The sequence below is a fragment of the Solanum lycopersicum genome, chromosome 9 (assembly GCF_036512215.1).
Source record: "Solanum lycopersicum chromosome 9, SLM_r2.1".
Lineage (NCBI taxonomy): Eukaryota > Viridiplantae > Streptophyta > Magnoliopsida > Solanales > Solanaceae > Solanum > Solanum lycopersicum.
Window position 1 is genome coordinate 29,395,175 of NC_090808.1, and position 72,089 is coordinate 29,467,263.

General features: G+C 35.0%; 3 long non-coding RNA genes across 3 annotated transcripts; all 3 read left to right on the plus strand.

Moving 5' to 3' along the window:
• Positions 1-21,076: 21,076 nt before the first annotated feature.
• Positions 21,077-32,752, plus strand: LOC138338185 (uncharacterized). The gene is made up of 2 exons (XR_011211603.1): positions 21,077-21,532; positions 31,712-32,752. It is a non-coding gene; the product is annotated as an uncharacterized lncRNA (long non-coding RNA).
• A 1,609-nt stretch (positions 32,753-34,361) lies between these two features.
• LOC101264755 (uncharacterized) lies at positions 34,362-35,975 on the plus strand. The gene is made up of 3 exons (XR_183090.4): positions 34,362-35,298; positions 35,383-35,517; positions 35,591-35,975. It is a non-coding gene; the product is annotated as an uncharacterized lncRNA (long non-coding RNA).
• Positions 35,976-41,310: 5,335 nt separating this feature from the next.
• Positions 41,311-54,037, plus strand: LOC112942139 (uncharacterized). Its single transcript, XR_003248134.2, has 2 exons — positions 41,311-42,160; positions 53,388-54,037. It is a non-coding gene; the product is annotated as an uncharacterized lncRNA (long non-coding RNA).
• Positions 54,038-72,089: the final 18,052 nt, after the last annotated feature.

A 72,089-nucleotide genomic window follows, 5' to 3' on the forward strand; every position in this document is an offset into this window, starting at 1 on the left:
TCAAAGAAAATCAGGCACAATGATTTTACGTGAAAATTGTATTTCTCAAGGTCGGTGAAAACGAAGACCTTTACACACAAGATGTCAACCCAAGCTTTATTTCATTCAAATTGAGAAAAGTTTCATATTACAAACTCTTGCAATATAGGAATTAAAACTCTTTAATCCCTTCCCCCTTGGTGTAGCAACTCTACTACAAAGGACACTAAGCAATAATATTATTGCCAACTAAACCAACTAACTCTAGTTGATCTAGACATTAAGAACCCCACAAGGCTAACTTTAGCCACCAACTCAGATCTCGACGATAATAGCTAATAAACAGCAACTTTTCTGCACCCAAAAATTAAGTAACTCAGGGTTACACTCCTAAGACACTCTACCCAAGAGAAAATCAAAAAAATGATGTAATAAGGATTGACTAGAACATAGATGATACTAATTCTAATTGATATGACTCGACCTAAAGACTTAAAAAAGCAACTATATACTATCATTATAAATTAGGAGTAGTTTTACAATGTAAGCAAATAAGAAACAAAGCGCAAAATACAACAAATACTCTTCAGCACTCTATCGGGTCCTTGTTGAAATAACCAGTGTTTTCCCTTGAAGACTGCCTTCTCTTTGTAAGCATATGAATTTCGTTTGCCAAATCTTGAGTTTGTATCTTGTGAGAAGAGACTATATCAAATGGACACAAGACCCTTGGGACGACACCATATGTTGAGAGCCTACTTCTCTAAAAAGTTGTACACCAACCATGTCAAATATGATAATTTTTAGGTAGTTGTATTTTCATAGTCTTTCTAAGACCAAGACCCTTGTATTTTCATTTGATTCATCCATGCAATCTTTCTAAGACCAGGACCCTTGTACTTTGTTCTCTATGAGTTCTTGAAAAGATTTGCTATCTTTGTATTTTTGAGTGAATAATGTTATTTGTTTATTGTTTTATATATCAATCACCAATAATACTTTTAACCACCAAAACAAACAACCTCTTCCGCCCTTCCTATTTGCAAAATGCGCTGCACTAATCACCAACCAACCTAAAAGGACAGCTTTATAGAGGTGTAACTCTTGTAACCATTATTTTCATGATCTATAGCTTATTCTACTCTTTATTCTACCTCCTTATATATTGCAACTTATATAACTTTTAGGCTATTCATTTACCCAATTTACTATGCATTACCTTCATTTTTCATTCTTGCTATCATGATCAACGACATTACTTTCAATAAAAGTGTCTAAGATTTGGTGCTAGTATAGTAACCCAATTGAGGGTTGGGGTCATATCCCAAAGGGATTTTTACTGAGAATTAGTAGACAACTAGAATTTCCTTCTAATTCGTCGTAGGTAAAGAAAATAACACTTAAAAATATAATAAATTAAGGGGGTGATACGAAATTGTCAAATATCAAAGGAGGGTTTTGTCACAAAAAAGCTAAAAAGAGTAAAATAAATAAAAACAAAGCAATGACGGGGAGATTCTTGGGATGTTATCGAAATATGGGAAAATCCAGATTATTGGGTACACGCTTTCGAGATAATATTAATATAGAAACAATGACTAGGCTAAGCTTTACGTGGAAATAGGTCCTGTCTCGAGCAACTAACCCAGTTTCAAATGGGTTCCTCTCAGACACCCATTTGCCACATAAAGTCCAACCTATACTTACCCCACTCTCTCGAGCTGAGTGTTAGGATATGAGACAAGGGTTCACTCTCTCAAACTGAATCTCATGTCGACCCACTCTTTAGGCCATCAATATAGTAGTCTTGGTTTCGAACTTCTCTCTCGAACAAGCCAAAAACACATAAATAAAAAATTGCATTTGGAACTACAAATACATTAAATTTATCCACAAATACTAAATGAAATCACCATTAAATTACATTTAATGTACCAGCAAGCATGACCCAAAAACAATATTAACCCATATTCACTAAATCACACCCACAGAATTGAGGTTTTTAGACACAGATCAAGTAATAGAAATTTATACCTTCAATAATATTAAAATCAATTTGGGTATGAAGATTTTAGTCTCAATTTAGGCAAAGAATGAAGAATAAAAGAGTCCCACTTCCAAAATTTAAGAGAAAGACCCTCTTCTTTATCAAGTCTTCATAACCCTTACAAAACGTAGAGAAAAAACATAAAGCTAATATTGTAGGCTAACAATTATAATAATGCATGACTTTCAAAAAATTAAAACTCTAAATATTATTTATAGTGTTCACATCTATGCTGCAGCAGTTCGTTCAGCTCTGTTAGTTCGAATGGCCGATCAAATAGGCGATTCACGGATAACTCTTCATCTTTGTCTTTAATTCTTATCACACTTCGACCACAATCTCTTTAATTTAAGGCAATATTGATAGGAGTTCACCAATAACTTCATCGAACCTCCCTTTTTCTTGTATTTCACCCATCAACAATTGTTCGAAAACATTGTCAGTACATTCGGCGACTAAGTCCTTTATCACCAAATTCCATTTTCACAAACAAGTGTATAATCAATTTATTTCAGGAATCAGATAAAAATCTTACACTAAAAAGAGGAACACAATGCATGCTTTAAACTATAGGTTTGCCCTTATTTTCCAGTCAATACTGTTTCAGCTTTCTAAAGACAAAAAAGTTCTTCTTAAGGCTAGTAACGAGGCTTAGTGCAAAGATAGTGTCATTGAGGCTAAGTGACGATGAGACTCATGAATTATGGTGTTTACAACACTTCCTTTCCTTATCCTTCATTATTCTCTTTAGGTCTCATAAGTCATCCTATTATTCACTTCCCATGGATTGCTTGGAAACCCTATTTCTTTTCTACTTTATTCCACAACTTTCTTTTTAATGTTTTTTTTTTCTTATTCTTCCATTCTTTCTTTTTTTAATATGAAGGGTTTCCATTTTTCTCAACACCATGGATTATGGGAGACTTTCCTTGCACTTATTTGAGTTTTCCTTTTTCTCTTCACTGCACCATCCAACTTAGGCGTTTTTCAAAAGTTGGTTATTTCGATTAACCCAACAATCATGAGGATTTAGATAGATGGATCTAAAAAGAATGTTTAGGCTGAAGGGGTGTTCAAGAGAGGTTCTCATAGTCACAAGGGAGGTCACAAGAGAGGTATACGTAAAATTGGCTGACAATGTTCAAAATTGCCAAAACTCATATAAAGAAAAAGAAAAACTTGATTGACTAGAGTAACGGGAAAAATTCTAGGTGTTATCTGGTATGGTTCAAGGTAAGATATATCACACAAAGCATCGATATTGACATCAAACGAGACTTTAAACTTTTGCTAGTGTGCAACGGTCATCACATGAGAATCAATTTGACACGTGGATAGTCACAACGAGATTTAAACAGTTCAAATATTTTCTATGCAACTTCATTTGGTCTCATCGTACCCATAATTTTGTGTTTGTTCACTTTTAAGCACTATTTGAGTCATCGGTATTGATCAAAACCCAGACTCAAATTTTTCATGGAACAACCATTCTATGTATTTATACCCTACAAATAAGACTCAACATTGTCCTCATATTTGTGTGGCTCAAGCTGTAACACCCCGTAGCAAAAAAGACCAATAATTAGTTTTTCAAAATAATTTTCAGGTTCTACAAACGGTGGCATCGACAGTCCACATCCTGATCCACGGTCCGTCATGCCAAACTGTCGATGGGATCAGAAACTCACAAAAAATTTCAGCCTATAAAAATTGGTTATGTTTTGGACGACGGACGGACTTACGGTACGTTGGTCAAATGATGATCCTAAGTTCGTGACCGTCGATCAAGACTCCTTTCAATCACTCTCTGACAAGATATATGGATGATCAGCCTGGTTCGTAGGTGGACTTACAGTCCGTAGGTGGAAAATTTGCAGGCAGTTAATCAGAAATGCAGTTGGGTCAACTTAAAATGATCATAACTATTAGCATAAAATGAATTAGGTCTCCCATAACCTACCCACAGATAGATAATTGAATTATCTTTTCATATCCACTGACTTTGCAAAATTCAGACGTCTGAGTAAAACGTTATGCCTATTTTACTAAAGGTATGTCGAACAGTCCCTCACCACGGACCCAAAGACAGGGCGTTGGGCGCACGACGGACCGTCAGTCCTGGCCGTCGTGAGACCCTACAGAAACCTTCCAAAGGGTCTTTTTGACCTTTCCCACTCCATTTAAACCCTAAGTTACATCGTTTTGACCCTAAATCATCACATTTTAGTAAGTTTAAGACTAACATAATTAAAACATATCCAAGTCAAATCATTAAATCAAAACATAGAAAATTAGAAACAAGAGAGGAGAAAAAAGTTCAAGAACTCTAGTTCAAGAACACCACAAGCTCTAGCAGTTCCAACCCCGAAACTTAAGTATTTTTTAGTGGATTTCATCACCAGGTATGTGGGATTTTACTAGTGGGTTCCTTTCATCCATTGGGTCCTTAGTTCCAATCAGTTCTTGATTCTCTTATCATGATTAAATATAGGGTTTATAGAACTTTGATATAACTTCATGAATTAATTAAATATATGTTCCAAATTAGATTATCATGTTATTACTCAGATTATCACATGAATTTCAGAACCCTAGCTTTGAATTTCTTTGGTTCTTGAATTACTTATGCTACGTCAGATATTTCAGACACTTCAGAGATACATGCCTCAATTATAAATGCATAATTACTATATTAATTGTTGCATTCTAAGTTTGCATGTTCTGTTTCGAGCTATATAGTATTTACAGAAACTCAGACATAATCAATAAATTTACCAAATTCATGGGAGTAGCATAATACCAAGTTGGACTAGGGTTTAGCGTACCCAATAGTTCAAGAACTACTAGCCAAGTAGGTTGTAAGTCCCCTCTGTTCGCAATCAGTTTAATGATCACGCCAGCATGCCTTTATACATTTGTAATGGTATATTAGGTCGTCTCGATGAGGCGTATACACCGAACTCCACATTTAGCTCATGCAGTTTTATTATCGGTTATTAGTAGCTCCACAGTTCACACAGACTCTCTTTATTGACCATTTATCAGTATATTCAGTATTTAGTTTCAGCATGTTATAAATTGGTCATTTCATCCAGTTAGCTTAGAAATCATCACATCACATTATGATTATTATACTTGTTTTGTGCTTGTTCAGTTATGTTTTATTTCAGCTTTACTCTATTCTACATGCTCAGTACCATTCAAGTACTAACACATTCGTGCGCTACATCTTCTTGTGATGTAGGTTTCAGGTTCTCAGCATCCAGATCACGCATAGATTGATCTCCCGATCTCCAGTTCAGCAGATTCAGTGGTCAGTCCTCATTCTCCGAGCACAACAGTCACGAGTTTCATTTCAGTCTTTAATCATTTAGCTTCCGTTTTAGCTAGATTTAGCTGAAGCTTGTCCCTGTATTTCTAGTCTAGTTAAGAGTCTATTTTCAAACATAGTTAGATTCAGCTTAATATTGCGTTAATATTTCTTTTGTATTAAACTCATTGTTTTCAAATATCACAGTTATAGAATATGGGTATTCCCCATCTTTTCATTTTAAGTATGATTTAGCTTCCGCAACTGTTTATTATCTTTAGTATGCTCATGATCATGCCAGCAGGGTTAGCTTGGGATCACTTGTGGTCCTAGGTTCCGTGTACGTGTCTCGGAGGTAGCTCGGGGCGTGACACAAGCGAATCAAATGCATGAAAATAAAGACACTCAGACAAAAAATATAAGTAACTAAGCGAGGGTTATAAGGAATTTTTACTGCATTCGGTGCTGCGCCGAGTTACTGTCATTTGGTGTTTTGCTTCAAATCCTCATCATCATCTGTAAGGTCCCTTCGGTGCGCAGGTTTGTCATTTCACTGAGCCTTCCTTCTCCTGCAACACTCCACACACTCATTATTTAGAACTTGGGTTTCGTCCCAAGAAACTCATTATATAATGTTGTGGCGCGATGTGTAAATGCTATCAAGCATTTTCTAGGTACACCTCATCAACTAAGGAAATCTTCTAATAATCCCCAAGTTACAATTTCAAAAATTGTTCTTTCACCTTAAATGGAGGTCCATCTTTACCCCAACTTCAATAGAACCATTAATAAACACTCGTGTCACTCTGAAAGGCTCGGACCATTCGGATTTGAGCTTCCATGGAAATAACATTGGTCGAGAGTTATACAATAGCACCCAATCTCATTCATTGAATTCTCTCTTGACCGTTATTGAATCCTTCCATTTCTTCATCTTATATTTGTAAATTGATGAGCCATCGTATGATTTGAGTCTTAATTAATCTATTTCATTAAACTGCTCTAGCCTCTCTTTTGAGGCCTTTGTCCAGTTTAAATTCATAGCTTTAATTGCCCATAGTACTTTACACTCTAACTCTACAGGCAGGTGAAATGATTTACCAAAAACCACCTCATAAGGGGACATTGCAATATGTTTTTTGCGAGCAATTTATATACCCACAGTTCATCATCTATCTTTCTAGACCTGTCAGTTCTGTTGTCGTTCACTTCTTTAGACATGCTGTTTTTTATCGCTCTATTTGAAACCTCAACTTGTCCGCTTATTTGGGGTGATAAGGGGTTGCTACCTTGTGTTTCACCCCTTTTATTATCAATGCCATTGAAAAACATTTATTGAAGAAGTGGGATACCCTATAACTAATGATTTCTCTAGTAGCGCCAAATCTTGCAAAGATGTAACATTTCCAAAATTTGACAACACTTTTCCCTTCGTTGTTCAGGAGTGAAATGTCCTCCACCCATTTAGAAACATAATATACAACCACAAAAATATATTTATGTCCAAACGAAATAAAAAACGGGCCCATGAAATTGATCCCACATACATTGAATAGTTCACCTACTAAAATTGGAGTGAGGGGTAGTGCTTGTCTTATTAATACTCCACCATTGTGCTGACGTTGAGAGAATTTCTTCGCAAATTCATTGTTGTACTTGTATAAGGAAGGCCAACAATATCCACTTCTTATATGTTTTGCAGCGGTGCGAACACCGCTATGGTGGCCTCTACTGGAGATGCATGACAAGTGTGAAAAAATTAGCCCCGCCTCGCGGTCAGGACATGCACTCCTCTGTCTAAGAATTTTATTTTGCAAGCATTTATTTAGAAACATCTTTGCGTCGTGGACTTGTTTCAAGATGGTGATTTTGTTACTTCATCTCATATTTTGCTGTCTAAAATCATTTCTAAACATCATGAGCCCTTTGCTTTCACAAATGATAATCCTTGAATACATAATACAAGTAAAGGAGCCTTTAAGGGTCCATTCAAGCAAAGCTAAGAGTCAACTCAGAACAATTCATCAAAAATTTTAAAAGGTCTTTTACAAATGCTTTAACCTTGTTTTAAGACTTAAAGTTCATTTGACTAAGGATTACAGAGTAGAATTGAAGTTCATTTATTCAAAAGTGTATGGGGACTATGTATTCCCAAATGATTTAAAATGTTGTCTCAATTAAATAAGAAAGGAAACTGAGATTTCCAAGAACCTTTAGACTTGTTATCAAAAAGTGTAATCTCTTTCTAAATGAAGTAAGAGGGGAAACTCAAGGTAGCCTTTTGAGCTAATTTTTTGAGCACTAATCTGAAATCACAAAGAAGTTTGTTTTTTTAAAACATAAGTGATAATATTATGATATATTTGGGAGTAGTATTAAGCAGAGATGGGGGGATAGTTCAAAGAAATCACAACCCCCATATATCATGTAGCAATCATTGGTAGAAAAGTGTCATACTTTTTAGATAATTCCTTCTGTGATTTTTAGCATTGACTAGCGGATCCAGTTAGTTATTAAGGTTCTGTACACCCGATAAGTTATAGGACGACCCTGGAATAGTGAGACAAAACGATGCATCATCACAATAACTATTAAATGATATTTGTTGGTTTGAGAAACTCCCAAATCATTAACTGTATTCTATATACATAGTTTATTGTTGTTACATACAATCTAGAGTTACATGCATCTTTGCATACACATAGAGTTGACATCATGTTTTGAACAACTTTTCTTTGTATTTCACTTTTTTAAACTACTTCACATTGAAATGAGTTAAGTTATGTTAAGTTGAGTTGAGCGAGGTATGTTCTTCTAATTTTCGTTATGATGCAGACACATGTAACTAGGATCGGCATTCAAGCACATCGTTGATCCAGTGAGCACTTTGGAGTGTATTGGAAATCCTATTTGCATTTAAGATAATCCATTTTCATTGCTTTCAATATTAGCTTTAGTTCATTAGGATGTCATGGTCCTTTCCTGACATCCATATTTGTTTATTACAGGCTTCATAGATAGAGTGTCAGTTAGTTAATTCATTTGTCACTACTTTATTTTGGGCTTATGTTTTTTTAGACTTGAGATGTCATCTTGGCTAGTTTGAATGTTTATTATAATACATTATGAGTTCATTTAAAAAGTTCTATGTTTAAACTATTTCTTATGTTTAAGTCTTTTGGCAAAAATGTAAGTCTGGACAAAGGTTCGCTCTGGGATAGCAATGGTTCTCGAGTGTCGGCCACATCCAGGGTGAATGCTCGGGGTGTGAAAATTCTCTTGTTACTCTTGTGACTTATCCATACTTAACACCCTTATCTAAACATTAGGGTCTTTCATTTGTAGCACTCATATTTACTGCAACTTATCTCCTCAATTTCTCTCGTAGTATACATCAAATCTCAAAACTAACATCATCACCCTCTTGTTTCCATTCATTAGATAATAACACTCATCTCAAATTCAAGCTTAATGTTAATTAGTAAAACCAAATATCAACATGATTACTCACCTACTTATTATACCTCATTAATTGGTCAGTTTTATAATGTTATAAACATCATTACCCTATCAAATAAATCATTAGCCTAGATTAGATCTTTCACTTTATGGATATTTTTTATCTTCTATTCAATACTTGTCATTACCTACATAATGACATTTCATCACAAACTCCTTTCTAGCTAAAATACATTCTAGCTCCTATGATGGAATCTTTCCAACTCACCACTTCTTAGTGTACACAAAACTGAAAACTCTTCATTAATAACTTACTAGGTGCATGAATATAATATGATAACATAGCTCGTTAAAACACCATCTCCCTTTCTTAGATTACTAATCTAATGCATATTTTTTCTCATATCGGTCTCTTTCACTACTAGTGCTTATGATTTCGTTACTTATGCTACCTTTTCGGGTATAAATACTACCCAATCTATAAAAATACTTTCCCATAAAGATCTCGGTTGGAACAAGGTTTAGAGAAGACAGTACAACTTGATTTGAGCTCAAACGCACAATTCATATAATAATGGGTGCATTCCTCTTAAACTGAACGCTTAACTTACTCATGGGCTTGTCTCAACCCCATATGGAGGCTCATGACTTCCTCAAGATTTTTTCTAAGAACAACTCATCAATAAAGGACAGACTTTTATGTTCAACCACCTCTATTATGATGGGTAGTGGAATTAATGAATATGAGAAAGGAGAAAAGAGATAAAGTGACACCCGAAGTTGTCTCGAATTTGCAAAAAGACACATTAACTATGCAGATATCCTAATACCCCCTAAACTATTCTGAACATATATTATTACATCATTTTTGGATCAATTCTATATTTTAAATGGCAAGTGTAATCACAAACCAATTATTGTGTGACACGCATTAATTCAATCTGAAATATTTTTTTTCATTTTATGTTTTTCTTTATTTCTTTCTCTTACTTTTTGAATTATTTTAGTTTTATTATTTTTATTTAATTTCATTTCAATTTTAGTTCATCTTCCACCCCAACTTTCAAGATTCCTCCATTTTCTTTCTTTATTTCTTCTTCTTCACCTCACATCTTCACCTAACCCCACACCCATATCAAGTTGAGCCCCTCCATTTTATATCTCTTTTCTTCTTATTATTTGGTGAAATTTCTTACTTTCCAAAGTATTATACTATTTTCTAGATTTTGTTGAGTTATTGATAACAAAACTAATTATTATTCTAAGAAAGATCAAAATTTTGAAGGTATCATCATTTTCCATATAGATTCAAAACTAGATGATAATTTTGAAAGCATAAGGATTCTCCGAAAATTGAAAAAGTTTAATTAGAAATTGGATAAAAAGCTAAATAATGTCTACTAATTATCTTGAAATCTTATGGGTTTATCACATTGTTCCAAATGTATTAAAATATCTAGATATAATTTTAAAATAGAAGAGAGTTAAAATAATAATAGAATAAAAGAGAGATGGAGTTGTCTTAAAAAGTGACATTGAAAGTGATAAGTTAATGAAGATTGTCATGAATTTTTGAAGAAGAAGGAAGAAAGAAAAAGAAAAAATAATAAGGAGCAAAAGTTAAAATAATAAGAAAAATAAAAATATATATTTTATAGTAAAATTCTTGTAAAAATAAAATTATATTCATTTTTTAATTTGTTCACGCTCTTTCAGAGAGTGCATACACTCTCCATGCCAGATGGACAAAAAATGATGTAATAATATCAGTTCAGGATTGTTTAGGGGGGTAATAGGACATTTGCATAGTATAGGTGTCCTTTTGATATTTTGGGACAACTCCAGGTGTCACTTTATGTCTTTTTTCTATGAGAAATGCATGAATAGGAATAAATCTCAATGACATAGCTCATTTATATGATTAAGTGTATTAAGGAAAAGAAACTTTTATTAAATGTTTGTAGTCCCTCATTTATAGAAGTTGGGCCCTCACAATCATTAACAAGATTCTACTGACACAATTTCATAGCCACCCAAAGACACTTGAACTCTGTGCTCTTATATCAAGTTTGTTATGATCCAAGCCTACACCCTAGACGTCGCCGACACTCAAGAACCATTATTGTTCCCAAAGTGAACCCTCATCTTTGCTGACTACAAGCGGAAGACTAACTTAAGTCTGCAAAAACATAAAAACTAACATAAAATTCGATAAAGACATTGCAAAACATTAATTGAAACAAAAAACTCGCAATAAAAGTGATATATTTGAATCGCCATATATAGGCAACTTAATTCTATAAAATATTTAACAAAAGTAATTAACAGACTTTTGAAACTCTATTGTCGACCTAGGAAGCCTCTAAATGACAAAGATGGAATCGGGGCAAGACGTAAGACCTCTTAACAACTGATATAACTAAATTTAAAAGTAAAAATTTCCGAAAGCAAGGAGGCTCGCCATAGATACTTTAAACTCCATGTGGTATAAACGAAAATCCTGGTGATGACCCTAAATACATGTATCTACATCATGAAACGATGTATGCCAAATGGCTCAATACATTGAATGTACAATAATGTAAGAAGAATTCTAAAGCATAAACATAAGCTTGAAACTGGTAAAAACGATAGATACTTACGTCTTCTCCACTCACTCAACTCCATTCAACTCAACAATAAGATATCAACTCAAAGATTTGTAACTCAACGCAAAGATTATATACTAAAATAAAGGATTAGACTCACCTTCAAAGATATTATACTTGACCTCTTGTACTCAACTTTGGATACTTAACTCAAGATACTCAATTCTATATAAAGAAACAATACACATGCAATATATGGAAACTTGTAAAAAACGTAGATAGCAACTTAATGTGTTTAAAAATTAAATAATGCTCAATGCGTATATAAAACTACAATATAACTTTGTGGTATTTTCTCTAAATGACAACCACCACTTTTAGTCTTAGTGATGATACAATCTCTTACCCACGCTGCTAGAATTGTCTCATACTTTGCAATCATAGTGGATCCACTAGTCCATGCTAAAAATTACTAAGGATTCATTTAAAGAGTAGTATCCTTTTTATCCATGATGACTACATGGTTTTTTGGGGCTACGAGTTATCTGAACTCTCCCCAACTACTCCTAAAATATAGTGGCTCAAATGTTTAAAACATAATTTTTTCTATGGTCTAAACCAATTACTCAAAAATTTGTCTCTTAAAATAGATGGTACTCAAACTGCTCAAAACTCTTTTGGAAAATCTCAGTTCCCACTCATCTTAAATGAGAAAATATTTACTCATGGAAATACTTAGTTTCTATATATCATTTTAAATAAAAATAAACTTAACTATGCTCTTTCAAAGACATTTAAAAATCATATTGTAATATGATCATTGATTACTAGGGAATTCACACTGCATAAACATTGATGATATATCTAGGTAGATATACCATACAACTCATACATTGATGAGATAATCGGTTTTCATATTAATCGCGTTTTAGAAAACTCTTTTCTCGAAACTACTCATCTTTACTTTCTCAAAACTCAGTTGAAGAACTAAGTGTTGGTATTAAAAAAAAATTATAGCATAAATCATAGGTTTCATGTAATATTAATAACATGAACGACTCAACTTACAGATCTTAATAGAAATAAAAAACCTCAGTACTCAGAACACAAAACTCAAAGATACTAGACTACTCGACCCATAGGGTTCATCCAGAATTATGTGCATGGACAACTCAACTCAAGGGCTTCATGGATAACATTTATTAGTCCCAGAAGTAGGAAAATAATCTCAAAAAGATTAGGAACTCAATACTCATGACTTAAAACTTGAAGATACTACTTCTCTCAAAGATACTTAACTTATGGAATTCATGTAGAATTTATGGGCATGAACGAATTGACTTGATGGTATGAATAACAATATGTAACTTATGTATACAAATCTTCTGATTCATATTTACTTCCTCAAAACTTAGCTCAAATGGATAATGATCACAAAGGAATCACAATTGAACTCAAAAACTTTCTTGAACTCTACTCTCTACTCTCTCTTGAATATAAATTATAAATTCAAGAGTTATGATTGTTGATATGAAGAATCACAATAACAATATAGAAATTTTATAATTATGAATGGAATTTTTAAAAGAAGCATGAACTCAAGAATTCAAAATCAACTTATATTAAGAATACTCAAATCTTGGAAAAGTATCCAAGATTACTCTCTTAATAATACGAAAGTATATATAGGGCGTGAGGACGACCTGTCCAACATTATGATAGACTTACATACCTTGAAAAACAAGGTTCTTGAATAATCTTTTAGAAGAACTTGATTAAAAACCCTGACACCCTAGCTTGAATGTAAACAATAAACAAAACCATTGTTGAGATTCTTAAATTAATTTCTTGAGATCTCCATGGAAAAGAATTACGATATTCATTACTGATTCATAATTTTTGTGGTGGATTTTGAGTTAAAATAATTATTCTTGAAGAAATACTTACACTGAAAAAGAATCATGAAAAAAAGATTGAAAATATATGGAATGGAGTACTCTACTTTTATTTTTTGTTAGGGTTTGGATTAGAAGAGTATGATGAACTAAAAGATAAAAATCTAATTATTTTTAGACTTTATTAGTTATGAAATTCTTGTAGGGTTTTCTTGGAGATAAAATAACAAAGACAACACTTTTTAATGTTCTCCCGTCTGCTGAATTCGTAACAACACTATATAGGTTACTTAAATGTTCATAACTTTTTACTCATAAATTTGATTGAAGCGTAATTAGTGGAATTCAAAAGTAGATTCAAAACTTTGGATTGGATAGGTTATTAGTCAAGTAAATCTTCATATTTTAAGAGATATGGTCATTTGAACTTGATCCAACTAGTATCTTACATCAAAACTTAATCGATAAGGACTTCAAAACACTTATAAAAAGCTCATCAAGAAATTAAATTATTCAATATTTATGGATAGATTCGTAAAAGAAACTCATGATTGACTTATGGGTTAAAGAATCCAACACTATGAAAACATACATACCTCAACGAACTAGGTTCTTTGTGAAATCTTGATTTTCTTGAACGAAAGCTTGAAACTTTCAACTTGCTGCTCTTCTTGTATATTCTTTCTAAAACCCTAATCGCTTTTGAGGATGAAAAAAACTAATTCTAATCCATTTACAATCCTAAAACCTTATATAAAACGGTTAAATCCTATTGGATAAGGAAAAGACTGAAATACCACTCATATTTTTGGGTAACTATCCATAATTGAACAACTCAATAGCAAACTCACTTGAGTTAGAAAGATAATTCAAATACCCTTTATTGGATATCTTATTGGCCACCTAACTTATCTTTTCTTGAAGGTCATGCTCATTTTAATTTGACCTAAAACTCATAACTGAAGCACAACATGAAAAATATTAAATTTTGCTATTTACAATTTAGTTTTTATTGGAACTCAAGGTTTTATATCAAGTGGACTTAACCCTTAAGAATTTTTTAAATTTCATGGTATAATCTCACTCAATACGAAGAACGGTTCGACTCTTATTTCAAAAAAGATTCTTGGGTCTACACAACTCATCGAAAAATCCCAACTTTTGGAAAAAGTCACAACTTATTGAAAAAGTCACAACTTATCAGAGAAGTCATAACTCATCGGAAAAGTCACAACCTAAGTTAGAGATATTATATCAATTTTACAATCATGTTAGGACTTTATGCTTTTAAGGTAACTAGTTTTTCGACTTGTGTGTTGCACATCATTATCAATTCAGAAAATTTGAGTGAAGATTTGAATAATAAGTCTTGCACAAAATAATATTGCAAATTCTTTCGTGAATGTTATAGTCAATGATAATTTTATTAATTTTATTAATTGAATACGACTAATTTTATTAGGTTTAATAATTTAATTAGTCGTATCTCACTAATATTATCTTATCGACTATACATTTTGGGTATTTTTCTTGTTATCTAAGATGATTTGATCACGTATTCCACATTAATATGTTTAGATGTCTTATTAACATGCGGAGAACAACTATATTTTATATTTTAGAACTGTTTTGTTTATTTATTTTTAATTTATAAATAATGACATCTTGATTGACTGTGTACATAAGTAAATGGTAGTTATTTGACTGTCCATAGTTAACTTAGAAATATTTCCTTTTTTTCCAGGGGAATTGAAAATTAAAATTAAAGAAAATATTTTATCTTTGAAATCATTTATGTGATCACGTGATTACCATATTCCAACAAAGACATAGATCATGTATTTGTATACAAGTTTAAATTTATTGAACCAAGCCTGATCGTCCAAGTAAAACTAACAACACCGTGTTATCACATATATAGGGGCACTATAATACTAGAGAAAATTATTGATAAAAATTTAATATAAAGAAAGATGAAAGATAAAAATAATCAATGTAATAACTATGAGAATTTATGATATTATAACTAATGAATGTAAATGAGAGTGAATGCTATCAATAACTAATTATAACTAAGAGAACTTATCATGTTATAACTAAAGAATCAATGTGAAATGAATGTTTTACATAAATAAATAGGACTTTTAATTAATGTTATAGTTTTTTTTTCTATTGTTATTAGATTTTAATTTAGTGTAAGCAGAAAATGGAAATTTTTATTCCATATTACACAATATAAAATTTATTTTGTTAATGATAAATTTTAAATAATTCATATATATTAAATGAAATGCATATAAGAAAACTTGCATGATAGATTACTAAAATAAAATCAATATCACCACATAAAAATAGAGATAAAAGCGATCATACAAGAAATAAGATTAATGAAAGGATTTAAATTTGTAAGTAACAAAATTAAATGAATGACGAAGAGGCATACATGTTGACATTATTTGATCCAATGGTGAGGGATACACATATACTTCATATCCATCTGTATAATATATTTAATAACTAAAACTTAATACAAAATTATTATTGATGGTGCCTGATTAAATAAGGAAAATGTGTTAGGATCGAATCCACACACACACACACACTTGATGAATGAAGAACACAAGAACTTTCGAGAGAGAGAGATGAGATATCTAGAGAGAGAAAGAGAGAAACCAATAGTTTGTTGTAACACCCCGTGGGTAAACTTCCACGGCGGTGGGGTATATATTGATGATTCAGAGTATGAACAGTTACAGAGAATAAATGGAGAATGAATAGTACATCCTAAACATTAATATCTGACAGTACATCAAATATTAATCAGGCTCCACAACCTATCAATTCTCCCACTTGGAAACTGATTCAGTCATCCGAAAATACATTCTCAAAAAAAATCTCTACATCATCAACATATTTACCGCACCGCACATCTGTAGTAACAACTACAGAAGACCAACCGAGGTTATACATAACCCCAGTTTTCCAACATCAACACATTTCATGAACAAGTCTATCGGGTTCTTTGCACCCTCTATCTTCTCCAAGAACATATAACTATCCTCCACTACCCTGCGAGTGAAATGATACCGCCTTCTGACGTGCTTTGTCTTTGAATGATACACTGGATTTTTCACCAACTGTATGACACTCTAGCTATCTGAGTAAAGAATTTTCTCTCTCTGCTTCTTGCCCAATTCCTCCAAATAATCTGTCAGCCATATAATCTCTTTTCCAGCTTCAGCTATTGCCACATACTCAGCTTCAGTAGATGAAAGAGAAACACACTTATGAAGCCTGGACATCCAACTCACTGATATTCCACCTATGGTGTAAGTGTACCCGAATGTACTCTTGCTCTAGTACACATTCCCACCAAGATAAGCATCCACAAAAACCCTGTAGTGTCACCTTACCTTTGCCAAAACAAAGTGAAGTACTAGATGTACCTCTCAGATATCTCAGAAGCCACTTCACAGCTTTCTAATGCTCTTTCCCCGGGTTCACCATGTACCTACTAACAACTCCCACTGCATGTGTTATATCAGGTCTAGTGAACACCATAGATTACATCAAACTCCTAACTGCTGAAGCATATTGAACAAGTGTAATATACTCATGCTCCTCGGCTGTCTTGGGTGACTGCTCCATTGATAATTTAAAGTCATTTGCCAATGGAGTAGTTATGGATTTAGCATCAATAACCCTTAATCTGCTCAAGACCTTCTCAATGTACAACTCCTAAGATTGATTTAAATGTCCAGCAGATCTATCCCGAGAAATCCTCATCCCCAAAATCCGCTTCACAATCTTTCATCTCAAACACTGCAGACAACCTTGTCTTCAAATAGTTAATCTCCCTCATACTATATCCTGCAATCAACATATCATCCACATACAAGAGTAGAAAGACATATGAATCAGTGTATTTCTTGAAGTAACAAGATGGATACTTTTCAGCTTTGCAGAATCCACTCTTGGTCATGAAGAAGTCAAACTTCTTGTACGACTGCCTTGGTGCTTGCTTTAGTCCATACAAGCTCCTGGTGAGCTTTCCCACCATGTGTTGTTCCTTTCCTGAAACAACAAATCCTTCCAGTTGATGCATACAGATCTCTTTTTGCAGATCTCCATGTAAAAATGTTGTTTTTACATCCATTTGCTCTAGATACAAATTCTTGGATGCAACAATACTCAACATAATTCGAATAGAGGTTAACTTCACAACAGGAGAAAATATTTCAGCATAATCAATACCTTTCCTTTGTGAATATCCTTTAATTACTAAACGAGCCTTGAACCATCTTCTGCCATCTGGTTCAGTCTTGATTCTGAACACCCACTTGTTCAGCAAAGCTTTCTTCCCTGCAGGTAACTAAGTCAACACCCATGTGTCGTTCTTCTCAAGTGACCTTATCTCATCATCCATGGCTTGCTCCAACTTTATAGAATCCTCCACCTGTAGGGCCTCTTCAAAAGACTCTAGTTCCCCCTCATCAGTCAACAATAGATAGTGTAATGAAGGTGAATACCTTTATGGTTCCCTGATGGTTCATGTTGATCTCCTTAACACCTTCTCAGGTGTAACTTGCTCCACTTCAGATTCTTCAGTAGGAGTTGGTTGAGTATCTGCTTCAACATCTCTGGGATTACTCTTCTCCAACTTAACCTCAACTCCCACTTGCTTTGTAATCTCTAGAACCTTGTGCTCTCTGTCCTTTTACACGACAGACTCATCAAATGCAATGTCACAATGTCTCAGGATGTTTCTATTCTTTTCATCCCAAAACCTGTAACCAAACAAATAAGAACCATAGACTATGAAGTAACACTTCACAAACTTGGCATCAAGCTTGTCTCTCTTTTCTGGATCATCATGAACATAAGAAGCGCAACCAAAAGACCTCAAGTGTGAGTACTTGATTTCTTTTCCTGTCCACACCACCTCTAGAATCTTGAACCGTAAAAGAACTGATGGTCCCTTGTTGATCAAGTATGCAGTTGTGCTCACAGCATCCGCCAGAAATGTTTTGAGCAGCCCACAGTGTATCCTCATATTCCTTTCACGCTCATTCAATGTTCTGTTCATCCTCTCGGCAATTCCATTCTACCTTGCCTTACCAGGAATTGTTCTCATCAATTTGATTCCCTCAGCTGCACAGAATGCCTTGAACCCTGATTTGTCATACTCTCCTCCATTATCAAACCTCAGGCATTTGATTTTCAAACCGATCTGATTCTCAACTATAGCTTTCCACTTCTTGAAAGTTGCAAACACATCTGACTTATACTTCATGAAATAAACCTATACCTTCCTACTGGAATCATCAATGAAGGTAACATAGAATCTGGACCCTCCAAGTGATGATACAGAAGATGGTCCCCATAAATCTGTAAGGACCATTTCCAACCACACTTCCTTTGGCTCTCTAGGAGTCTTTGTGTAGCTTACTCTTTTCTGTTTGCCCATAACACCGCTCTCACAAAGACCCATATCAACAAACTTCAGGCCCTCTAATGCTCCTTTTGCAACCAGAATCTTTATTCCTTTAGCACATGTGTCCAAGTTTGTTGTGCCACAGACATGAACCGGAAGCACCTTCAGTAGCAGCATCCATGATAATACACCCTGTAGTGGTGTACAAGGTTCCATATTTGGTGCCACGAGCTACTACCATAGCACCTTTCACAATCTTCCACGAATATTTCCAAAACTCTATTGCATATCCCGTGCTATGCAACTGACCAACGGAAATTAGATTTTTCTTGAGCCCAGAAATATATCTTACATCCTCCAATTTCCACTGGTTTCTCGAGGGGGTCTTTATGCAAACATTCCAATTTTCTCAACCTCTAAGGCTTTATTCTCGGCAAGATACATCTTTCCAAAATTTCCAGATTTGAAATTTTGGAACAACTCCTTGCTTGGAGACGAATGGAAAGATGCACCAGAATCCAAAATCCATTATTCAATTGGGTTGTCCACACTACGGATTAGAGCATCCCCAACGTCCTCCGCTATATTTAAAATATCATTGTCATCTACAGATTTCTGATTCTGTTTTTTCTTTGGCTTTGTACAACTCGTCCGAAAGTACCCTTTTTCTCCACAGTTCCTACAACTCACGTTTTATCTGTTTGGAGATTTTCCTCGATTCTTTGATTTTGATCGACCATATTGATTTTGGCCTTTCGTCTTACTTCTCCCCCTTCGGTCAAGGTTGAGGGCACTGTCCGATGAATCTCCCACTTCTCGTTTGCAAATACTTTCACTAAGAACAACATCATGGATTTCATCAAACTTCAGTTTCTTAGATCCACTGGAACTGCTAATCGCAGCAACAACAGTATCCATGACTCGGGCAGACATCAAAATCAATGACTTAATTTCATCTTCACAATTAATATCCATAGAACTAAGTTGAATCACAACCATATTAAACTCATTATATGATCAGCAACAAATACATTCTCAGACATTTGTAAATTGAAAAATCTACGCATCAAATATACATTGTTTATCACCGATGGTTTTTCATACATGTTTGACAGTGCCTTAAACAAATCGAAAGTAATCTTCTCCTTCACGATGTTGAACGCCACATTTCTTTACAAAGTCAACCGGATCAACCCTAGAGCCTGGCGATCCTTGAGTTTCCACTGCTCCTTCATCAGGGATTTCAGCTTCACCCCGATCAACGGTTCGTGAAGATCTTTCTCGTACAGATAATCTTCGATCTGCATCTTCTAGAAACTGATATCGGATCAATCAAACTTCTCGATTCCAAGCTTCTAACTATCCATCTTCAGTGATCGTGTTGAATCTCCTTAGCTCTGATATCAGTTGTTAGGATCCAATCCACACACACACTTGATGAATAAAGATCACAAGAACTTTCGAGAGAGAGATCTAGAGAGAGAAAGAGAGAAACCAATAGTTTGTTGTAACATCCCGTGGGTAAAATTCTATGGCGGTGGGGTATATATTAATAATTCAGAGTATGAACAGTTACAGAGAAAAAATAAAGAATGAACAGCGTGAACATTAATATATCACAGTACATCAAATATTAATCAGGCTTCACAACCTAACAAAATGGTGGGCCAAAACAGTTTTAATGTTATAAGTTCGGACCGTGTAAATTTTTCAAAAGGTTTTAAATGATATTATTTGTACTTAATATAACATTAAATAAGACAATCAAAAACACTGTGAGTGTATCTTTATATTTTGAAGAGGCCGTAAATGAAATGAAAGCATGGACATTATTTAGCTTAACTTTAAATAAGACAACAACGTGTGGAATTTTTATAAGGAATTTGAAGAGACTGTTAACATTATTATTAGCTTTTACATAATAACGTACTTATTCAATATATTTCAGTATATATTGCAAGTCAATACGTAAAATGATTTAACATTTCTATAAAAAAAAATAGTGGCGACAAATTTCAGAAAGAGAAACAATCATAAAGAAAGAATTAGAATTGAAACAATTCTTTCTAATTTGAAAAAAATATATATAAATGATAAAAATCATTCAAACAAACAATAGAAGATGGAAAAAGAACAAACTTTACCATAGGTGTATGTAGAAATCCTTATATTATGATATGATGATTATTCATTTTGGTCTTTTTAGCACAGTCTAGAAATACCTTTTTAATATAAGGATAATAATTATATGCATAAAAATAAACAATTTTGGCCCACATTCTCGAGCCCACAAATGATCCCATTGTATATCTATTTCCTATTTAAGTTTGTATAAGGTCAAAAAATAAAGTGGGTGGTGGAACATTTTCAAGAAAAGAAAAAAGCCTAAGATATTTTTGTACCTTTTCTAAGAGAACAAACTCCACCCAAACCCCTATTTTTTTCTGCTTACAACTAGCAAAAACCACCTCCCTCAAGCCCTTGAAACAACCAACAAAAAACAAAACGACCCATCTTCTCCATCGCCAAACAACCATCACTCAACCCACTGCTCAGCTAATCAACCACCCAAATAACCACAAACTTTCTTCCATTTTTATTCAACAAACATCCCCCCCCCCTCCTTCCATTGTTCTCTTTTTTTTCCCCATGAACAGTGAGCCTTTAACTCTGGCAAGCAGCGAGCTTTGAGTTTGCATAACGAAGACATTAATGGCGAACGGAAATCCGACTATTCGAGCATGCGCCAGATCCAAAAGAATAAATTCCCAAATTGACAAGTCTTTCACTTTCAGATCCGCGTGAAAAAGCAACACTTCGGTAATCCTTATAATTTTATATTTTTATATCTATTTGGGTTTATTTTTCATATTCTTTATTGTTTATTATTCTACCTAAATTTATTTTCAATTATTATAGTTGTGGGGTTTGCATTGATTTCATTGTACTAATTTGTCATTAGTTATGAAGTTATTGTTGCTGGTAATTTACTGCACACTAAATTAGTGTTATTTTTATTTTCTCTATTAATTAATGCTTTAGCAGCAAGTTTTTCAAGTTGCTTTGTTTACATTTTTTTAATAATTGGCTAATTACTTCTTTATTTCTTTGTTTAAATTTTTTTTATCATTGGTTGATTCATTTCATATTTGATTAACTTTAGTTTGATTTTTTTCAAACTCACAATATCATTGTTGATATGTTGTCACATTGCTGTTATTTTATATTATACTTAACATATAGATTATCATTTTGTCTTTTAGATATAGTTTCCATCATAAATTTTTCATATTTTAACATGTGTGCTTTTATATTTTTTCTTACATTACAAGTTAAAATTAGTCGATGAAAAAATTACTGTAAATTTTCAAGTCCTCCCATGTAAATAAGATTGATTTTATTTTAAAATTATTAATACTTTTATTTATTATCGCCTTCTCATTTTTGAAAAAAAAAGAATTTAGCTAAGACCCAGAGTTATGGATTTCGAAGGACGCCTATCACCTTCTCTTTTAATATACTTGAACAATTACCTAGACTATATTTGTTTTGTAGATATTTACTTTTGTAATTAATTAGTTGATTTCCTAGTTATGTACCAAAGTTCGAAGGCGACTCTTTTATTCTTAAAATTCTTTTTAAAATTTTTATCTTAATTGAATGAAATATATTATTTTTAGAGTTACCACGATGTTTCACCATGTATGAACAAAGCAAGGATGTATACAACTCCTACTTATCGGATTAAATATATATGAGAAAAATATCACTAAAACAAAAATTCAAATCAAATCTCTTTTACCCCTATTGGTTAAATTAAATTAAATAAATTCCGATTTTACTCTATTAGCTTAGCTAATAAATACATTAGAAAATATTGCAAGAACTAAAATTTGAAAATAATCCTTATGACACCTACTCATCAAATAGATTCAATTAAAGTTTAAATTTTATCCTTAGTACTCCAACTCATCAAATTAAACCAAATAGAATGTTTGAATAATTGAGAGACACTACTAATCGTCATGGGTCCTACTCATTAAGACATTGAGAGAAACTAGTAAAATCACTATCGTAGACAATGTTTCAATTATTTATGTTATGAAGAAGAAGATATTTCTTAATGATTTAAGGAGTTTGGATATCTCTCTCCTATTATGTAGTCTGATGTACAACATTTGTCCTCTAAAGAGAGGTTGCAGAACATAGTGCACGAAGTTGAGACTGAAAAATGAAGTATTTATATCCTTTCAGATGTAGGGCCTTCTGCTATAGTGTAGGTTTTTCATTAAAAGCTATGGCTGAGCAAAAAACATTTGAATATGCAAATCTATATTTTAGCGGTTTTGACAAGGAAAAGGATGTGTACTACTTTAAGGTAGGACAAGTATTTGTTGGCTATCAAACCCTAAATTCCTAGATTCTATGCAATAATCAGGCAGAGTTCATCTCCAACACTTAAATTGCACATAACATGGTTAGATCTAGAGCCGCTAAATGAAGATGAAACCAAATGACTACGTGAGGGCTTTCCAGCTTCTTGTGCTAGGTGTAGACTAGGGAACTCAGAAGACATTGAAGATCATCCTATGCTCTCACATTTTGTATGTGCAATGACTGCAAACAACTACAATGTAATAAAGATATTTCTATTGGAAGTAGAAACCAGGCCCACTTTAAAGATTCGGATACATATTGGTGTCCTAATCTACTGAGTGATAAAAAGTTCAACTATGAGTTTGTTGGGCACATTCAGACCATATTGATTTTTATTGCTAGTCATGTGGCATACTTGGATAAAGAAAAATGCTTTGCTTGTCTTTTCTATCGAGCAATATATCCATTTCTAGTTCCTGCAAAGGATATGCTTTGATGTTAAAATTCATTAATGAGAAAAAAGAAATGAGGCAAGGTCTTGTTTAAAGGATTCATCGGGAACATCATTCCTTTCTATCCCCACAATCTTCATAAAAGGAATTCTATGAAAAATTCTAAACATATCCTTCTCCATTATTAAAATTATTCTCTTAGTTGATGCAAAAGACAATTAAAGCCTTTTTCTCTATCCAAGTATGCAAAATGCACATCAATTGCAACAACATAGTTTTACAAGTTCTCAATGAACTCATGTTGAAATTTTCATCGCTCCAAAGATGTGGACAACAACAGTTCATATCCCAATATTAAAAGAGACCAAAGTCTCTCCTTCCATTAGAAATATCTTTATTTCATCATAGATGTTTCCATTTATCTCACATACCAAATGTTACAACATAGAATGATCTTCAATGTATTATGAGTTTCCTACTTTGAACCTAGCACAAGAAGCTAGAAAACCCTCACATAGCCATTTGGTCAATCTTCATTTTGTGGCTCTTGCTAAATCCATGTGATGAGCAATTTAAATGTAGGAGAAAAAATCTTCTTAATGACGGCATAGAATCTAGGCATGGCATCTAGGATATTATTGAAAACCCATACTTTCCTAAACTTAAAGTAGGACTCATCATTGTCTTGTAAAAATCTCTTAAACTATCGATCTGCATATTCAAATGTTTTTTACTCGACCATTGTTGTAATCCCGATATCTTAAGGAAGATCAACACTTCCTTTTGCATTCTCAACTTCATCATATGTGTTCTGCAGGCTGTCTTCAGGGGATAAATGTTGCACCTCAGACTCCATAATTAGATAGGGATATCAAACCCCCTTAAATAGCTTAGAAGCATCTTCTTCTTCATCACTTAGATAATTTACATGTTTTCAACACCACATATATCTTGGATTGTGTTTCTCATTGAAACACTAAAAAATCAACTTCGATAAGAACTTACTTCGAAATTTTCACTAGATTTTATTGATGTCATCATAACTGTCACAACCCGAGTGTGCACCCTGGACGTGGTTGGCACTCAAGAACCATTACTGGTCCCCAAGTGAACCTCATCATGGCAAACTACAAGAGAAAGGCTAACTTGAACATACATATGTAACAAAATGAAAGAAACGTTTCTAACATCTTACTAAATGTCAATACTTTTCTAAATATATCGAGTATCCCAAAACTGCCTCTCTATCAAGCCTATCCTATACAAAGATGAGTGTCGGGACAAGGCCCATGACTCCACAAAAAATTACTACTAACATCTCATAAAACTTGAGTACTCTGAAAGCAAGGAGGTCTAACTCAAAAAGTTGGCAGCAGACAAAGTGATCTCAACAAACTCTTGTTGAGGATCTAAGAACAAGTATCAACATCATTAAAATATGCAGGATGAATGACATCAATACAACGAATGTATGAGTATGTAATATGGATAAGTAATAAATAAATTAATGAAATGGATAGGATAGATAACAATGTACTCAAGCTGTAAAAAGGTTAAATATTTCAAAGCCTTACAGAATACTTTATCATCTATAAACTCTTCATAATATGTGATACATAAAAATACACTTTTAACTATATTAGGGGATATTCTTTATCCGAAAACTATCAATATGAGCTACATCATGGTACAACATCTAGCCCATCCTGCCAGAACTATCCTAAGCTCTGCCCGAAGGAACTTAGGATTCATCTAAAAGTATGATCATGTAGATATGTTGGCATAGATGATTTATGAGAAATGTGAGTTGTATGAACTCATCCCATATTGGTTCTCAATAATAACATAAATAATATTACCTCATGCTAATATGTTTAAAAGCATAACTCTTCCTCTAGATTGAGATAATTTCTCAAACTACCCTCTTAAAAGAGGTATCTACTCTTGGAATATATTTTTAACTCATAACTCATTTAGAAATAAATGTTTCTATTTTATCAATGTACATATTGATACCGTTGAGAATACCTAGTCCCCTTATATTCTAACCAATCTCATACTTGAAAACTCTTTCTCAAAAACATATCAAAGTCAAATTTTAATATGATCATTGATGACTCAAGAAGTCATAGTGCATAAATTTTGATGGTATATCTAGATACCATAGTGCTTAAATATTTATGGCTTACTCGATCGTCATACTAATCACATTTTAGAACTCTTTCTCAAACTCCTCTTTATTTTCTCAAAAACCCAATCTAAAATAAAAATATTTTATTTAAAAGATTCTCAAAATTTATAACTCAAAATAGGGTTCCTGCTGAAATATAGATACAAAAAGTATCAGGAACTCAAGAACTCAAAATCAACTAATTTTAAGAATACTCAATTATATGGATCAAATCATAGATTACTGTCGTATTGGTTTGAAAGTAGATGTATGGCATGAAAACTAACTAGTCCAAAACTATGATAGCCTTACATACCTGCAAGAACAAGGTTCTTGAATAATCTCAAAGAATATTGAAGAAGAACTTGATTAGAAGCCTTGAGACCCTAGCTTTAAGGAGAAAAATCAAGAAGACCTTTCTTCATATTTCTTGAATTAGTTTCTTGAAACACTATGGACAAGAATTATGATTTCATCAGCGATTCATAATTTTATGTAGGTACTTCAGTTGGAGAGAATTGAATTTAGGGGGAAAGACTTACCTTGAAGAAGAATCTTGAAAACGATTAAAAGAATCTTCAATGGAGTCTTCTACTTTTATTTTTCTTTAACATTTTTCCTTAGGGTTTGCGAGAGAAGCGATTGATGGATTAAGAGATGAAAATCTAATTGTTTTAGGTTTGTAATTAGCCAAAACATTTGTTTAGGGTTTTCTTAGCAATATAATGAAAAAGTAACCCCTTCATATGTTTTCTTATAGGCTAATTCATCACTACACTATGTCAAGTTACTAACATGGTTATAACGTTGTACTCACAACTTGAATTGTTTGGAAATTTGTAGCATTGGAAAGAAGATTCAATTATCCTTAATTTGATAGGTTATGGTTCACGTAACGCTTTATATTCTAAGAGATATAGTAGTTTGAAGTTGACAAAATTATAATCTTACATCAAAATTTAATAGGTAAGTACACTTTCAACTCAACTTTGTGCTAAGGCATTCTAGTGACCTTAATTAATATAAAAAATAATTTATACACTAAAGAATTTACCTTTACATATATGAGAAATTTAAGAATCACCTAGTACTGTCTTATTTACAAATGAGGAATGGTTCAAATCTTAATATAAAATTTTTGGGGTGTGACAATATCTTTCCCCTGGAATCAATCATCTTCGAATGGTGGTTAACCTGAAAATTCTGTTAAAGGAGTTACTTATACTATCTTTTTGACTTATGAACTTTTCTACTAACATAGGCGAAACATATTTAGTCGACGGGTTTTGAAATATCTATAACACATAAGTCATGACCAATATTTTTTTGAACATAGTTACACTCTATTTGATGTTATCTTACAAAAATCAAAGGGATCGGGGCATGAAGTCAAAATAATACTATTAAACCTTAAGAAATACAACTACTAGCTTTCATGCCTAGCAACACCTCTAAACCATGCCCTTCTTTATGGATATCACACCTCATTAGTTGCAACTCATAACTCCTAGAAGGATTTATGACTACTCTTAGCAAGGTCTATGTTTTAGTACCCTCTCATAGTATGCTCAAGCCTAATCTCTAAATAATAATATGTTAAACATGTGATGCTTATACTAATATTAACCATAAGATTCAGTGTTTTTGCCTCTAAAGGTAATCTCATCAATATTGCTCCTTAACACTACATTCAACAAAACTTCAAGTCTTAGTCAAGAACCAACTAAGGAATCATGCATTCATCCACATGCTACCAATAATAAATTAAAGCCTGATATTATAACCACCCTATGTACTCCTACAAATCAATCCTTATAACAATTGCTCATTCTCTAGTCCCTTTTAGTGACAAAACTTTCATGCATTATTTCCAGGAACTAGATTATTGCCAATCATAAAAACTTATCTCCTTTTTTACTCCACATTTATAACTTTAGATGGAATAAACACACCCTAATTATTACAATCAGAAATAGAAATCCTCTTCTCTATCAACACACAACTACTACGGACAACACCACTCTCAAAACTAGAAAGGATAATTGAAAGATCTTTAGGGAGAAAGATCATTAGCACAGTTCATCCGATAGTTTTGATATAAGAATAAGCATTACATAACATTATTTTTCTATCCATTTAGATCATATCATGAGTTAGTGAGACTGGCATACTATGAGACATGACACTACAACAAAAAGGGGATTTAGCTGCCATTAAAACTGTCTTTAGCGGCAATAACTATTGCTCTTATAGCTATTACCAGAGAATGCACATTGGCTGTTGTATTAGGGGTCGACAAAGGCTATTGCGGCCATTAGGAAAAGAACTTGTAAAGCAAAGATCTTTTGGCACTAAAATTTATATGATTTAGCCGCAATTGATTGCGGAAATTTAAAAGCTTGCCAAATCCAATCCAAAGAGGTTGGTTATGCTCTTGTAGTGTCCATTTTTATATCCAGTAAAACCAACTAAATTGCAATTAAACACGATTGTTCTAGTTGCTAGTGGTTGTGACAATTTAGATGGTTGGTAATGTTGGAATTAATGCATCAATGCTTAGTCTTCCAAAGTTGTCTCTTAGTTTATCAAGAAGTCTTTTTAGGATTTCATAGCACATGTATCTACAAAATTGTGATACATATTTGTGCAAGACTTTTTGTTTTCTATGTAGTTGATGATTGTAATCATCTCAAGTGGTTTTAAGTAGCCTATAATAAACTTGAGCATTCTATAAAGATATTATTTTCCTTCCATATTTCCTACAAATTGGTATTAAGAGCAGGTTTTCGTTCTTAATCTGGGGTTAGGTGAATAAAAAAATATGGCATCTAAAACAAATGAAGGAACTGACTCTTCAGTTATTCGTACTCCATTTTTTGATGGAACTGATTTTGAATACTGGAAGATAAGAATGAGAACACATTTGAAAGCTGAAGGTTTGTGGACTATTGTTGATAATGGCTTTGAAGAGCCAGAAAACGATGGTGATCTTACAGTAGCAGAGATGAAAAATCTTAAGGCTAGGTATTGTCAAGATGCAAAAGCTTAAGAAAAATCCAAATGGGAGTCTCAAGAGCATATTTTGCAAAAATTGCTACTTGTGAGACTGCAAAGAAAGCTTGGGATTTTCTGGAAACTGAGGTGTATGGTGACGAAAAGGAACGCACTATAAATCTTCAAACTCTTAGAAGAGAGTTCCAAAATTTAAAGATGATAGAATCTGAAAAAATTGATGAATATTGCACAAGAGTCATGAATATTGTTAATGAAATGAGAAATCATAGTGATAAAATTTCTGACCAACAAGTTAGGGAAAAGATTCTAATTAGTGTCACAGAAAAGTACGAGTACATCGTTGCTATCACTGAGGAGACGAAAGATCTTTCTAAGCTTTCCATCAAAGAGCTAGTTGGATCATTTCGTGCACACGAGAAGCGAAGATTTTTTCGTGAAGATCAACCCAAAGAGACGGCTTTCCAGTCTAAAATAAATGAGAATTCTCAAAATTTCTCAAAAATCATCACAAGAAAAATCAAAATCCAAAAAAGAAGCAGGATCATGATGGTTCTTCCAAGAAGGTTGAAGAAAAAGGTGAGAAAAACTCTAGTCTTTTTTGTAAAGTTTGCAAATAGACTAATCACAATGCTTGGCACAAAGGCAAGCCCCAATGTAACTTTTTTTAAAAAGTTTGGCCATGTTGAAAAGGATTTTTGGCACAAGAAACGGGAGCAAGCAAATTTTTTTGAAAAACATGAGGAAGAAAGGGAAGAAAATCTTTTCTTTGCTTCTAAATCTGATGCTTCAACTAAAAGCAATGACTGGTATGTTGATAGTGGTTGTAGTAATCACATGACTGGAGATGAAAAGGCTTTCCTCTCAATTAATAATAGCATCACTACTAAAGTGAAGATGGGGAATGGAGCCTTAGTTGATGCGAAAGGTAAAGGTACTATTTCGATCAACATGAAATGATGCGGTAAGCAAATTCATGATGTTCTTTATGTTTCTGACTTGGAAGAAAATTTGCTTAATGTTGGTCAACTCATGGAAAATGGTTATTCTCTTGTGTTTAGAGATAATTATTGCAAGATTTATGATAAAATTGAGCCAAATCAAGTCATTGTTGAAGTAAAGATGATAAAAAGAAACTTCCCTTTGCAATTTCATTATAATGCATTAAAAAAAGAAATTGTAGATGATTCATGGATTTGGCACAAAAGATTTTGCCACTTCAATTTTCATGGTTTACATACTGAGGTGGATACATGTGAAAGTTGTATAATGGGAAAGCAACACAGGAAGTCTTTTCCAAAAGGGGTGTCTTGGAGAGCAAGTGTATTTTTGAAACTAATTCATACCGACATTTGTGGACCAATGAAGACTCCATCTCTTGGAAGTCAAAGGTATTTTCTAAGATTTATTGATGATTTCTCACGAATGACTTGGGTTTATTTCTTGAAAGAAAAGTCAGAAGCATTTGCTACATTCAAGATATTTAAAGTACTTGTTGAGAAGCAAAGGTTGCAGCATCAAAACCATTCGCAATGATCGAGGAGTTGAGTACACTAGTAAAAAATTTGAAGAATATTGCAAAAATGAAGGCATTAAGAAGCAACTTACAGCAGGGTATACTCCTCAACAAAATGGTGTATCTGAAAGAAGAAATAGAACAATTGTTGAGTTGGCCAGAACTATGATGAATGAGAAAGGGCTGCCAAAATATTTTTTGGCAGAAGCAGTGCATACAGCAGTTCACATCCTTAACAGGTGTCCAACAAAGGCACTAAAGGACAAGACACCAGTTGAAGCTTCGAGTGGAATTAAACCCTCTGTAAGTCATTTTAAAATTTTTGGGTGTATTTTTATGCTCATGTACCTGCTGAGAAAAGAACAAAATTGGATGAAAAAAGTCATAAATGTGTCTTTCTTGGTTATAGTGATGTTACAAAAGGATATAGGTTTCTCGATGTCAAAACTAACAAACTTGTTGTTAGTAGAGATGTCATTTTTGATGAAAAAACAACATGGAACTGGGAGGATAAAAAGATAGAGAATAGTGCTATCATATCTTCAAATCAAGAAGATGATGATAAAGATGAAGATGTCTCTCAAGGGGGAGAAATCTCAGATTCAGATAATGAAGAACCGCCTCCAAGAGGAACAAAAATGTTGAGTGACATTTATAAAAGATGTAATTTTGCCGGTGTTGAGCCAAAAAATTATGAAGAAGCAATAAAACATGATGTTTGGAAGAAAGTCATGGAAGAAGAAATTCGAATGATCGAAAAAAATAATAATACTTGGGAGCTTGTGGCTATTCATAGAGAAAGAGAAGTTGTATGTCTAAAATGGATTTACAAAATCAAACTCAATCAGGAAGGAGATATTCAAAATCAAGAAAGGTTGGTTGCTAGAGGCTTCACGCAAAAACCAGGTTATTGATTTTTATGAAACTTTCTCTCCAGTTGCTCGTCTTGAGACAATTAGAACTGTAATTGTTGTTGTTGCACAAAAGAAATGGAAGATATTTCAACCTGATGTTAAATCAACATTTCAGAATGGAAAACTTGATGAAGAGATTTATGTTGAGCAACCTCACGGATTTTTTGTTCAAGGGGGAGAAGAAAAGGTGTATAGACTTAAAAAAGCTCTTCACGGGCTGAAGCAAGCTCCAAGAGCCTGGTACAATGAAATTGATACATACTTTCTAAAAAATAATTTTCAAAGAAGTAACAGTGAAGCCACTTTGTATGTGAAGAAAGAACATGACAGCATTATCATTGTTTTTCTCTATGTAGATGATTTGCTCTTTACAGGAAATGATGTAAAGATGATGCAAAATTTCAAACAAGATATGATGCAAGCTTATGAAATGAGTGATCTTAGATTGCTAAATTATTTCTTGGGCATCGAAGTTTCTCAAGTTAAAGAAGGAATTTTCATTTCTCAAAAGAAGTATACTAAAAATATTCTTCAAAAATTCAAAATGGTGGATTGCAGGTCTGTGCCCATACCATTAGCAGCAAATGAGAAGTTTAGAACAAATGATGGAGAAAAGAAAGTTAATAGCTCACTTTTTCGGAGTTTGATTGGAAGTTTGCTATATCTTATTTCAACAAGGCTAGATATTATGTTTGCTGCTAGTTTATTATCTAGATTCATGCAAGAACCAAGCCAAGTGCATTTTGGAGATGCAAATCGTGTTCTACGCTACTTGCAAGGAACAATGGATTATGGGATAATGTAAAATTTTGGTGGAAATTTGAACTTGATTGGTTATTCTGATAGTGATTGGGCTAGAAGTATAGATGACATGAAGAGTACTTCTGGTTATGCTTTCTTATTTGCATCAAGCATTTGTTCTTGGTTATCAAAAAAGCAAAGTGTTGTTGCTCAATCCACTGCCGAAGCAGATTATGTTTCAACATCCAAGGCTACTTCTCAAGCTATTTGGCTTAGGAGAATATTTGCAGACATTTGTGAAAAACAAAAAAAAGGGACTGTTCTGTATTGTGATAACAAATCAGCAATTGCAATTGTCAAGAATCCATTCAGCAATGAAAGATCAAAGCATATTTCCATCAAGTATCATTTTATCCGAGAAGCACAAGAGAAAGGCGAAATTCAGTTACATTATTGTCAGACAGGAGAACAACTTGCTGGCATCTTCACCAAAGCACTTCGTAGAGAAAAATTTTGCTATCTTCGAGAACGCATTGGAGTTATCAAGCAAATGCATTAAGGGGGACTGTTGGAATTAATGCATCAATGCTTAGTCTTCCAAAGTTGTCTCTTAGTTTTTCAAGAAGTCTTTTTAGGATTTCGTAGTACATGTATCTAGTAAATTGTGATACATGTATTTAATTATTTGTGCAAGACTTTTTGTTTTCTATTTTGAGTAGTATAAATAGTGATGTAGTTGATGATTGTAATAATCTCAAGTGGCCTCAAGTAGCCTATAATAAACTTGAGCTTTCTATAAAGATACTATTTTCCTTCCATATTTCCTACAGGTAAATCCTATCCCAATAGTTAATTATGCTTGTGTACTGTCCGTTTTTATAGACAATATATCCAACCAAATTGCTACTAAAATTCATAAGTTTTAGAGGCAATTGAAATAGTTGTTAAATCAAATTTGAAATGATTAATCATGCTCATGTAGTGTCTATTTTTATAACTGGTAAATTCAATAATATTGCCGCTAAAAGTTCATATCTTTAACAACAAAAGTTTGATGACAATTATATAGGCTATAATATAGTTTTGAAAACATCTTAATTTCCCCCAGGTCATACAATATCCTTTTGTAAGCCACCATTAATAATGACTACATCCTACATTAAAATTATCAAATTCGCAATTTGACTTTGAAGTTTATAACTAGTAAATTCAATACTATTGTAAACAAAAGAGAGACTATTAGAGCCAACAATGTATGCTAAATACATAAAAGTATATTTATAATTCATAAAAAAATATATGTCATCAAATCTGAACAAAAGAAATATTAATCAAAACTATAGTAGCAAAACTTTAAAACTAATATGATATTATTTGAACAAAATAACTAGTATCATTGAATAGACCAATCCTAGAATTTCTTAACCTCATTCTCTATGACCTAAAAAAATAATATAAATGTGTAAAAAGATGAAATATAATTAGGAATTATAGCATATAATACAAAAATTTCTCAAAAAGCCACTTGGATCTCTTGTGGGTATTCTAATACAAAGTTTTTTCATGTCTTTATAAAAACATGGCATGCTGAATCAAGATTACTAAACTATTTCATGTCGTTCATGGCCAAAGTTCACTGAATCTATATATAAACCTCAGTTTAAATCATTTGTATTTTGAAAATGACATGTTAGTATTTTATGAAGGTGAACTAGAACTAGTGATGCCCATGTTAAGAGGGCTGAAAAATATTGTCTTTAGCTTTATGCATTGAAATGTAATGTCTCTAATTCAAGTATTTTAGTGTCAATATGAACAGACATGTTATTGAGGACATCTATGAGTTAATACCTTATATGGTCACTCAACTATGCACTCTTCTCTCAGAAAGTCACTAAACTTTCAATTTTCACTCAAAAGTCACTCAACTATGAACTTCTTTCTCAGAAAGTCACTCAACTTTGAATTTTAACTCAAAAGTCACTCAACTATTCACTCTTTCCTCAAAAAGTCACTCAATATATTAAATTATTTTTTAATTAAAAATTATTGATATTAATTATTTATATAACAAACCAAAAATTTTAAAAAATATATTAAACCATTTAGTGATTTATCCACCTAACCCGACTCATTAAAAAATATGATATGACCCATTTTATTTTGTCTTTAATCCTAAATTAATCCCTCTATTTAAACCTTGAATTAGGATTAAAGACAAAATAAAATGGGTCATATCATATTTTTTAATGGGTTGGATTAGGTGGGTGGGTCACTAAATGGTTTAAATGGTATTTTTATTTTTTAAAAATTTTGATTTGTTATATAAATAATTAACATCAATAAATTTTAATTACAAAAATAATTTAATAGATTGAGTGACTTTTTGAGGAAAGAGTGAATAGTTGAGTGACATTTGAATTAAAATTCAAAGTTGAGTGACTTTCTGAGAAAGAAGTGCATAGTTGAGTGACTTTTGAGTGATTGAAAGTTGAGCGGCTTTCTGAGAGAAGACTGCATAGTTGAGTGACCATCTGAGGAATTAACTTGGACATCTATGAATTAGACATTAGAAGGACTTTTCATTTTATTAACTAGGACTTCCTTCTTAAAATCTTGAAGGACATAAGGTTTGGAAGCAAATGAATAAGGTGGATTCTATTATTATAATACAGTACAATTAGAGGAAATTTGAAGGGTTAAATCTTGAGAACGCTTGTAAAGTATTGCCTATAATATTTTTGGCTACGCTTGAAGTTTTTAACTTTTGGCAATGATAATATTGACAACACTTCTAAAGTGTACTCTTTAATACTATAGTTACACTTTATAAGCGCTGTTATAATATCAAATAAATGGCAACAATCATTTATATATATGGCCACACTTTTAAAGGTCCTATTGTTATAATTGTAATAACAACACAATACAACTGTGACCTTAAAATTTTACTAAAATATTATATTCCCTCCAATATTTTCAACTCTCCCTACCATTTTATTGGCCAAAAAAAAATTTATTAATAAAATATTTTGTTTCTAATTCTCCAACTATACTCTTATCTCCAAAAACGTCTTTCACTTTACGCTTTCTCGAGCTTCCTCTGAAATTATAGACGAACTGAAGACGAAGAGCTAAAGGTGAAGAATTGATATCACGAACCCGAAGATCGATGAACTGAGCTAAAGGTTATGAACTGAGCTAGAGATTTCTTTGATAGTGAAGATCGAGGAACCGAGATGAAGCTGAATAATTGAAGAAAGACGAACTGAGCTGAAGATGAATAGCTAAAGCTAAAGAAATGAAGGGCGAAAGCTGAAGAACAGAAGATTTGAGCTGAAGATTTCTCCAATATTGGTTTTGTCAAGCGTAATTACCGATTTCCTCAAGCTTAAGATTAAGCAGTGGGTATTCTTTTTTTTTTTTTCATTCTTAAGATTGAACTAAAACTAGTCTTCTTGTCAATTGATTGAATTTTGTTTTACAAGGAAGTGATTGCTTTGGGGTTGTTACAACTTAACTTCCAAAGTAGGAGATGAAATTGTCGTAAATCTCATCGCCATTACCTTGGTTTATTCAGCAGACGAGAAAGAGGGAACTACTACTCGGAAGCCTTTGAATCGGTTAGTATCTATCTTATTTTCCTGCTGGTTTCTTAAAAACATACTTATGATGTTAGTTTCTCACATTGCGCAGAAAGGTTTGGATGATAATGACCTGTGCTTGGAGGGTAATTTTATGGTGGAATTTTTTCATATAAATAAGAACAATTGAATTCTAACTATTTCTTTGTTACTTGAATTCTAAATTTTTTAATCGCTTCACTATTTTGCTTGTTTTATCTTCAATGGATGTAACATTGGGTCCTCGTAATGGATGAAGAAGATAAAAATCTTTTCCTTCTCCGACGAGCATTTGTATAAATGCTCATGTATTTATGACACAACTTGTGCTTGCGAATCTTTTTGAATTTTTTTGTATTTTACCTTATATTTTTGTAATGATATGGTGCTGTCATCGGTGTCCACAACATATGAAATGAATCTTTTAGGGATTAATCTATGATTTTCCTTCAAAGCAACCAGCAAGTGATTCATTGTATCTTTGTAGAGTGTTCCACAAAGTTTTAAGTACCTTCTCTAGCTTGTAACAACACATATAGGGTAACATTCTCTATAATTTTTTCACTTTCCGCATTTATCTTTTATGGGTGCGTCTCTGATTGAATGACCTTTTGTTCTATCCGTAAACTATTATGCTTCTTGATGATCAAATTAATTTTACATGCTGTCCATTATGTTTTTATAAATTCCTAATATATATAACGATGCAAATTCAAATCAATCAGAAATTTCTTTTACTATTTTCTAGGAACTTATTATGTTAAATATCATATCTTGTAAGAAGTCAGTATAGAATGGACTTGCTAGCGAAACTGTAGAGATTATTTTTAATAGAATACCTTTTGCTTAGTAATACACTCTTTAGCTATCCGATAAATTACTGCATTATATTTGTACATTTGAGTTGCTTTGGGTTACAACCTCCTTTCCAATTCATGTATTGGATTAGTTATTGGTAATAAATTTCCTCGGTTCACCTTTGATACATATTTGAGTCCACAAGTAGGTAAATATCCATCTATAATTCCATTTACTCTTTTGTTAGCATATTCTCATTTTAAATCTTTGTTTAAATATATAATAAATGAAGAAGGAAGATTGAGTAAGTAATGTAAGGTAAGTATACTTGAAAACATGTGTTCTCATTTACTAGTTCTATAGAAGAATGAGAACGACAGAATAATTTAGATTGAATCAACACTTACCAAAAAGTTTTCACAAGGAATATGTTACATTTAAATTACAAATTTAAGGGTGTGTTACAAACTGCTATACGTCCATTAGACTAATTTGACATATTACAATAAATTTTAATATAGTAGTAAAGTGGGTATAGAGAAAAGAAACAAACCAACAACACAAATAATAATTACCTGATGTATTCCAGAAAAAGTTGACAAGGGCTCTGTTGCTTGGAAGAGCATGTGGTTGAACCCATCTACAAGTTTGACAGGACATTTGTCCACAATCGTAGTAGTGTGTATAGGGGAAGGATCTGCAAAGGCCAACAAAAGTTTAATTTTGAAAAAAACTAGAACAATGAAGGATCTATGGTGTATTTTAAAGTATTGCAAAACCATCAATGTTTTAGCAGTATTTAGTATATGCTGCTCATAGTTCCTCCTACTATCCAACAAATTCTGGAATCCGGACATTCTGAAAGAATTTACTCATTATAAAAAATCCTCTTATGAAATATTTACAAGAAAAATGGATCTCCAACACAGTATTAGCTCAGGATTCTTGAAACAAGTAAAAAAACAAGAAATTCAAAGGAGCATTTCAAAAAGGATCTTACCATCCATGTTCCGAAGTGCATTCTAAACTGCCTATTGCTTAGCATCCTTACTAGTCTTACCCATTCCAACACCAATTCTCTCACTGATAAAGAAGACCTAAATATTATTCAGGCTAAGAATTCTGAAATATAAAACCTTATGCAGTTTGTCTAAATTCAGATGCCAAAATAATTATGATTTTTCCATGAACAACAATGATAGGAGCAACACTCTCATATAAAAATGAATATTTTCAAAGACAGACATTAACAAACAGTTCACAAGAACATAACAATTTTCAGAGTCAAATATCAAGACATACAGATCCATGAACTTCAAAGTCATTAGCACACTACTTTTCAGTATCTCATCAGTCATTACCTTGCACACTACTTTCAAGTATCTCATGAGACATTACCTTGCACACTACTTCCTAGAATCCCATTGGAATCAAAAGAGGACCACTATTACTATTGGTTGAAACTAATGTTGTTTAACAGAAATTTTTCTTCATATTTATATGACAAACAATGCAATGAATCAATCCCTGCAATAGCTTCGGGAAGGTTAAAAATATTCTTCCATACTTAATTTTCTGACCTCAAGATAAAATTGCAATTCCTTAGCGGTGCTCACCACAGACATGAACTAAATCTAAAATGCAAGACACATTGGATTGGAGCTCTTACAATGACAACCAAAAAAAATCAACAGAGATAATATATTGCTAAAAAGTATGTAGATAACATCTTGATGAATGATATTGGGATATTGACTACCATTACAAGAACACAAACTAGTGTAATTTGTTTACAAGTTATTGAATTGGATATTGGCTTTTTTCATACGCCCAACACATCCATTGCACAAATAATGCAAGCTAAGAAGCTTATCGGAATGTGAACAGTCTTACTGAAAATTAGAAGCTAAATCCTAGGTGTTTCTCGAGAGAGTCAAATATATTTGCAATTAATCTTGTTTTAGGAATTGTTGCTGGAAAAATTAATTATCAGAGGGAAGGCTATTGATACAAGACAAATTTAAGAAAATAACAAGCAGTTTCTTGTAGCCTTCACCGGGATGCATATCCTTTACAATATATCATATAAAAGTGAACAGGAGTATAATAAGAAGGAGAACTATAATTTGTTGTGTTCACCGAATGGTACTGTTAATTTCCCATTGTACTCTGTTTTTTCTCTTGCAAGTTTATTAAAAAGTTTGTTGCCTAACTCTTAATTTTTCATGTAGGTTTTTTTATTTTTTATCAATCCTTTGCATTTATCTTCGATTATGTTCTTTAGCCTTCTTCTGTATAATGAAAACCATAAAAAATTAGGAAATTTGTAGTAATGACCTGACTGATTATTAATTTAATGGGTTCTCCAGTTGCCCTAATTCCTACTAAGTCACCAAGTGCTCAAATACAGGGCGATCGATGAACTCCTTTAACTACTACAGACTCTGAAGGAATGCATCCAAGATGAAAATCACAGTAGATTCGTTTCCAGCATGTAAAACTGATAAGAAGTAGACAAGTTAAAAAGTATTACCTTATTCCCCATTGGAACAAACATTATTGTTCAATTCATTAGATTGATTATCGTGATCTAGAGTATTTGAGTAATTATTGAATATTCATCAATTGTTCAATATATGGTTGGGCATGATCGATGTTTCGTTCATTCATTAACTGATCAACATATTGTCATAGATGTTCACCATTTTGTGGTTGAATTTGTTGACACCCAATTTTGGACCTCCACAATACTAACTAATCATCGAGCTTCTTATATTCCAAATTATTTGAAACTAGGTAAATTTACTGCGCTTCGCGCAATGGTGAACTACCTCAATAATGTATTTACGAACATTTTATAATATAAGTGTTTCTGAGTGGCTACAACCATACAATAAATTGTCGAGAATGTTTTATTCAAAAATGAAATGATTTTTTTTTAAATCTTAAAACCAAAAAGATTTGATTCTAAATTTTTATGTATTTTGTTTTTAATTTATCATTTTATTGTAGTTACTCATCACCATAGTCTTAAGAAGATATATATAATTGTTTCATTGTCTATACTATATTTATATTTTAAAAAATTGTTACAGATATTTTATTCAATAATTGAGATAGTTTTTCTCCTATTAAATACCACTACATATAAAATATAAATATTATACATCTTATATAATTAGTTGTGTACTTGATAATTTAATTAATATTTAAAAGGACATTACTTGGAGTTCAATGAAATAACGTATTTTGCTCAAATAACTTGGATTAAATGATGTCTTGGCAAGTCCCTTATTCAAAATCATTCGCAGTCGATGACACTACTTAGATATCCAAAAGACATATTTTGTTGTTTATCTTTCGATCAATATGTTTAAAACTTTATTTTTTGCGACTTTTATCTAATATCTATAAGGATGTAATTATTTACTTACTATTTCATTATTATGGATTCATCCTACTTTGAGAGTAATTCATTGACTCTAATCAACAATTTGAAAGCAAACTTTTGATTAAGGTTGAGTATACTTATCATCCCACTCTATTCCTTTATTTTTTAAATGTCACTAAACTATTGAATGCCTTGATAAGATAGAAAGTTGAATAATTAAACCTCTAACGTAGTTTGGGATCACCTTAACTATGTCCATTCTTGGACACCCCTTTGTTTATTTAACCATTGAAAGCATTTAAGTCATTTATTTTAAAAGTTAAAGAATTATAATCTACATGACACCAAAAGTCTAATGATTACATAAAACTCTTGATTAACATATTTAAACATAATGAACAAAAGCATAAATATAAACAACAAAGATTAAAACACGTACTCAAAAATAGAAATTCATAACGTAAGCATAAATTAATGATTGTAAAAAATATACCAGGTTCTGTAATAATAAAATAAATGCTTATTTATAAATAACAAAGGTTAGTGTGAATAAATTCTTGTTGTGTCTTATCGAAAATGTCACATGTCTTTGAAAAGTTAGAACCTTTCATAATCGCCACAAATTTTATAAAATAATATTTTAAACCTATCAGAAATTAAAACGAAAACACTATATTATCATTTATTCTTAATAACATAAGCATAAATTAATAATTGTAAAATTACGTACAATGATTTGTAACATAAGCAATGATGGCAGCGAGTCACTCAACATGAATAAATATTCAGTTGTGAAGAAGAAGAAAAGGAGGTTTATAATTTTCATTGTTTTAAATGAGAGGAAAAACCTCAATTTATATACAAGAAGGGACAACACGAATAAATATTTATTGTGTCTTATCGGAAAATGTTAAAACTATTTGGAAAATTTGCAACCCTTTGAAAAGGTCACAACTATTTAGAAAAGTTACAATCCTTAGGAAATGTCACAATTTTTCATTAAAGTTACAACTATTCATTAAAGTTGTAATTTTTTTTTAAAAGTCACAACTTTTAAAAAAAAGTCACAACTCTTCAAAAAGTCGTAGCTCTTTATAAAAGCCAAAAATTTTCATAAAAGCCAAAAAGTTTCATAAAAGTAACAACTCTTAATAAAAGTCACAAATTTTCATGAAAGGAAAAGACTAATTTTGAAAATAAATAAGTTTAAAAGGGAATTCTTGGTTGTGGTGGCGCCACGTAGGCGGACCTAAGATTTTCTTTTATGTATATGATAATGAGTTTTATAAAGTTCAAAATATTTTTCATGTTATTTTTAATCAATCTTATCATTTTTATAATGTTTAGATAATATGTATGTTTGATGTACTTGAATATATAATTAATACATTTTATAAATATTCGAAATTTATCTCAAAAGATTATATTTTGTTTAAATGTTTTATTAATTAGTTTAATTGCATAATAGTTTACATTTTTCGATTAGTTATTTTATAATTAAATCGATTATGTTATTTTGTTAAGATTATTTTTAATCTATGTAAATTGATCTTATTTAGTTATTAGTCAAATCCTTTCAACCCTTTGCAAGAAACCAATCTTAGGCCTTTTGTATCTTTCAGCAGTCCCTGGCAACACCAGACGATCCCAGCCTAACTTAATTTCCCATGTGGCCCATTTATCTCCTTCAACAAAATAGCGCAGCCCATTCCTTTTCACAGTAACAATACAATACTTACGCATACCCATCCTCTTCTTCCTCAATCGCCACCCGACCCAGCCCCTACGTTCTTCTTGTTCAACAAGTGACCATCTTCACTCGCGAACAGCCCAGAATCGCAAGGCTTGACTCGGCAGTGTCTTTTTCTCCCTCTCTCCCTCATCATGTAGGTTGAGAAATCTCCTTCCCTCGCTTGTCCTTTATCCTAGAATCGAATGACTCCCTTCATTGCTCCTTTAACGATTGTACAAATTGGTACAATTGACAGCTCTAAAAACTTATCGGGGTAGAGCAATTTGAATTTCAAAAATTTTAATTTGAAATTCCTTCAACCAGATTTCTCCCCTTTTACAACCCTAATTTTCATCTATAAATAGCTCCTTCTTTCTTCGTTATTTAGTTTGGTCTATCGCTGAAAGAAAATGATAAAAAATTCGGAAAAGTTTGCAGAGAACAAAGAAAGGGTCGGAGAAATACAGAGAAGAGGTTGGCAATTCAAAAATAGAGAAAGAAAAAAACACAACTAAACAACTACAAGGTATATAAGAAATACACTTGAAAGAGAGAGAAAGGAGTTAGTTTCAGTCCTTCTAGCTTGATCACCATTGTTCTTTAAGTTCGTTCAAGTTTTAGATGCTGCCTAGGCTTCTTGTTTCCTGTCTAGCCTGGGTTTTGGTGGTGAAAGATCATTGCCCTCCTTGCTCATCCCGTCCTAGTTCGCTGCCCAGAAAAAGGTATGGTATTTTTCTTCACAATGTTCTTTCCACCTCTTCTTCTATTTCAGAGAATCATTCTAATGATTGAAAATTTTATTTAGCTTAGTTTCTTGTTGCTGTTGTTATTAAGCGGGTATGTGTCACGAACCGACCGCACCCCCAAGTCGTAACTCAATATATTCAACCTCGAAAAGGTCTTATACAAGACCTTATCATTCATTCATCATACATGCATAAAAGTAGTGCGGAACTAAAACATTTCTCAAGTAAGACAACCATTTGAAATATTATTCATAAAAGGATGGAACATTAAGTCTCGATATATTCAACTTAGGCACGTCTCAACATATAGAGACACATCCCTTGTACAATCAAAAGAAAACTATTAGAAGTCTTAGATGAATTAAAAGAAACTTCTAAGATAAGTGTCCTTGAATCATTGTGGACATACCAAAGAATGAAGATAGCAAATCCAATCACTTCAATCTAGGAATGATCCTTTAGTCACCTCAACCTACAAATGATGTAAAAAGATGAAGAAGATGGTGTTAGTACAAATATACACTTAGTATGACCATGCAAAATCATGTTAAAAGGACATTTAGTTGAAGTATATGCTATTCATGCCATTTTGGTAAAAACATCATACGTCAAGTATAAGAGACACATTACAGGTCAATATTCACATATAAGACAATATTAACATCATGAGCATCTTTTTCAAGTGGTCTATTTCATCACCCTTGACCCTCCACTTAAGGTTATCCTAAGAACCACCTCAGGGACACATGCCGAGGCACCCCATGCTAACTCTTCATACCACACCTGGGTGTTCCTTAAGACTATAATAGATAAGGACTTCACCCTTTTCAACTTAAACCAATATTCAACATTTATTTAAGACATTTGGGAAGACATTCATGCATTTATGAGACTTCACATAATAGTCATTAAATATTTCGGGAACTAATTTTAGTATCTTCAAGACCTACTCGTTCCATGTGTAGATAACAACAAATACTACTACCTACACGTTGTAGATCCTATCCAATAATAGGGTTATGCATTAATCGAGATAGACCACACTAGCTAGGTATGAAATTCGGTATCATACGACCGCACACCGTGGAAGGTGTTCTACTTGCCAAGGGTAGAACTAGTACACAACCCATGTAGGCACATAATTTAGGGGATATACAAAGATGTTCATTGGCCTTTTCTTTGGGAAGAGACACCATCTTAACAATATCCACTCGCTAGCCTTAGTTCCTATAGAGTATTTCAGTCACGTGTATGTACCAGAGAGCACATCATCATCAGGTCTATCGACCCATAATTCTACCAAGAAGGGCTCCATGTTAGGTCGACTTATCAAGGTCCATTAAGGATAGCTCAATGACTTTTTTAGAGGAGGTTTCTACCATTCCAGCCCACCATATATTAGTCTATCATTTCACATAAGAAGCATACATCGACAAAAGGTCTACCACTTTAAGGATTTACATTCACTTAGGGATCTACACTCGTAATGAAGGGGAACCATACTTAGGTCTACGATTTCAAGACATAGCCGAGAAGCCTCATTAATCATTCATAGAAAGATTACTCAAGGAAAGGATGCCTAAGCCTACCAAGTCAAGAGATCACATCCAAAAATCTTCAAGCATAAAGGAAAGACACGTAAGTTTCCTAATCAATATATAACATCACATATTCAAACCCTTCACATTATAACATCATCACATATGAGCATTGAGAGGGAATCATACTTTAAATCACAATACAGTAATGTCTTTATCAAGCTAACTTTGAGATTGCATGAACAAATTCGCATTATACCTTCATAAATACATTGACATGATAATACTTCAATTCACCATATAATTCCTTCAAGGCTATGATTACAATACATAAACTATAAGTAAACGCCTCCACTATAAGTGGATTAAACCATATAAGAACACTTTCATTATAACAAGAGGATTAGGTCAACTTACCCTTCATCCAATCAATGACCACCATTACGCAAGTCTCCAACAATTCTTCGTAGGATAGGTATAGATAACAATAGATACCAACAATACAATACAATATAATCACAATTCTAACAATATCCAATCATAATCATAAAACCCACTTTATAAGCCAACTTTTTAGGAATTTAGTGAAATAATGGGTTTATAGAGTTTTTCACCTTAAAATCATAAATTATCAATCATCATAATCATAGTTTATCAATTGAAAATGTATGATGCAAGAACTAATGAGTTTGAGTAAGAATTGAGGGTTTTTACAATATTTGGAAACTTGAAAACTATTTTGAGGTTTACTCTAGGTTGGAACTTTCCCTATATAACGGATCACTATACCTTAAAATTTTAAAGACCACGTTTCAGAATAAAGCACTTCAAATCTCGTCTTCTAGCTTGAAATTGTTCTTGAGCTTCAATGATGTTCTAGAGAGAACACTTTGAGTGAGGGGTTTTGATTTGGAAGAATGAATTCTAAATGGAGGTTTATTTTTTTTGATAGACTTAAAGTGCCCTAGAATACATAAATAAACATACCCATATTTAACCAAACCACGCTTGGCTTGGCCGTGTCTCAAGACAAAACTACAGAGGTTACTTACGAGCCCCACCTTCAGACCGTAGGTGAGGTTACAGACCATCTTGTTCCTCGTGGTATTGATCAAAGACTTCTCCATATGAGTTAAGGATCCCTAGTCTAATATTCACCTACGGATCTCACTTATGCATGTAAGTGGACCTACTTGACATAAGTCTTGTCCATAGGTCACCACTTTTTTGACAGTTTTGGGGTTCAAATTTGGGTCTTCCTCAAGGACCCTTAAGGTGGGCCTTGGGGAGTCCGACCCATATGTTTAAACCCTAAACATTTTTATCTTAATTGGTTCTCTTTTACAAGATTCAGACTCCAAACAACACACCAATCCAATGACAACACACTAGAACACACTAGCACTCAAACGACTAATTTTTGAATGTCATGGATGTCTTTTGACATTTAACTTCAAAAATTACCAACTGACTTCTAAAGTCATTTGTAGTCATTTATACTGGTTTACTAACTCATGAAACACATGTGAGGCACTAGTTCACCCTATTTTGTTTTAGGGTCATTACAATATCCCCCACTAGCGAACATTAAACCTCGAATGACACTTAAAACACATAAAGATAATGACTCAAGAACATCCACCCACAATCATGCATGCAACAATATAATAGACAATCTACAAATCTTGGATAAAACATCAACTTCACATAAAAGACATCAAACAGAACAAGAAGGTAGGAATAACATCGACAAACTCATCATGCATCAAGACTTCTCATTCCTCACTTCATATTGGTGGAACTTCCTTCTCCATATATCAAAACACTCACTTCAACATTATTAAGCACATCATACAAATTTCTCATAAAAGCACAATCATGCAACATTTTCAAGAGCACTTTTTAGCATGTTCAACGTTCCAATTCATGCAACATTTATGAAATTTGTCACATACTCACATCAACATGAGGAACACCACTGTATGAACACTCATTTTCTCTTTTAACAAGAATTCAACTAGAAGATGCATAACATAGGGAGAACATATGAGAACTTATTTTTTTCACACAAGACTCTAACACATGCATAATACTGCTAGAAATATCTAAGTCTCAAGATTGAATAAGATAGAATAAAAAGAGAAAAGAACTTCGAAACTCTCAACGACTTCTCCAAATCAACAAAACATCCCCCACTTGGGTAAAACAAAACTAAGGCTATCATGAACCATACATAAGAATCTCATCACACAAAACATAGAACTATAATTTACCAGCACCTTTTTCTGGATTTGCTTCCTTTTTATCTTAGAGAGAATAGAAAAGAGTCTCCATTTCATTATCAAGATTCGGGCCACTAGTGATGCCTAATTGGCCTCCCTTCCTCTCGCCGCAAAAGTATGACAATCTCTCACCTTGTGGTCATTGTTTACGAATCTCTAGCAACCATTATTAACATAAAGACATTTCCCATTGTGCCTTTTACCACAAGTAGTGCAAGTAAGCTTTAAAAATTGAGAACTACCACATCTCTCTTGGTTAACCTTAGAATCACTAGAATAATCTTGATTTGGAGCTCTCTTTTTTAACATAGATTGAACTTCTTATCTGGTCTATCCCTCGTAACCTCTGTACCCCTCCTCTTAAACTTAGACTCCTCAATGGATTGAACATACACCATAAGCCTAGAAATGTTCATGTCATCATGGAGCATTGTCATATAGCACTCATCCTTCAAAAAGGTGGAAACGCCGATCACATACATACTCATGTCATCTTTAGGAGTAGACACCAAAGATGGACCATATTTATACAAAAAGGTAAACTTCAAAGAATACTCCTCCACACTCATGTTGCCTTATCTAAGTTTTATAAACTCCTCAACCATAACTTCTGTTTTCTCATGGGGAAAGTACTTATGAAGAAATGTTTTCTTAAACTCTTCCCAATCAATAGGACCCACTACAATCGGCATATTGTCTCTCCATGGAGTAAACCAGACTTGAGAAACCTCCTTCAATTGTTAGGAAGCAAACTCTGCCTTCTCCCTAGAAGATAATCCCATAACACTCACTATCTTATGCACACTATCACCCCCAAACTCAAGGGGCACAATTGGCTCCTAATGCCAAATATCAGGACCGAGGTGACCCTACTAAACCATTTTCTACTATAACATGGAAGACACATATAATCAAGAAATAAACAAGTATATATAGGCTTAAAATTAAGACCTTGACTGGCAAGGCCCCTGTTAACAGATTTATAGGATAAAGAACTATTCCCCAGAGTTCATATACATAAATAGCACACTAGAAAAAAAATTCATGATTGGGACATCGAGGCCAACTTGATATTTATACAAAAACTTAAAACATGTATATATCAAGAGATCAAAAAGTTCACAAGCTTCACAGACAAACAAACTAGACTAGCATGCCATAACGTATTTATGCAACCCACAAACTAGTCTGCAAGCCTATGTGTATAAAAAATTGTCGCGACAGGGGCCCCCGCCTAATCATAAATATATATACAACAAAATCTAACAAATCTCCCAACTCTGGCAGCTCTAAAGGAAATGGGATAGCCAATAAGATAGGTGTCAATCCTACTCCTTATGAGCTTTACTGGGTCGTGTGTCGCGACATGCATGCATGAATCCAGCACCCCAAACAATGGGGTGTCAGTACGAAATAATGTACGGTGTATAAGAGGCAATAAACTATGATCATGTATCCTACTATACTAGAATAATTCGATAAATAAATCAAGGATAAGATAAATTTACTTACCTATTCCTAAATCTAAACTTAAAAGAAATAATAAAACAACAACCTAACCAATCCCTTATAAGCTCGGTAGGTACAAACAACAAACAAGACCACCTACTCATGCCCCTATAAGCCGGAAGGTTCCAATCATTCTATATACATCTATCGGTAGTCTCGTAGCTACGTAGGTAGTCACATAGCCCTCTTAGGCATTTATATAGCCCCATACATACCACATGGATCTCTTAGGCAGTAACATAACTTATAGAAAACCCATATCCCTATTAGGGAACCACATGGCCCTGTAGGAAGCACATAGCTTTCTTAGGCGTCAATATAGCAATATATGCAATTCATAGCCCTTGTAGGCATCAATATAGCCATGTAGGCAACTCATACACCTTTTAGCCATCCATATAGCCCCGTATGTATATCATAGCCTTTCTAGACATAGATCACATTCCAGTAGCTAACCACAATAGCCCTAAGGGCAACAGTAACAATCCTATCGCTAAAAGAGAGAAATTTAATGGTAAAGAATCTTTACAAATATCCTCTAAGTCGTGTCCAACATAAGAACACTACTAACTGAATTTAATAATCCTTACAACGGAGGATTATATCAACTCAAGTAGACAACAATCAACAATCATGTCTATAAGTAAAACAAAGATAAAAACCCAATTACATTGTTCTGAAGCTTTAATGAAACATGACATATGAAGGTAATAGACTAAACAGACCTTTTTCACAAAATTCATGTGGTATAACAACATAACTAACAACCTTTCTCGATACTATAACAAGGTGGGACCATAATAAACACAAAATAATTGAAAATACCACAATAATTCGATAAAAGATATGTGTTTCGATTGTAAATTGGTATTTGCGACTTATGAAATCTAGTGTCGAAGAAATAAGGGTCTTACCTTGACTATAAGTTCGTAATACGCCTAAAAAATTTATAATATTCCAAAAACCCTGCTGTCCACACACAGAAGTATGATGTGCTAGGAAATTGATAAAAGAAATTATACCATGTTAACGAGATCAAAGCGTAGAACAATTTTGGCAATGACTTAAGGAACAAAAATCTGTAACTTGGATGATCCTAGAAGTGGATTTTGTGATTTTTATGGTTATTTACTAAGAAAAATGAAGAAAAAGATGAAGAAAATTTGAAGAAGATGATATATTTAAAGTTCCACAAATGTAAGGGACCCACCTTACCAGCCTGCTTGTGCAGTCTTGCGAAAACGCGAATATCTATTCTAAAGTCGTATGAACGAAAGGGTTGATGCGTTGGAAACTTGACTCGTAGACCTTATATTTCACAAGTAGTGGGCACCATAACTAATTATTGATTGGGTGAAAACCTCCGAGACACTTTACCCAAATTTAAGGCAAATTTTTATAAAGGAATTTGCGGTAACTTTCACCAACTTTTATTTTGCCACTTACCAAACTTCAAAATATGAGATATGATCGTTGAACGCTTAAATATCACATAACACATAATCCTTAATTTATTACCTACCCTCCTGATCTTTCAACAAATACAAGAGTCAACTTAGATGTTCCGTTAAATCCTTCCCCTGTTAGAAACATTTGTCCTCGAATGAAAAATATGATTTTTTGCGGTTATGTCCTTAAAAGATTCAAATTAATTAGGAAGAATATCCTTTGTATATGTGACTATCTAGGAACATGAAATTCAATCTTTATAAAGGAATTTGAGGTGACGTTCACCAACTTTTATTTTTCCACTTACCAAACTTCAAAATATGATATACAACTGTTGAACACTTAAATATCACATAACACACCATCTTTAATTTATTACCTACCTTGCTGATCTTTCGACAAATATATGAGTCGACTTAGATATTTCGAAAAAAGTTTGGGTGTTAAATCCTACAACCATTAGAAACATTTGTCATGCGGTTATGTGCTTAGGAGTTTCAAAATAATGAGGCATCATATCCTTTGTATATGTGACTATCTAGGAACATGAAATTCAAAAATTCTAACCTTAGGCATCTCACGTGCTCACCAAATAGCTAAGAACTATAGCTCCGCAATAACATTGCGAGGAAATACACAACAAAAACAACAACAATAAACAAATATATATATATATATATATATATAACTTATATGTCATCATCCTGGGTTATAAAACAGGTGAGGATACTTGGACTTCATGTCATCCTCAGCTCTTGTTTCTCCACAATACTTTAACCGAAGCTAGCTCTTTGGTTCTCAATTGACGGATCTTTTGATCTAATAAGGCAAATGTAATTTCCTCGTATGACAATTTTTTGTTATATTAACATCCTCAACTAGGACAACCCGAGAAGGGTCTCCTACGCACTTCTATAGCATCGATATGTGAAAAACTGGATGAACCCATTATAGCCCGAAAAGAAAATTATAGCTCATAATACACGTGTCCTATCCACTGAAGGATCTGATATGTCCCAGTGAATCTTTGAATAAGCTTGCCTTATTCACAAAATCTCATAACACCCTTCTCAAAAGATCTTTTTATGAATACCAAGTCTTCGACACAAAACTTTAAGTCCATTCGTTGCACATCTGAGTATGAATTTTGTCGGCTATGAACATTTAGAAACCTCTCCTAGATAAGCTTAACATATTCCAGTGTTTACTGATCTAAGTCTGGTCCATCAAAGTTTGACTAACCTACCTCGAACCATCGAATAGGGGACCTACATTTTTCCCAATACAAAGCCTCATAAGGTGTAATCCTAATGTTGGAATGATAAATATTATTGTTTGCGAACTCAATAAGAGGATAGTGGTCATTCCAACTTCCCTTGAAGTCTAGTAGGCACACCTATAACATTTCTTCGAGTGTCAAAATTGTGTAATCGTGATGGTTATCTATCTGAGAGTGAAAGGTTATACTAAGATTAACCTATGTCCCCAGTCCTTTTTGTAAGGACTTCCAGAAGTTAGCAGTAAATTGTGCTCCTCTATCATGGATAGTAGATATTGGGACACCGTGTATCCCAACAATATCTCTTATATATATCCCTTCATGTCTTTGTCCATAAAAGTAGCCCTAACTGGTAAGAAATGAGATGATGATGTTAGTCTATCAACAATTATTTAAATAGAGTCAAACTTGCAACGAGATCGAGGTACCATGTAATAAAATCCATAATAATTGCTTTCCATTTCCACAAAGTAATGTCTATCTTCAGAACTTGCCCAACAAGAATTTGGTGCTCACCCTTAACTTTTTGGAAGTTAGGACATTGTTCTACCAACTCAGCAACTTCCTTCTTCATCTCGTGCCACAAATAGATCTTCTTAATATCATGGTACATCTTCGTCCAATTAGGGTGAATAGAATAACAAGAATTATGAACCTTATCCATGATCCAATGTCGAAGCCGTGCAAAATTCAGAATACATAATCGACCGCTATATCTAAGGACTCCATCTCTAGATATATCAAATTTCAAAGAATGTTGATACTGAGGATTCTCTCTGAGCTGATCTAAGCTAGGATCCTTTTTTTTGTTGTGATTTTTCTTCTGCAACTATAGTTTATATGGTTGTGCTGAGTCATTACTTCACTATCTTCTGACTATAACAATGTGACTCCCAATCTAGCTAACTGATAAATCTCTCGTGCTAGATCACGTTTCTCAAAACCTAAATAGGATAAAATATTCATAGATCGTCGACAAAGGACATCGGCTACCACATTCGCCTTTCCTGGATGATATAAAATATCCACATCGTTGTCTATCAGTAACTCAAGGGATAGACGTTGTCACATATTTAACTCCTTATGTAGAAATATATATTGAAGGATTTTATGATCTGTGAAGATGTCAACATGACCGCCATACAAATAATGTCACAAAAGTTTTAACACATGCACAACTTCAGCCAACTCTAAATCATGGGTTGGATAATTTTCTCATGATTTCTCAAATGCATTAAAGCATATGTGATAAACTTACCTTGTCCCATTAGAACACATCCCAACCCGATACTAGAGCAACAAAGTACACTGTATAGCCTTCAAAACGCTCTGGAAATTCTAGAACTTGTGATGACATCAAGCTTTCCTTGAGCTCCTTGAAGTTATGCTCGCAAGCCTCAATCCTCTTGAACTTAGTAACCTTTTAAGGACAACTTCATAAATGGTTCTGAAAGTGAAGAAACCCCCTCTAAAAAGCTTATGTAGTACCTAACTAACCTAAGAAACTATGAACCTCTGTCGGTGTCATTGGTCTTCGCCATGTCTTTACAGCTTTAAACTTTTGTGTATCAACTGCAATGCATGCATCTGGTACAATTATGCCTAATAAAGCAACAAAGTCCAACAAAAACTCACACCTAGAAAACTTTGCATAAAGTTCTCGGTCTTGAAGAACCTGATCATTGATAAATAAACTCACAAACAAGTCTAGTAATATGCTAGTCATTAGGTCCATGAACACTTCTTGGGAATTATTTAATCCAAAAGACATTACCAAGAACTAAAATTGTCCATATTTGGTTCCAAAAGAAGTCTCTGGAACATCTTTTTCTTGAATATGTATCTTGTGCTACCTTGATGTTAAATCAATCTTTGAGAAACAGTCAACACCTTGTAAGTGATGAAACAAGTAATCGATCCTCTAAAGGGGATACTTATTCTTTATAGTCTCCTTATTCAGTTTTTTATAATCGATACACATTCTTAGAAGGTAATCTTTCTTCCTCACGAATAACACTCTGCACCCCTTGGTTAAACACTAGGACTGATAAAGACTCTATCCAAAAAGTATTTCAGTTGATATTTCAACTCCTTTAGCTCAGCATGATCCATTCTGTATTAAAGGATATTTATGGGATGTGTACCTCGCAGCATATCGATAGCAAAATCTCGTTTTGGAGGGATACTAGGGAGCTTGTTTGGAAATACATCTAGAAACTCATTAACTACTAAAATATACTTAAAAGCTAATGATACTTAGTCTATATAATGAATGTGAACAAAAAGATAAATACAACCCTTAATAATCATACTCCTTGTCTTAAGATAGGAAATAAACCTACCTTTAAGCAATGTTGTATCACATTTCAATTCTCAAACTACCTTTCTTGGGAAGTGGAATCTAACAATCTTTCTCAAGCACCGAACATTAGCATAAGAAGACGCTAACAAGTCCATACCCATCTCATGTCAAAATCGACTAGCTCTAGCTCTACGAGATATACAGAGGTATTAAGGTCAATAATTTCTATCGTATAACCTCGATAGACCCTCCTCACAACAATAAACTCACCAATTAGTGTATATACAATAAATGGTTGATCTAATGATTTTGCTACTATACATAACTTCCCCGCTATAAATAGAGAAGCATAAGATAGAGTAAATCTAGATTCTATCAAAGCATAAAACAATGGAATCCAACAATCAATGTAGTTGTCACAGCATCTCGTGATGACTCTAAGTCCGGTTGGTTGGCTAATGAATATGTACGATTATGTCCACTACCAGAAGAAGATGATCCCTCTTTACCTCTGTCTCTACCTCTACCTGCTAAAGTCTAGGATTCGCTCCTTATAAACTACGCTGATGAGGAGGAACCTACTACTGACCTGGTCGACTTACCTATACAACCCTGAACTATAGTTGGGTAGTTCCTCCACCCATGCCCCTACTTTCAACAAAAATAAAAACATGTGGAGCCCTGCCTACACTACCCAAAATGCATCCTACCGCATGTAGCGCAACTCGGTGGTGTTATCAGATATACCGTGGTTTCACGGTATTTTAAATACTTTTTCCTTAAGTTTAGTTTTTCCAAAAACCTTTTTGTAATAATTTTTATGTAAGTTTCTCTTTATTTGCAGGAAATCTGTCTAAAATATGAATGCGGAGGTTTTTTAGCAAGAAATACAGAAAAAACCACATACGGAGCTTGTGACGGTTCGTCGTGGTCATGACGGTCCATAGGTGGCAGCGTAGTGCAGCTGCTGAAGGAAGATGGGGAATTTTTACCAAGTGTGGAGTTACGAAGTGCGTGATGGACCTTCGTAGCCATGATGGTCCATCCTGCTGGTTCGTCATGATGATCAGAGAAGTAGTCCCAGTACTAGGAGTTCAAGTGTTTTGGAACGGAGACCCTCGACGGACCGTTTTGCCTATGACGATCCATCATACCTGTCGTCGAGGGTAATGAAGAGAGTAGAAGAAGAAATTGCACAAGTATGGGACGAGGGAATCCATGACGGCCCCTCGTGACTACGACGATCCGTCGACCCAGCCGCGTTTTGACAAATTTCCAGCAAATAGAGTCCTTATTTAGTTAGGTTTTTATTTTTTTATAAATAGTTCGAAAAACCTCATTTTTGGGGTTAGACTCTTGGTTATTTGAGCTTCTTTTGTGGATTAGACTTGGTGATTAGTATTACACTTTTGGAGAAGCTTTAGTCTTCAATTAACTGCAGTAATTGCTTGTTGGTGATTTTTGTTGATTAATCAAGTAAATTTTTGGATTTTATTCTTTCTCATTGAAGTAAGTGCATGAATTCTTATATTACATATTTGAATATTGTGATTATGACTATAGGTAACTAAACTCTATAACTAGGGTTGTGGGAACCATACGCGAATAATGAGGTAAAATCTAACTAAAATAATAATTCTAGAATAGTGTGTTGCATGTATAGATAATTCATTCCCTTAGAAGTCTTTTTAACAGATGACCAACGTTAGAACTCGCGCGAATGCTACTTGCCGGACCAAGGAGATAGATAATAGGAAAAGAATTGTCAACATAGATTTAGTGTATACTATATAATAGGCTAGTATTGATTGGTACGAGGTAATAACTTAGTCAAAAATCAAATACGATGCTTAATATGAGGTAAAGGTAAGGGTTAGTATAGCAACACATGTAGCCGGAACAAGGTGCGGAGTGAAATTTTCTAGATGCCGGACCAAAGATTTAGAAATACATAACTTATAACTTTGCATGCAAGATACTAGGAAAGAATTGTTATTGTTAGAATTATCAAGTTATGAACCTGTGGGGAACACGTAAACCCTAGTTACTTTGATTAATTGATTAAACTCCAACATTTGAAGCTATTAGTTGTCTTCTTTAATTTAGCTAGGTATTTTCATTCATTTAGAAGTAAAAAAACCCCCTTTTTGTTGTCTTTTGTTTCCAAGGAAATAATTGACTAAATAGTAGTAATAATAGATTGAAGTTAAGTCTGAACTATTTTCCTTGTGGGAACGATCCAACCTCATTAGTTGGGTTCTTTACTTGATACGACCGCTTTACTTCTTATTTGAGAAATAAGTTTGAGCGTATCAAATATTGGCGCCGCTGCCGGGGAAAGTAGCATTTAGATTAACTTAAACTTATTACTATAATTTAGTCGATATTTTCTTAATTGTACTTTTTTTATTGTTTTTCATTATTGCAGAACAAACTTCCTTATATGCCGAATACACTAAGAGGAAGAGAACCCTTGTTTCTCTACGATCACGAATTATAGCAAACACTACGTAACATGAATCGAAACATGGAAATTAATGAGTATGATCCAAACCAGAACATCCTAGCTCCGGTTGATGTTAATGGTCAGTTTTTACGCGATGCTCAGGGTGAAAACCAACAGATTGAACAAAATCCCACTCCACGGCTCCAAGAATACTACAGAGGCTATGACAATATAGCAGACTCCGATGGGCCACTTGTCTTGCCCTCTTTACCCCCAGGCCACACCTTTGTGGTAACTAGTAGCCTGATGCAAATGCTCACTGCCAGAGGTTTTGTTTTCAAGGCTACTTTCTGAGGATCCACATGCCCATATAGCTAAGGTAAAGGCATTGTGTAAAAGTTGTGTAGGGAGGCCTCACTTGGAGTTGGATGTAATAGGGGTAAGAGTGTTTCCTCTGTCACTCACGGGAGAGGCTGCTATTTGGTTCACTGAGCTCCCTTACAACTCAATTTTCACTTGGAACCAACTAAGGGACGTTTTCTTAGCACGCTACTTCCCGGTCTCCAAGAAACTAAACTACAAAGAAAGAGTAAACAACTTTGTGGCACTACCAGGAGAGTTAGTTAGTAGTTCGTGGGGTAGATTCACTTTATTTTTTAGAAGCGTCCCAAATCACCGCAGAGATGATGAGTCACTGAAGGAATACTTCTATCGGGGACAGGATGATAATAATAAAGTGGTGTTGGATACTATAGCGGGTGGTTCTTATGGGGAGTGTCCTTATGCTGAGATTGCTGAAAAGTTAGAGATTCGCGAAGAGATGGCTCAGATGAGAACTGAGCTTGGGTTGGTATTAAAACATGTCTTTGGGGGTGCAGTAAAGATAAATCTTGTCAACTACTTGTCGAAACCACCACCACAAAATGATGAGTGCTATTATGAGGAGGATTCCTATGCGGAAAATGAGCAGACGGGGGGTTTCCGACCGAGTGCCCAAGGCTCTAATAAGGAGAATTGGCGGCAAGGTCAAGGGAACCAAGGTTGGATCTATGGTAACTATAACCGTGAGTGTCATTATGTCCAAGATGGAAACTACAAACGCGACAACAACTTCAACAGGGGTATCTATGGTAATAGAAATTATAGGAATGGGCCCTATGTTCCTCCTCAAAATCGTGAAGTTACTCCTAGGGATGGTGGAGGTAGTATGGCGCGAGTTGAGGAAATGTTGCATAAAATGAAGAGGAGGTTTGATGCTAGTGATGAGCACAATAAAGAATTGAGGAATGATTTAGTGGGTATTCTGTAAAAATTCGATACACATGCAATATCGATTAAGCAACTTGAATTACAATTGGCCCAATTATCTGCGACTGTGAACACACGGCAACGGGCACTCTTCCTAGCAACACTGTCCAAAATCTAAAAAATAATGGACATTGTATGACAATCACTACTCGCGGTGGTAAGCAAACCATTGACCCACCTATGCCGTCTAATGAGAAAAAGGTGACAAATGATACTGATGAAGTGGTAGAGGTTAATGGTGAAGTAGAAGATAACACTGGAAAAGATGCTGAAGTGCCTAAAAAGGTAACTCCCATGCCTAGGCCACCACCCCCATTTCCTCAAAGATTAGTGAAAAAGACCGAGGATGGTAAATATCGGCGCTTTATAACAATGCTGAAGCAACTTTCTATCAATGTCCCTTTGGTAGAATCTTTAGAGCAAATGCCCGGTTGCACCAAGTTTATGAAAGATTTGGTTACAAAAAAAAGATCGGTCACTTTTGAGGATGATGATAGAATGCAGCATTGTAGTGCTATTGCTACAAGATCTCTCGTACAAAAGAAAGAAGATCCGGGTGCATTCACTATTCCTTGTACAATCAGGCTATTACATTTTGCGAAAGCATTATGTGATATGGGGGCAAGCATAAATCTCATGCCCATCTCGATTTACAAATAGTAGGGTTTGGGTGATCCAAAGCCCATTGCGATGCGGCTACTAATGGCTGATCAAACAGTGAAAAGGCCTATAGGGATAATCCACGATGTTCTAGTAAAAGTAGAATCGTTCACATTTCCGGTAGATTTTGTTATTCTTGATTGTGTATTTGATTTTGAAGTGCCCATTATTCTTGGGAGGCCATTCCTTGATATGGGAAGAGCCTTAATAGATATGGAAAAGGGGCAGATGAAATTTCGGTTGAATAATGAGGAAGTTACCTTTAACATTTGTAGGTCCATGAGGCAGAGTGGTGAGATCCAATCGGTATGTTGTATATCCTACAACATTTGTGAGATACATCTGAGACACAAATAGAAGAACGTCTAGGCGTAGAAGCATTAGCGGCAGTGATAATGAAATTTGATAACGATTGCATTGAAGAGTATGAGTCATTAGTCGCGGCTCTTGATCGAGGTGATGTTCGATTTAAACCAAAGAAATATGAGTTAGATATGAAGAATCACGAGTCCCCACCCGCAAAACCATCAATAGAGGAGGCTCCAAAGTTAGAACTAAAAGCTCTCCCACCTCATCTCAGGAATGAATTCTTAGGAAATGGTGACACTTTGCCGGTAATCATTGCATCAGACCTGAATGAACAAAAAGTTGAGAGTTTTGTGAAACTACTAAAAAGGTTCGAAAGAGCTATCGGGTGGACTATTGCAGACATTATTAGGATCCCTCCTGGTATTTTCTATCATAAAATCCAACTCATGCCTGATCATTAGCCAAGTATTGAGAACTAGAGATGCTTAAATCCACCTATGCAAGATGTTGCAAAGAAGGAAATCATTAAGTGGTTGGATGCCGGAGTAATTTATCCGATTGCCAATAGTAGTTGTGTATGCCCTGTTCAGCGTGTACCTAAGAAAGGGGGAATGACTGCGGTCCCCAATAATAAAAATGATCCTGTTCCAATGAGACCGGTTACTGGATGGAGGGTGTGTATGGATTGCCGCAAACTAAATGCATGGATTAAAAAAGACCACTTTCCGATGCCTTTCATGGATCAGATGTTGGATAGACTTGCCGGAAAAGGGTGGTACTATTTTCTTGATGGATATTCAGGGTATAATCAGATTTATATTGCGCCAAAAGATCAACAGAAAACCACTTTTACTTGTCCATACGGGATCTTTTTTGTTCAAAAGAATGTCCTTTGGGTTGTGCAATGCACCCGCCACATTTTAGGGATGTATGATGTCGATATTTTCCGACATGGTGGAAGATACTACAGAAGTTTTTATGGATGATTTTGCTGTGGTTGGTGATTCATTCGAGCGGTGTTTGAAGAATTTATTTGAGGTCCTTAAGAGATGTGAAGACTGCAATTTAGTACTAAATTGGGAAAAATGCCATTTCATGGTGAAAGAAGGTATTGTTTTGGGTCATCGCATTTCAGAAAAGGGCATAGAGCTTGATCGAGGTAATAGAAAGACGTCCCCCACCTATCTCCGTGATAGGTGTGAGAAGCTTTCTTGGGCATGCAGGTTTTTACCAGAGATTCATCAAAGACTTTTCAAAGATTGAACATCCATTGTGCAAACTGCTAGAGAAATATTGTAAATTTTGTTTTGATGAATCCTGTCTTAAAGCATTCGACGAGCTAAAAGAAAAATTGGTATATGCACCTATCATTATTTCTCCTGATTGGAACAGTCCATTTGAGGTGATGTGCGATGCTTCTGGGGTTGCTTTTGGTGTATTATTGGGAAAAAGAAAGAACAAAATCCTTCACCCCATTTACTAAGCTAGTAAAGCCCTAAATGAAGCTCAGAAGAACTACACAGTGACTGAGCAAGAACTCCTTGCAGTAGTCTTTGCTTTTGAAAAATTTCTCTCCTATTTGCTAGGTACTAGAGTTATAGTGCATACTGACCATTCAGCATTGAGATATTTGATGGCAAAGAAGGATGCGAAACCTAGGTTGATTTGTTGGGTATATTGCTACAAGAATTTGAATTTGAGGTGATGGATAGAAAAGGAACTGAAAATCAAGTTTCTGATTCCATGGTTCGCAGATTTGAACTATCTGTCTAGTGATATTGTTCCATCGGACTTGTCCTTTCATTAAAGAAAAAAGTTCATGTACAATGTGAAGAATTTCTTTTAGTATAAACAATACTTATATAGGAGTTTTTCCGACGAGCTTATTTGGTATTGTGTGCCAGAATGTGAGATGTTGAGTGTGTTAGAAGCATGCCATTCCTCACCCGGTGGACATCACAGCGGTATCCAAACCGCTCATAAGATATTATAATGTGGTTACTATTGGCCAACTCTTCATCAAAATGCTCATGAGTTTGCTAAAGCATGTGATCAATGCCAACGAGATGGCGGCATGTCAAGATAGAAAGAGCTCCCTCTAAACCCCATTCTAGTGATTGAGTTATTTGATGTTTGGGGTATTGAATTTATGGGGCCTTTTTTGAGTTCTCATGGAATGAAGTACATTCTAGTATTGGTTGATTATGTATCTAAATGGGTTGAAGCTATCTCCCTCGCAAACAATGAAGAGAAGAGTGTCACTGCGTTCTTAAAAAAAGAATATATTCTCTCGTTTTGGCACCCCAAGGGCATTTATTAGTGATGGGGGCTCCCATTTCTACAACAGATTGTTCAAGGGGTTATTGGAGAAATATGGGGTTCGCCATAATGTGGCCACTCCTTACCACCCTCAAACTAGTGGGCAAGTTGAAGTGTCAAATCGGGAGATCAAACAGATATTGTCAAAAAAAACTGAACACTAGTAGAACGGATTGGTCAAGGAGGCTTGATGATGCTCTTTGGGACTACTGGACAGCGTATAAGACTCCCATAGGTATGTCCCCATATCAATTTGTATATGGGAAAGCATGTCATCTTCCAGTTGAGTTAGAGCATAAAGCCATGTGGGCTATGAAGAAGTTGAATATGGATCAGACCGAAGCTGCTAAACAACGGTTAACTGGGTTGAATAAACTCAATGAATTTCGCCTGAAAGTTTATGAATGCTCATCCCTCTACAACGAAAAGATGAAGAAGTAAACATGACCAAAAAATTGAAAAATGAGAGTTTATGGTTGGGGATTTGGTGCTTTTATTCAATTCTAGGTTGCGGTTGTTTCCAAGCAAGCTCAAGTCCAAATGGACTAGTCCTTACTTGGTAACCCAACTATTCCCTCATAGAGTAGTTGAGTTGGAAACTAAGGAGGGTGTGCGGTTCAAGGTGAATGTACAACGTATAAAAATATATTTCGGGCGTGCTGAATCGGCAAATGAAGTGATCGAGGCATACCATCTTGATGAAGTCTTAGTAATTAAATGTCCACAGTCGTGCCGCGACGTTAAATCAGACGCTTGTTGGGAGGCAACCCAATACTTATTTTTTTCTTTATTGTAATGATAGCATTTTCTACTAACGGGTTTTAAATTTTCAGGCACGTCACCAAGAAAATTTTGCAAAAAAACACTCTGCAGCAGTCACTGACGGATACATCGACGGACCGTCGCATGAATATGTTGTGTTTAGTACGTCTTTCTGTTATTTTCAAAACTAAGGCACACGCGACGGAACCAATGATGGACCGTCACAAGTGTTATGGACCATCGTCGGGGACTCGTCGCGTCATTAATGAAGCGTACCCAACCCGACCCGGCTGGGGTTTTTAAAAAATTCTTAACATTTAAAACCCCCACCCCCTTCATTTCACCCCCTTCCTTCCCTCTTCCTCACATTTCCCCCCCCCCCCCCCTTTCAACTTCCAAGTTCATAACCCCCCTCTCTTACAACCAATCATTTTCCCAAATTCCTAAAATTCACTATCTACTAGTCAGAGTCTGCCGTTGTGGTTATTTACTTGATCACCAAGTACCTTCCTCGCTTATTTTTCTCAAATTCTAAGGTGTGTGTCTCTGATTTCTACCCATTTACTTTTCATTTTTGTTTATCAATTAGTACTAGACTAGTTCTTCTTGATGAGTTCATTCTTTAATACAAATTCTATCTGACCTAGGTTGAGAATCTTTAGAATTGCCTTGTTAAAACTCTAGAAATAGGTGCTTTAGCATTGCGCGTGTACTAGGTATTTGGGTTAGACAAATGTAGGTTAAAACACTAACAATTCCATTTGGGTCATAGGGGATGAATGGGGCATCCCCAGTTCTGTCACTGAATGACAGAACGAGACCCCGATGAGGGACCGTCGTACCCACGACGGACCGTCATTGGGTCCGTTACAACATCCCTAACACCCCACTGACCAATTTTCTCCAAGTGTCCACCAACGGACACATGCGACGGTCCGTCCTACACAACCGTTTTGGTTGTCAGAGACCCTGTTCCTAAGGATCTCTAATTTTTTCTAAATGTCCTCCTACGGACACAAGCGACGAACCATCATCCCCACGACAGTCCATCCTCCACAACTGTTCTGGTTGTCAGAGACCCTGTTCCTAAGGGTCTTTACTTTTTCTAAGTGTCCTCTAACTGACACATGCGACGGACCGTCATTCCCACGATGGTTCGTCCTGCATGTACCATCATGACGGTCAGAGACCCTATTCCTCAGGGTCTCTAATAAACATCTACGATGGACCGTCATACCCTCGACGGTCCGTCTTGCATAATCGTTATGACGTTCAGAGACCCCTCTCCTAAGGGTCTCCATACTTTTTCCAAGTATCTTCTGACGAACACCTACGACGAATCGTCATACCCTCGATGGTTCGTCCTGCATAACCGTCATGAAAATAAGAGACCTCTCTCCTAAAGGTCTTCTTTTTTTCCAAGTGTCCACGAAGGACATCGACGACGGACTGTCATAATCACAACGGTCCGTCCTGCACATACCTTCATACTTGTCAGAGACTTTCCTTCAGGGTTCTCCGCATAAACATAGTCTAGTAAGACATGACGGACCCCATGACATTCGGTCGTACTAATGACGAGCCGTCACCTGGTCCGTCGTGTTTCACTGTTACTATAGAAAAGTCATTACATCTTAACTCTTTTATTTATTTTGTGTAATTTTGCTTGTCTTGTTTGCTCCTTCTAGTACGAATAATGATTCTTTACAGGTACTACCTATTATGCCACCAAAACAAGATCGAGTTTACGCACGCGGGCGATCAAAGTTTGTCGCCCCATATTCCCTCCTGGTCATTGGCTCTGATGATAATCGTGACCCCGAGTTCGTGCCCCTAGGATCTTCCACCCCATCCCGAGCTGCACGTGCTCCAGAGCCACACCCAAAAAGGTGGAATTCGGTGTAGTCACTGCCTCCCAGTCTGATGAGGAGCACACACTGACCGACACACTTTCTGGGTCAGCTACTAATGAGAAGGAGCGTTTGGCTCCTTTGGAGTATCATGACGTAGGAAAGCCTCCAGATCTGCCGAGGTCCGTGCACCCGCGACCGCTGCATAGTCTGCCTCGTCTGATGAGGCTGACAGTTTAGAATCCACACCCGATTCACCGACTCGTGCTCTCATCCCGATTGCCGACCAGCCCAATTGGTGGTGTGTCGACGGGCAGTATCAAGTCTATTCCGATGAAAAGTTTTTGAATGACAAAGGAGTCATGACACAGTCTCTAACATTGAAGAGACGGGTATTTACGGGAAGTCTCCCGACTATGACAGAGATCCACAATATCTTCACCTGACATCAACTGGAGTGTACAGCGCGTTTGTTGGGACGTTATAGTGAAGAGTTGGTCCGAGAGTTCTACGCCTCCTACGTAGCTACTCTTAGATCACAGATTGATAGGTGGGCTGCTCACGCCTAACAAGCCCCACTGGAGCATGTATTCAGGTTAATATCTCCCTGCCTGCGATCCGCCAGTATCTATGCGGAGAGAATTTTGATGCCAACCGGACCCCTCTCATCGTCGAGTTTGACTACTGGTGGCAAATTACCAAACATGGCCAATTCCTGCGTGAGCCATCGCTGAGAGAGACCACCAAGAGGTGGATGTCCCTGCACTTGTCCGTTGATGGAGAGGGTGCTGACTGGGTGGCCGAGCCGAAGGGAGCCATCAAGAAGCCTAACCTGACCTTCACGGCGAGGTTTTTGTGGTTGATTGTCCTCCACTACCTTTCCCCCATAGCCGCATAATATAGTCACATGGGATCGAGCAGTATTGATCACGATGATGATAGCCGGGTTTGAGGTGGATTTCACTTGGCTTCTACATGCAATCATGCACGAGAGGGCTTTTAAGGTCACAACTACTTACCCTATCCCGTGCATTATATTTTCTTTATGCAGGTCCGCAGGTGTGGCTATATGGCACGTTGATCATCTCAAGAACCCGCTGGGCACTATTGATATCGGCCTCATCAGGGATGACGCCAATGAGTTGGCTCTATGCAGAGGGCCCTGTCCAGAGTTTTCTCCACTTGGTGACAATCTGGATGATACGGTAGCACAAGCCCGCACGGCTACGCAAGAGGCTTCCATTGACACTACCCGTCGAGTCTATCTCGGGTAGTAGCACTTCCCCGAGCTCCTCTCGCTCAACCCCTTTCCCCGCTCTAGTCCCGCTTGATAGGGTCCAGAAATTAGAGGCACAGATGGCTACACTTCTGCATCACATCCAGCCTTTGATGCAGAGGTCTATTGCTGAGGCAGAAGAGCGCTTGGAGCGGAGAATGGTCCAGCGCACAGAGCAGAAGATTGCTGAGGTTCATCAACGCTTGGATGGTTTTGAGTTGCGGGTGTTAGCCTGACCAGCCCCTCAGGTGGATGTGTCGACCCTGCAAGATGCGGTTGACAGTCTTCGCAGTCATCGATATAATCTTAGAGGCCAGGGTGCCTGAGTCTTAGGCCCCTTCTGCAGAGCCTGCTGAAGACACAGTGATGGCGGCCTTATTCGCCACTTCTGAGATTCCACCACCTCCCCCTTGAGAGCATGCCAAGAGGCTTAAGGGTCGAGAGGAGGATGAGGTTCGATCACGGAAGAAGGAGCGCCATGAGATGGTGGCTGCGAGGAGAGCCTCGCTTGATGATGAGGAGGCGCGTGAGATGAGGGCAGTAGAGTTAGTTGTTGGGGCATCTAGCTCCAGAATTGTGGAGATAGTGTTGTCGATGTTGTGGACGCTGCTGAGGGTGTCCATATTACAGAGGTAGTGGGTTTTGGGGAACCGGACCCACCATATTGCTGATCGTCGGCGCTTTGCGCCCTAGGTTTGCTTCACCTACCACTCTTGTATTTCAATTTTTTATGCACTGGGGACAATTGCATGTATTTTTGTTGGGGGTGGGGTAAATGAAAAGTGAGTGCTAGGTGAAGTATGAGTAGTTCAATTCACTATCCTCTTTGGAGGTTTTCTTGCATGTGTTCTTTTTCCCCAAGAGAGTGATTATTTTTCTGTTGAACCGGCATGTCTATATCTAGTGTACATAGTTTAATACTGAAGCATGATGGCTTAAATGATATCCTGATAAAATGGAAAATGATGCATGACTAGGCACGGTAATTGATAAATGTGTGACTCTAAGCATGACATAGAGGTACACCGCTGCATGACCGTAAGTCTAAAATTCAAACTAGGTGTCTGATAATCTGGTAGAGTAATGAGATGTCAAGTGAGTATGAGGAAGATTTGAATAGTCCACTATTTGTACTGAGCTAGAACTTGCCTGGTTAGTCCAGCTAAATGTAAGTTGTAATACACAATTAGGAAAGGATCATAGGCCCTTGTTCAATATTATCCCATTTTTAGACTAAATAAAAGAAAACCAAATGAAATTAGTCCTTCATTGATCCAAATGATTTTAGCTTAAACTAGACCTTTCTTTTTCACCCCAACTGACCTTTTCTGAGAAAAATGTGTTGGCCCTGGTCCCTCCTTGGACATGTGCACCTCAGCTTCTGCCAAAAGCATAAGTTGAGGGTGGCTAATGCAGTAAAAAAAAACCCTTTTTATGGCCCTGACCCACTTTGGGTATTGTGTACTTCAACTCATGGCAAAACCATGAGTTGAGGGTTGCTATTATGAGGAATACTCTAGAAAGTGGGGTTGAAAGAACAAAGAGAGAGAAAGAACAATAGTAAAGTGACTCAAGAATCAGTTGAAAGAAAAGTGTGAAAAAAATAAAAAAATACAAGAAAGAAAAGAAGAGTCACTTACACAAATGAAGAAAGAATGGAAAATAGCAAGGTGAAAGAATATGAGAAACTGGGCGAAATAAAATAATAAAAAATGGTATGTTTAGACGATATGTCAAGGAGGGAAAAAAGTCAATAAAGTATACCTAAATATACCCTATCTGACACTGAGCCTATGTTACAAGCTAAGGAAGTCCTACCGTGATCCTAAGAGTTGTATAACAAACTTAAAGCAGTGAAATAAGAGCAAGCTTATGGCAATATGTATGAATCAGTGTGAATTTTTTCTGAGAGTGAGTGTTGAAATGTAATCGTTATACTCAAACTGAAATCATTGTGTGAAAAACGAGTATTTTGTTTTGAAGTGAGGACACTAGTTGCAATACCAGAAATATTAGCACCTCGGTGAGAAATTGAAGAGGATAGGTGTTAGTGCATGGTGAGTCGGTGTCATGGTCTGATTCCACATAATTCAAGCCTAATAGTGATAGCATGCATAAACATGATGAGACTGATCGGGATTGATAACCAAATGATTGCGAAATATAAAACATTAATACTATTGTACAAAGATTTTATATTGAGTCATAGTGCGTCGCTTGAGGAAAAACAACGAATTTAAGTTGAGGGCATAGATATATCGTGGTTTCACGATATTTTTAATACTTTTTCCTTAAGCTTAGTATGTCTAAAAGCATTTTAGTACCAAAATTTTATGTAAGTTTCTCTTTATTTGCAGGAAATATGTCGAAAAGATGAATGCAGAGGTTTTTGAGCAAGAAATACAGAAAAGTACCACCTCCAGAGCTTGTGACGGTTTGTCGTGCTCATGACGGTCCGTAGGTGGCATCGTACTGCAGTTGTTGAAGGAAGATAGATGGGGAATTCTGACCACGTGTGGGGTTACGGAGTGCATGATGGAATGTTGTAGCCATGACGGTCCGTCCTGCTGGTTCGTCATGAAGATCAGAGATGTAGTCCCAGTACCCAAATTCCACGAGTTCAAGTGTTTTGGAACGGAGACCCTCGACGGACCGTTGTGCCTGCCGTCGAGGTTAATGAAGAGAGCAACAGAAGTAATTGCACAAGTATGGGACGAGTGAATCCATGATAGACCGTCGTGACCACGACGATCCGTCGCGAGGTCCGTCGACCCAACCCCGTTTTGACAGATTTTCAGCAAATAGAGTCCTTATTTAATTAGGTTTTTATTTCTTATAAATAGTTTGAAAAACCTCGTTTTTGGGGTTAGACTCTTGGTTATTAGAGCTTCTTTTGTGGATTAGACTTGGTGATTAGTTTTACACTTTTGGAGAATCTTTAGTCTTCAATTAATTGCAGTAATTGATTGTTGGTGATTTTTGTTGATTAATCAAGTGAACTTTTGGATTTTATTCTTTCTCATTGAAGTAAGAACATGAATTATTATATTAAATGTTTGAATATTGTGAGTATGACTATCGGTAACTAAACTCCATAACTAGGGTTGTGGGAACCATAGGAAAATAATGAGGTAAAACCTAACTAAAATAACAATTCTAGAATAGTGTCTTGCATGTATTGATAATTCTTTCGCTTAAAAGTCTTTTAAACGGATGGCTAACGTTAGAACTCGCCTTAATTCTACTTGCCGAACAAAGGAGGAAGATAATAGGAAAAGAATTGTCAACATAGATTCAGTGTATACTATCTAATAGGCTAGTATTGATTGGTACGGGGTAATAACTTTGTCAAATATTGAATACGATGTTTAAATATGAGATAAAGGTAAGGGTTAGTATAGCGACACACGTAGCCGTACCAAGGTGCGGAGTGAAATTTTTTTGATGCCGGACCAAGGATTTTTAGAAATACATAACTTATCACTTTGCATGCAAGATACTAGGAAAGAATAGTTATAGTTAGAATTATCAAGTTATGAACCTTTGGGGAAAACGTAAACCCTAGTTCTTTTGATTAATTGATTAAACTCCAACATTTGAAGATGTTAGTCGTCTCGTTTAATTTAGCTAGTATTTTATTCATTTAGAATTTAAAAAACCTCTTTTTATTGTCTTTGCTTTCCGAGAAAATAATTTACTAAATAGTAGTGATAATAGATTGAAGTTAAGTCTGAAGTATTTTCCTCGTGGGAAGGATCCCAACCTCATTAGTTGGGTTCTTTACTTGATACGACCGCTTTGCTTCTTATTTGAGAAGTAAGTTTGACCGTATCATTATCCTATCCTATCCTGAATCCATTTGCGGCTGAGAGCCTGATACTCATGAACCCTCACTGGTTCCTGATTGTCCCTGACGATCAAATCTACTAACTTAGAACTTTTGTGGTGGAGGTCTAAGTTTCTTACTAAAATATTGAGGAGTGGGACCACCCTAAAACTCTCTCGATGAACCAGCAGGCATATCCCTCTTTTGTATCTCCCTCTCGACCCTTAACTCATATATATAGTTATCGGCGATCCTCTGTACCTTGTGCAAAGGCCTGAATAAGCAAAGCAATATATCCATATTATTATTTACTGCAGTGGTAGAAGGAGCATTAGTATTGTTTGAGTCAAGACCTCTCAAAAATTTATACACCCTATCAACTTAATTAATTAGATATCAGCATGTACTCTTGTATATTCATATTGCCCTATCGGAGGTTCTGAAACGGGTCCAACTGGTCATCCCTTTTATCTCAATGAAAATAGTGATCCATGAAAGAATTCGTAAAGATATCCCAAGTGGGTAGATATTATTCTTTTCCCAAAACCTCTCCCAACTCTTGTACCACAATACTGCAAAATTGCACAATAAAAATGCTGCTTACTTAACTGACTCCGTCACTGATTCATGCATGACTCTAAAGATCCTTTGAAGTTAATGAATACTGTATTTAGGGTACTGTCTGTAATCTGTCCTTGTAAGTTTTGGAGGATTCAAGGTAAGAAATTCACGAACTCTCAAAATTTTGGGCCCTTCAGTAGGTCCAGCAACATTTGAAGCAACTTTTTGGCGTTGTGCAGCTACAAACTGTGTAACATACATACTACACTTTTGAACTCCTAGTAAGATGGAATAGGAGGAACTTAAGGTAGTACTGCTTGTAGAGCTGGGGGTCCTTTAGATCTCGGAGGATCCTGAAGTGGTGGAGAAGATATAAGAAGTTTAGAAGATGTCTCTACCTAGGTCTCACAATGGAGGTAAGTTTAGAAGATGTCTTTGCCTGGGTCTCACAATGTGCTACCTCCACTTGCAGTACATTTATGATACACTCTTATACATCTATATCAAGGCATTGGTTAGTTGTTGTCTTTTAGTGTGAGTCATCTCTATCTGCATACAAGTATCAATACAAGCCAGAAACCTCAATCCTTAATACATTGCTCTATAGAATGAGATAAGCAAAAGAAGGATAGCCATTTTAACATGCCCATTAAGTTCTTGCTTATCGAATGTGGTGAACAACACATTTATAAGCAAAACTCTACTAGACACGTCTTGCAGACTCCCTAGGATATGAAGGTGCTATGATATGAAGTATGGGACTCCGTAAACTCAAAGGGCGCAATTGTGTCCTAATGCCAAAACTCAACTTCGAGCCAAACCTACTCAACTATTTGCTACTAGCACATGGAAGCCGCATGCAACTAAGAAAATAAACAAGTATATCTCGGCTTACTATTAAGACCTAGGCCGGAAAGGTCCATATTAACAAATATATAGAAGAAACCACTACTCCAAGAGTTTATATACATGAATAGCACACTGGCAAAAAAGTCCTAATTGAGCCATCGAGGTAACCATGATATCTATAAAAAAACATAAAACATGTATATATCAGGACAATACACCAAACAATTCATGAGCTTCAGCAAACCAACAAACTTGGCCTGAATGACAATAACGTTGCTAAACACCCCACACACTAGTATGCAAGCCTCTAAAAGTAGAAATGATTGGTGGGACAAGGCCTCAGCCTACCTATAAAGATATATGCAACAAAAGATAACAAACATCACAACTCTGGTAGCTACGGAGGAAACGGGCTGGCAAATCTAATAGATGTCAATTCTACTCTTGAGTAGGTCTACTGGGTCGTCTTTCCGGACCTGCATGCATAAAAACAGCTATGCGAGGAAATGGAGCATCAGTATAAAATATTTTACAGAGGAAATAGACTATGATTAAGTATCCTAATATACTAGAATAATCTGATAAATAAATCAAGGATAAGATAAGTATACTAACTTGCTCCTAAATATAAACTTAATATAAATAATAAAACAACACTCTAACCATAAGCTCAGTAGGTAAAAAGAACACACAAGACCAGCTACTCAGTCCTCTATAAGTTTGGAAGGTGCAAATTAATCTACATACCTCTATTGGTAGTCCCCTAGCTGCATTGGCAGTAACATAGACCTCTTAGGAATTCATATAGCATGTAGGCAACACATAGATCTCTTTGGCATTAACATATATTATAGACAACCCTTGGCCATATAGGCAACAACATGGCATTGTAGGAAACACATATCCTTCTTAGGCGTCCATATAGCCCTATAGGCAACTAAAAGCCCTTCTATGTATTAGTAGATCCACGTAGGCAACTGATAGACCTTTTAGGCATCCATAGGCAGAACATACCCATTTTATGAATAGATTACATTCCAACAGCTAAGCACAAAACCCCTAAGGGCAATAATAACAATCTAATTGCTGAAAGCGAGCAATGGTCCAACATAAGGACGCTACCAACTCAATAAGAATCCTGACAAAGGAGAATTGTATGAACTCAAGCATCCAACAATCAACAATAATGCCTAAATGTACAACAAGGATAAAAACCCAATTATATTCTTTCGAAGTTTTTAGGAAACATGCGATAAGCAAGGAATAACCTTAACATACCTTTTTTGCTGACTTTACGTGTCCTAACAAATTTAATAAAACAAACCCCTCGATTCTATAACACAGAAAGACCATAATCAACACAAAACAATAGAAGATACCACAATAATCTGAAAAAAGATATGTGTTTCCGTCGTAAATTGCTATTTGCAACTTATCTAAGCTATAGTCGATTAAATAAGGATCTAACCTTGACTATACGTTTGTAATACACCTCAAAACATTATAATATGCCAAAATCCTAATATCTCTCCATTCTTAATTCCTATGAATGAAAGGGTTGATGCGTTGGAAACTAGACTTTTAGACCTTCAATTTAATTGGTTGTGGGCACAATAAATGATTATATATTGGGAGAAAACAGCAGAGACATTTTACCTATATTTTAGAAAATTCCTTAAAAAGGAAATTTACGGTAACTTTCACAAACTTTTATTTTTCCACTTACCTAACTTCAAATCATGATATACAACAAGTGAAAACTTAAAATATCACATAACACATCATCCTTAATTTACTACCCACCCTCATGGTTTTCTGTGAAGATATGAGTCAACTTAGATGTTTTGAAATGTCGGGGTGTTACATAAACCATCCAAGAACTCTTGGGGATCCTCTCCTACTCTAGAACCAAGGAAGGTAGGAGGATTCTTCCTATCAAAGTCTGTCAACCTTTAGGCTATAGTACTCTCCAAAACATTTATCCTAGGGCCCACATCTCTATTTGCTTGGGCCGTCATATCTTGGTCAAAAGATAGGAAAGTCGCCTGAATCTCTTGATTGGTCATGTATGGGGGAACTATCGGAACCGCATTCTCTTGATAACCTTTTGGAACATGTACATCTTGGGGACCTATTGAAGGAATTTCATAATTACAAACCTCTTCTTACACTCTCCTTGATGGTCTTCCTCTCATATTCATCTCTTATAATCACAAGAGAAGAATTAGGAAGGGACACTTAACTCAACTCTAAGGCACAAATTCAAGAGAATGATAGAAGTGTTACTTCGCTCATAGATGTTTCGCGACTCACACTGATGAACAAGACTCTACTCAATGTGTCATGTGAGACATTAACCTAAAGACCATTTAAAAAACCTTATGCTCGTACCACGGAGTACTCGACCTCGATGTTGTCTTATACAAGCCCTTAGCATTAATCTTTACTTAAGCATAAAAATAGTGATGAATTAAATTTTTTCTCCAGTAAGCCAACAATCGCAATCTAATTTATAAAAGAATGTAACACTAAGTCTCAACATAGCCAACTTAGCCATGTATCAACATCATAGGGGCTGAACCCTTTCTCAATCAAAAGAAAACTTCTAGAGGTCTATTAAATGAATTAAATGAAACTTCTAAGATAAGTGTCCTCGAATCTTCGAGGACATCCCAAAGCTTGAAGATAGAAAATCCAAGCACTTTAATCTATAAAGGATCCTTTAGTTGCCTTAACCTACAAATGGTGTAAAAAGATGAAGAAGATGGTGTTAGTAAAACTATACACTTAGTATGACCACGCAAAAACATACTAAAAGGACATTTAGTTGAAGTATATGTTATTCATGCCATTTTTGTAAAAACATCACACGACAAGTATAAGAGACACATTACAGGTCAATATTCACATATAAGACAATATTAACATCATGAGAATCTTTGTCAAGTGGTCCATCTTTCATCATCTTAGACCCTCAACCTAAAGTTATCCTAAGACCCATCTCAGTAACACATGGAGAGGCAGCCCATACTACCTCTTCATTCCACATCAGATGTACCTTAAGACTACAATAAATAAGAACTTTAACTTTTTCACCTTAAGCAAATAATCAACATTCATTATTTGATACATTTTAGTAGACATTCATGCATTTAGGGGACTTCACATAATGGTCATTAAAGAGTTAGGGAACTCACTTTAGAATCTTCAAAGTCTATTTGTGACGTGTAGATAGCATCCCATACTACTACCTACAGGTTGTAGAACATATCCAATAACTACAGTGCACATTCATATGATGGGACTAATAAGCATTAACCGACATATACCACACTAACTAGGTATGGAATCTGATCTCATAAGACATCAATCCATAAGTG